Source organism: Dasypus novemcinctus, chromosome 2 (genome assembly GCF_030445035.2).
Source record: "Dasypus novemcinctus isolate mDasNov1 chromosome 2, mDasNov1.1.hap2, whole genome shotgun sequence".
Lineage (NCBI taxonomy): Eukaryota > Metazoa > Chordata > Mammalia > Cingulata > Dasypodidae > Dasypus > Dasypus novemcinctus.
The window spans coordinates 157,853,619-157,925,707 of NC_080674.1; the positions used below are offsets into that span (position 1 = coordinate 157,853,619).

General features: G+C 37.1%; 1 long non-coding RNA gene and 1 pseudogene across 1 annotated transcript; one reads left to right on the forward strand and one right to left on the reverse strand.

The window, feature by feature from the left end:
- Positions 1-21,053: 21,053 nt before the first annotated feature.
- Positions 21,054-21,694, forward strand: LOC101437712 (nuclear ubiquitous casein and cyclin-dependent kinase substrate 1 pseudogene; annotated as a pseudogene).
- Positions 21,695-32,854: 11,160 nt separating this feature from the next.
- LOC131280201 (uncharacterized) lies at positions 32,855-38,385 on the reverse strand. The gene is made up of 3 exons (XR_009187762.1): positions 38,079-38,385; positions 36,564-36,627; positions 32,855-33,199 (listed from the first exon to the last, which is right to left on the reverse strand). It is a non-coding gene; the product is annotated as an uncharacterized lncRNA (long non-coding RNA).
- Between the last annotated feature and the right edge of the window lie 33,704 nt (positions 38,386-72,089).

Below are 72,089 nucleotides of genomic sequence, written 5' to 3' on the forward strand. Positions count from 1 at the left end.
ATCCTGTGGCCACCGGCGCTCACGTGGATTTCCAGTCAGGTTCCAGATCCATCTATTAATTTTATTTTACCCTTGAAGAGTTTACACCTTTAATTTAAAAGGGGTGCTAAAGGGAGATGATCTCTTTTCTGTAACTGCTTCCTGCTGGCCATGGGCTGTAGTCATTGCCTAATAAGGTGTAAAACTCTTAATTTATTTTAACTGGAGGAAGATAGGTCTGGCATTCTGTACAAAGTTGGATGAAGTTTTCATATGGTTAATAAGATGTTCACTCTGAAAGAAACAAACTTAATTAAAAATTTGGAATACCCATTTTTAAAAGAGGACATTGGATTACAGAGGTAGACAAGGTTAGGTGCCTATAAAGATGGCATTCCTTAAAAGCTGGTGGGAACAGCATATATATTCTTTTTTAAGTTATTCATCTTCAGAGAGAAATTGCAACAGACACTTAGCTTTGTCTGAAGACACATTCCAAGCTGTTCAATGACTGGCACTCATTTGCTCTGTCAGATGCTCCTGGTGAACTGGCACTCCTTGGGCAACTGGCTTCACTCAGGATTAGAACACTAAGTTGGAAATTCTCTTAGTTTTCACCTGTGGGAGTGATCAGAACTACAGAATAAAGGTTTTTTTACATGTTGGTTTTCATTGTACAATTTCTAGCAATTTTGACTTGTTCAATAGGTGACTCACCATCCGCAAGCAAGCCTCACCTTTGCTACACAGCAGAGTACAGTAGAATATAGAAGTTGACTGAGACTGGCTGAGACTGCCACCTTATTCTATAGACATGTTTATTTATTAACTGTTTAGAAAATGATTTTACCAGGAATTTAACATGTCTAATATACTTCTGCACTTGATCCAAAATAGAAAAGATAACGTTATAATTATTACGCATATATTTAGTACAGGATAAAAGTACAGCACTTAATATTAACAAATGTATTACTTAATGCATAAGGATTCAGAGTTGCAATTATTAGTTTTGAGCTTCAGGTTTGTAATACTTTACATGTTATCTCTCCATGAGAGCAGGCCATAATGCCAATTGTGTTTAAGTTTCACTTACAGTTTCCTGGTATCATGGCTCCACTTAGCATGTTCTTCAACGCAGTGAGCAAGTTGCAGCATTCTTGATCTTAGAGAGATTTTCCAGTATTCTACTAGCCTGGTGCATAGTGCTCTCTGGCACTATGGAACAGTGCCAGCCTGGAGGCGATATCCATTGTACACTTGGCTGTACCGAGTCATTATTGGCTGCTGCAGGAGCTTGAAACTGCAACGTAGTTTCCATCGACTTCAGGAGCAGAACCAGAGGCTGATATAGCAAATATTTTTAATTGAGGGGTCAGTGACCAGCCTAGCCAATAACTCACATGGAGAGGCCACCTGTAATGTATTCAAGGCCTGATTTGAATGCACAAGAGTTTGACAATGTTAAAGTTTATTCCTTGTTTTTATATATATTTTAAACAACTTAATGCAACACATATATCAAATGACTGTTTACTTACACAATTTTACTATGAAGATAACAGTAGGTACTTTACTTTAGTAATAGAGGAAAAATATTATTTTTCATTGTTAAAATGAAAACAGAAGATTTCCAATAGAATCAAGATAACTTTTTATTACCATTTACTTAAATATGTACTTTGTGGTGGCCTTCAGACAGGTTTTATTATCATTAAGTTATTTCTGCTACCAATACCAATCTAAGTTTTAGTTAACAATGACTTCTAGAACTAGAACTATTTAAACATTTTCAGTTTGGCAGATGTTTTACAACCTCCTTATAATTGACTATAACCACATTGACTAGACACCTCATGTTTAAATAAACTTATTAAATTACAATTACCAAAGAAATTTACTCTATTTATTTAAGAGAGCATATCTACAATCTTTTTCCTTTAGCCTAATTTCACCAATGTGAACTTACAATTTTCATTACTCTAAAGATTTCGTACATAATGTTAATTTAGTTTATAAATTAACTATGGGAGATTACACTCAAGTTAAATAAAGTTGAAACCATTATAGTTTATGCAAGGAATGTTCTCTTTTTCCCTTACAGGAAGCTAAAAACTTCTTTTCTTGGTTTAAGTTATGAAAATTAATAATTTAAAAGCATACTGACTACCAGGTTTTAAAACACATTGCACAATTACTTAATTTTTTAATCATAACCCAGGAAAGATCTCTCCATAGTTTTTATGGACTTTCCTTTACTTACTGAAATTTGTTAATAGAGCCACTAATTACCTTTATTTTGTTGGAAAGAAATCTTCTGGAAGAAAATAAGTCTTACCAGATTGTGGAGAAGAAAAGAATTTATTCTCAATCTTGCAAGAAGGGGCGCAGAGCCAGATATGGCTGGTGCCCCAAACAAAGAAAAATGACACAATTTATACCCCTAAGCCTAGCACGCAAGCTCTTCCTCTGTTTTTCCATAGATTGGATACTTCAAAAGTTACAGATTATCTGAGATCTAACTTTCCCACGCAAAAGTTTGTGATTTAGCTGCTTCCTCTATCACATTCCAACCATTTTAGTTTTTACCTGCTCCCCTTTGTCAAATAAGGAATAGAAATTTAGTGCTGAAATGGCACCGACTTAGCTCCTTCTTAGGCATCCTTCCACTGCCCATAGGACTGGCCTAAACTGGTCTCCTCCACTGCTGTCCAACCTGGGAGTGGGAGACTGAGGCAGCAGGCCACCAGGTTACATCAACATTTTTTTTTCTTATGTGAAAATTAACCTAATCTTTGTTTTTTTACATTTTATGGCTGACAAAAGGTTTAAACTGGGAAATTACAGGGCAAACTGATTCTTAATTCCCTAGCCTAGTAGATAGGTTTAATCTGCCACACCTAGTCTTGCCTTTAAAGCTCTTGCAAAGAGGAGGCCCTTTCCCAATTGTTTCTATAATCAGATTTCTATGACTTTTTCATCCTGCTTAGTTTAATTTGGGCTTTAAGAATATTTATTTACATATATAACTGCATATTTAATTAACAATTTGAATAGAGCTCTTTTAAGAATTTTCATTTGTTAATTTGATATTATCCTGATGTATGAAGACATGCACTGAGCAAATGGGCAGACACAAAGAGTTAGACACAGAAACAAAACTCATTGGTATTATTTATAATTTGCATTATTTTATATACTGTTTAGCTTAATTTGGGGTCCCAAAATATATATTACTTATAACTGCATATTTAACCTCAACAATTTGAGCAAACAGGCAGACATGAATAGTTGGACACAACAACATAACTTTAGTTACTTTAAACTTCTAGTTCTTACAAAACAAGTGTGACTGCAAAACATTTCAAAGACTCCTGAAACTCTTCTTAATTTGCACTATGACTGTGCAGTTTTATACTATGACTATGCAGTTTTACACAAGAATTTTCTTTCTTAATGGATTGTAACCAAAATGTTCTCAATGCTTTAGCACTATTTTTTTGTTTCAGAACTTTATATTTTACTTTGAATTTAGCAGAATTTTGGATAAGCAACAAGATTAATTTTATATATATTTACTGAGGCTATTTGAAGCCTCAGGGAGACAGACTGGTTTCTCTCATGAATTGCCAGTCTTAGGAACACTGACCATCAAGGCAGGAGACTTCCCCTCCAGCCCGCTTTTGATTTTGGAGATAATAAAACTCCAGTGGTCATTTATTTGAGTACAGAGAGGCCAGGACTCAGGAATGATTTTGAGAAGGAAAAATGGTTTATTGATGGCCGGCCGGACTCCGGAACTTTCTGTTTCAATCCTGAGCCCCGAACAAGATTTTTTAGTCCCTTTTATACAGAGAGGAAAGGCCAAATGGTCCTTTTGTTTCAGTTCTCAATAGGCTTGAATTAGCATATATTTCCATATCTTAGGTAAGCTTTTAGCATGGACCTCAGGCATTCGATAAGCTTTTAGCATATTTGGTTTGCATTTCCCCTGAATACATAAAGTTTATAGACCTTGCATTGTTAAACTGTTTCCTGCTTACCAAGGACAGGACTGCAGCCTTTTATCATCCCACACCCACAAGTCACAGATAGTTTAGGTTATCTCTGAGGAGACAAAGAGTCTCCCACCCATAGCCCACATCAGTACAATTTCCTTTATGAAATGGTTTATTGCTTTATGTATCTGTTCATTTCTCTTTCACCCAACACAGTTCAAGAGAGCCCGAGGCTGAAATGGAATGTATTTCTGCAAAGGCCCTGAGATCTGGTAGCAGTAGCTCCATTTCTAGGCTTTCCAGGTGGAGAAAGTGTTCTGCTCTTTTCTTTCTTTACTAGCAAATGCAGATGAACACAGTCTCACTCCCCAGTAGACAGGGATGACCAAGGTCGTGTAAAGGATGTTTTGAAGATGAGGTTGCTGCCCCTGGGTGTGGACATTTTCCAATCCCTCCAGGTTATGAAATTCACTTAAGAAACTGTAGGTACTGAAGACACCAGTTTAAGCAATAATATACTTTGTATCCACCTCACTCATTGGTTGAGAAATTAATGTTAAGCATTGTATTGAATATTTTACATATGTAAATTTATGGGGCAAGAAAAGTCATCTCAATTTAGTTATTCAATATGCATTTATTCATTTATCTAATGGATATGCATTAAATTCCTGATAGGTTCTCATCTCTAATATAGACAGATCCAAAGGGAAATTATAGATAAATTTATTATCCACATGTGAGAGAAACACAAATAATCAATAATAAGACCATAGAAAGAGTAGTATTTTCTATTTTGACAATTTGTAATTGAGTGATTTATGTAAAATCTTGGAAAGACACCCTTTAAATATCTATATCTGGACATTGGAATTTCAAAGGATGCTGACAAAAAGTTTGTAAGTCATTAAAGCATAGATAACGGAGCAGAAAAGATAAACTAACATACCCCCACACACACATGCACATATAACTCAGCTCTTTGAGGCCTTCTACCTCAATTTCATCCGTGAAGCCCATATACATTAGGAGACAATAATGTCCACATGAAAAGAGAAGGAAAGAGGAGGAAATCCGGTAACCTGAAGGGGGAAGAAAGAATGGCAGGCATGATTTTGCAAGGGACCCCTTTGATCCAGCCATCCTAATGATCCCTCCATCCCATCCTTCCTATTCCATCAGTCAATAAATCTTTTTCTTTCTGGCTTAAATTGGCTTATTGTCCTGTTACTCATATCTCAAAGAATCTTGACTAATACAAAAGGAAGAAGTCATCATTATGTTTGAAGGCTAAGACAGGCCTGTGGTGCTCTTTGTGCCATTATCTGTTGAAGCCACTAGATGCCAGCACCACACTTTTTTTCTTATCTGCCTAGTTCTTTGTTTAACCAACAGCCATAGTAACTCAGAGAAGGAGCATAACTCTTCTTTACTTTCACCACCACCTTTCCAGCTGATAATAGAGTCCACCTCTGCTGGCACCAGGGAGTCTCATTCTCTTACGTCTTTCTCCATGTCCTTTCCCTTCTATGGAGCTGGGGAAATAGAGAAAATGAAGCCCTGGCTAAACTATGACCTTCTCCTATAATAATGATCATTTATTTCATTATTTAGTCTCTCCATCTCTTTTCTCTGCCTTACAAGAATTAACAAAATTCTACCTCAAAAAAAGCAGTGGATGGGAATGGAATACCTGCCTTAATACAAAACAAAAAGGGAAAATCAAGGTAAATTCTGTCTTTTAATTTCTTTATCTCTTCGAAAAATGAGAGTCTATAATTATTCTCTTTTAGAAGGGGAAAACTCAGTCTAGAAATTCCTGATTTATAAATTCTTCACTGTTGTCTATAAGTGGTAGTGTAAGACACATGAATACAGGTACAGAAGCTAAGCATATATGAAGATAAGGGAGGCTGAAAAGGAGGTGAGAATTGAGAATGGAAATAGCCATCTGAGGTTTCCAATAGGAACATAGGGGTTCTCCAGGGGACTATAGTGAACAGTACAAATCTAAAACTGTTCTTTCAAGAAGTATAATAAATGTTCCCTGCTAATGCAAGGTGTTAATAAAAGGCTTGTAAATGGGGGGAAAGACACCTAATATGAACTATGGTAGAAAATAGTACAATTTTAATATTCTTTCATCAATTGTCACAAAGGTTCTACACTAATGCCAAGGGTCAACAATGGCGGTTCTATGGGAATGCTATACATTTTTTAATGAAATGTCTGTAACCTTACAACTTCTGTAACTTAAAGAAAGAAAAAGAAAGATAAAGAACACAGGTGTTCCAATGAAAGAAGGAGCGGTTTGCCATCTCCACCCAGCCTTGTGGGCAGAGGTAGAGTCCCAGCAATCATGAGCCCATGTGCAGTGAGCACATCCACCACGACAAGTGCCATACAGAGGCTTGTCTTACTTTGTCTCAGTTAAAATACACATATTTCTATGAGCCTGATAACATTGTCACCTCTGTTTTACAGTTGTGGAAACTAAATTCAGACAAGTTATACAAACATTGTAATCTTACAGCTTATAATGGAGGACTGAGAATTGAACTCAAATCATTCTGCTCTTAGTAACAACCTTACATTGTGAACACAAATGAGACGAGAAGGAGGAGGGCAGGCAAAGGTAATTATAAGAGATTTTCAAAAAGCTACAAACTCACATGCTCTTAAAAACAGCACACCCCTTTTTAAGAAAGTGTTTTGTCTAGACACACTAATAGAAGAATAGTATATCAAAATTAAAATTTTATCTTCAAAATTATAAAAGCAGCCTTCAGATGGGAGCCTATTTTCCTGCTTATTTTTCAGATATTAGAAATAGGCAGTGCTTCTCTACTACCAACATTTTAGGTCTGATTTGCCATTCCTCTATTTTTATGATCTTCACACTTATTTATTCTCCACTAAGTAAAATTTAGAACACGAATAAAAGCCATTATTTTGTCTAATACATAAAAGGTAATATGATGACTAAAGGGCACCGTGGTGTCAGGGAAGACCTCCCTGGGAAGCTGACTTTGGCTGCGGCAGGATCATGAGAAGGGGTGGCCATGTGCAAAGTGGGAAAGAGCTCCAGGCACAGGGACCGCAAGGTCAGGAATGAGCTGGGCCTGCCCTAGGCAGAGAGAGGCCAGAAGGCTCCTGAGAGGCTCAAAGCCTGAGTGAGATCAGAGGGACCTGGGGACCCTACAGGCCAGGATGAAAGTCTGGGTCTTAATCTACTTGAGATGAAAAGTCAGTAGGGGGTCATTTCCAGCACTGTAAACATGAGCTAGAGCCTGCCTGCTCCAGACACAAGTCCTGAACATTACTTACCTGTGAACAATGACAGAGTCTTAGGTCTGCACCTGTCATACACACTCTCACGTGCACACACACACACAGCCAGCTTCTGCTCTCCAGTCTCTTGCTCCTCAGAACTTGGACCATGGAGCAGTAGCAGCAATAGCTCTGGTGCTTGTTAGAAATGTAGAATTACAGATCTCACCTCACATCTGTGAGTCAAATTTTCTTGTGTGGCTAAGTTAATGATTCTGGGCAGTATTTACCTCAACTTTGTAGGTGGTTAGTGGTTAATGGTTAAGCATACAGGCTTTGGGGAAGCGGTTGTAGTTCAATTAGTTGGGCTCCCATCTACCATATGGGAGGCCCTGGGTTCATGTCCCATGGGACATGTGAAGCATGTCACCCACATGCTGTGGGAAGCCAGCCCACAAGCGTTGTGGAATTCCAACTCAGCAAGGTGATGCAACAAAAAAAAATGGGGGGAGACAAGTAAAAAGACACAGAAGAGCATGCAGCAAATGGACACAAAGAACAGACAAGCAAGCCACAAAGGGGGGAGGGGAATAAAATAAAAAGTAAAAATAAATACAGACACAGAAGAACACATAGCTAATAGACACAGAGAGCAGACAGCAAGCAAAAAAAAAAAAAAAGCTGCAAGGGATGGGGGGGGGAATAAAAAAAAGAAAGAATACAGGCTTTGAAATCAACTTCTACCTCAACTCTATCACACATTTTTCTTTTTTTTAATTTATTTTTTGATTGAAGACATTGTAGGTTTACAAAAAATCATGCATAAAATAGTTTCCATACAGCACCCTATTAGTAACATCTTGCTTAGTGTGGTATATTTATTATAATTCATACATCAACACTTTTATGATTATACCATTAACTGTAGTCCATCATTTACAACTGAGTTCACTTTTTGACCACACATTAGTTAAGTGACCTTCAGCAACTTACCTAACCAATCTGTGCCTTAACTTTCTTACTTGATAAAAAAGTTTAAAGATTAAAAAAACTGCATTTGACACCCAAGGACTAAATAAGTACTTGTTTTTATTATCATTGCTTTATAATTATAGCATCATCATTATTTTTCATCATCATCACCACCACCAACACTCTCGATTCTTTTCTCTTGCCCATTATTAGAAACTATGAAATTAGTTGGGTAGATAACAATGTTAATGGACAGTGAAAGCCCATGTTATTGAAAGCTGCTGTGTGATAGAATACAGGCGCTTTCACCCAGGACATTCTTTCCTTTGAAGGACTTAACATTTCATGAAAGTATCCCTTTTATGCAATTAATTCCTTGGTCTTATTTTTTCTCAGACTTTAGCTCCAGCCCCAGATCACCACTCTCTTCTGTAATCTATATCTGAATTTTCTACCATCAACTCCTAATCAACAGGTACAAGACTGAACCAAACATCTCTCCCCACAAGCCAGCTCCTCCTCCAGCTACCTCAGTTTCAGTTAATAGGGCTTCATATTCTCAGTCATAAGGTTGAAAACTTTTACTCTTCCTTTGGTCTCCTTAGAACTTTACCTACAGCCACATAGTCACCAGGGTTTCTATTGATTTCTTAAACCATTTATATTTAAGACCAAGGTCTTTCTTTTCAATCGCCAACCCTTCAAAGATCAGTTTTCAAAAAATAAAATAAAATGAATTATGAGATAATAAAATAATAAAATAGTCATAAAAAGCACAAATAAGCCTGACATTAATTTTAAATTCAGGTAAAAAAATCATTTTAATAAATTAGTTAAGTGCAAATATAACAGGGAAATAGGAAAATTGCAGAAACAACTCATTTATTGAAATGCACATAAGAGTATTAATAGTTAATTATTATTACACTCATACTTCTTTATTTCCTACAGTTGTAACAATTGAGTTGAATAGTAATCTTACATAAGAAACACCTATATGAACATTTTGAAGTAAAGCTGTTATTGGAATAATAGAAGTTTTAATGTGACAGATAGACTTGCTTCTTGCTTGATAACTCATTTACTCTGTTAACAAAGCTGCTTTCCAAAAGATAAGGTATATATAAACTGTTTCTATATTTTTGTTTTATTTAAATAACATGTATTTTTTAAAAACCCATCTCATACAGAATATTGACAAGAACATTTTTTTTAAAGATTTTACAGCAATTTCATTAAGCTCACGATATTCAGGTTTAATTTTTATATGAGATATAGAAAGTGATGCTCTGTTTTCAAAATGAATCCTCAAACTCTCATTAGTAGCCAATTCCAACAATTTATTCTGTGAATTTACAGTTAAGGTTAAATTATATATGAGGAAAGAAATAGATTCTGGATCAATGAATTCCAATGCATAGATTCTTTTTTGAAGGAAAATGAAATTTTAATTAGAAATAAATATGTACATTTTCAGCTGTAACACCACAGATATTCACTATCAAAAATGATTTATTGATAAATCATGATAAATCATCATCAATTATATTTATGTCATAATGTTTAGACTCTGTTCATTCAAGTTTCTAATTTTTGTCTTTCAACTTTGTTCATAAAAATCACTTTGCAATCCTTCCTTGAATAGAAGTATTAAAATCATTGAAAAATACTAAAGATTACAAACAAGTATGTCTAGATAATTCCATAATTTTAAAAATTTGAGATCAGGCTGCTTCCATATCTGGGAGAAACTGTAAGTTTACTCTGTGGTTCAAATATTCAATAAAAACTTTCTCCTTGATAATCACAAATAAAGAGTAACCATTGTTAAGATAAACATCCACATTATCACTTAGTAAAAATAATATCTCAAAGAAATAATGAATGCCCTTATGGAATTCACAATTTTGGCAATGTCATTAAGAGCATTACTTAGTTAAACTGATAAATTTTTCCATGGTGGGATTTTATCCATGAAGGAAGATAGGATTTACATTCTGCAAACACCTTAATTTGGGTAATCACTCCAGAATATTGGTACTGAAGATTTAATATCAGAACATATTACTATAGAAAAATTAAATTTAAAACCATATTTGTTAACTCTGTGGGCAAAGTGAGAGCCACTGAGTATACGTTTTGGATAGATTTTATATATCTATTCAAATAGTGTAAATAGTGTAAAATAGTGAACCATGTGATGGGAGATGAACTGTGGTTAACCAGTAATATGTGTGTGTTCCTTTATGATCTAAAACTAATGGACAATATTCATATGCGGTGTTAATAATAGGGAGTGTATGGAAAAATATACCAAATACATTTTATGACCCACAGTTAGTGAAAATAACCTGATGATGTTGTTCCATCATCTTTGACAAATGTTCCACAACAACGTAAGGTGTTGGTAGAATGGTGATGTATGAGAATTCTGCACATTATGGACGATTGTTTTTTAAGATCAGAGCTTCTCTAATTAAAAAAAATCATATTTGTTGACAATATAATCCTTCAGAATTTTATGTAGTTCAGAGCTAGTTGTGTTTGTTATCAATGAAGCAAAAATAAATCAGGGAGGGGGGGGCAGGATGAAGCAGAGTAAGGAGCACCGAGAGTCAGGGAGTTCTACAGGGCAGTTAGTAATCTAAACAGAGCTATCCAAAGCACCTGTTTGGGGGACCCAGGAATCCAGGAGATCATCCTGCAACATCCTTGAAAGAATATAAGGTGGAGACTGACCATCTGGAGTCAAAATTCATAACAGAGCACTCCACCTGGTGGAGGCCTGTGCCCATCCTCCACTGGCAGCACCAGGCAACACAGAAGCTATTCTGTGGCTATATTTGAAAGTTCCATTTCCCAAAAATGTGAGGGCATTGACCTCAGTTACTGATTAGTAGAGTAGACAGGCTAAAGTATAATCCTAAGCACAGCTAAACTTTGAACCTGTCTAAGTTGGAAAGAACAAGTAGCCACTATTATAACTCCATCCCTAGCTTGAGGGTAAGCAGGGCAGATTGAAAATCACAGTGATGGGGTAGGAATCAGCTTCTTACTACCCAGGTCGGTTTGCAGCTTTAGCCTAGGTCCCTGACCCACCTCTGGCAGGAGGAAAATGCAGGGACCTGAACAAGCCTCTCTGGGCGACTGCGTTCAGCTGGCAGAGTGGAAAGTCAGGTACCTGTGGCCCCATCCCCATGCCCCATTCAACTAGGAGTAGAGATGTGTTTCCTCAACCTCTCTGGGCAACTGCAAGTACTTTCAGTCTCCATGGACTCTCCATGGTTTGTTGAGCGCTTTTGATTCCATCCCAGACCACTCCCGTAGGATAGGAGTGGGGCTGGTGTTTCTTCATCCTCTCTGGGTAACTGCAGGTGATTTCAGTCACACAGACAGGATAGTTAGACACCTGTAGTTCCATCCCTGCCCCAAATAGAACAGGAGGGGAGCTGTGCTTCCTTAGTCTCTCTGGATAACTGTAAATACTTCTGGACTGTATCAAATGGACTGTTGGGCATCCATGACTCCACTGCCACCCCGCAATAGGAAGAAAGGATTATGGTATTTCCCTACCCTCTTTGGGAAACTGCAGGTGCTTTTGGCCTTCATCGACTGGACTGTTGATTCCATTACCACCCCCAAAAGGAAGAGAGGGAAAGGCGTTTCCCCAGCCTCTCTATACAACAGTAGGTAAATGAAGTTCACATGGATAGTTTCTTGGGTGTCTGTGGTTACATTCTCACCCCTTAAGGGTTGAAGAGAAAGCACTCCCTCAATCTCCTAGGGCAATGCAGGCACTTTCAGCCTACATAGATTAAAGTTATTGGGGCATGCCAGAGGGTCAATCCCCACCCTTAGCAGGATAGGAGGAGGCCAGAGCTACGTTAGCCTACCTGGCAAATGAAGTCAGTTTTGACCCTCATGGCTTAATTTGCTGCCACTACAAGGCTCCATCCCTGCTCAACCCCCAGGCAGGGGAGGAAGCAACATGAATCTCCATCAGTCTTTCAGAGCAATTACAGAGGTTCTTGGCCTGCATGGCTTTAATCATACAGCTGTGGCTGTGTCCTTACCACTGGCAGAGGAGAAAGGTAGGAGAAGCTTTTTTGATTCCTAGGGCAATGCAGGAATCTTCAGCCTACACAGCTTATAGTATTAATTACATCCTTGGCTCCTACCACACATCCAGCAAGGGAGAATGGGCAAGAAAGCCCTACAGAGAAACTGCACCAAGAATAAATAAATCTAGTAAACCATCTGCCAAGACACCAAAAATAAATTATGATCCATCCTATGAAATAGGAAGATATGGCCCAGTTAAAGGAATAACATAAGCCTCCAGATTACCTACAGGAGTTGAAACAACCAATCATAGATATTCAAGCAAATCTCCTTAATTAATTCAGTGTGATGGCAAGTAGATTACAGATATTAAGAAGACACTATGAACCTATGGTTGACACTGGGATTGGTGTATACTCAGGAGACTTGAATCTCTGGACTGGCCATGTGCCAACTGGGCCCTGAGCCTCAGCAGAGTTGCAACTCCTACTGTCTGGTTCATTGGACTTACCCATATCAGCTAACAGAGAGGTAAAGATGGTCAACCACCATACCAGGAAACCGAGAGTGCCTACAACTCCAAGCAGGAGAATCACATCCGTCAACCATGTTGGATCTAAGCCCCCTCCTGATATAGAGGTGGAGTGGACATCACCATCCCAGGGTCCACAGGAAGGAAAAATAAAATATGCATTAGAGTGGACTTACTGGTATTCTATTATGGAGCTATTGCAACTAGTAATGGAAGAAATTGTATCATTGATGTGGAGAAAGTGGTCATAGTAGTTGCTGAGGACAGGGAGAGGGAAAAACAAATTGATGTGGGAGCATTTTTGGGACTTGGAGTTGTCCTAAATGATATGGCTGGGACAGATGCTAGACATTATATATCCTGCCACACCCCACAGAATGTACTGGGGGAGAGTGTAAACTACAATGTAAATTATTATCCATGTGGTACAGCAGTGCTCCAAAATGTATTCACCAAATCAATGAATGTGCCACAATGACAAAAGAGGTTGTTGATGTGGGAGGAGTGGGGAAGGTGTAGTGTGGGGTATATGGGAACCTCCTATATTTTTCAGTGTAACATTTTTTGTGATCCATGAATCTTAAAAAAAAAAAAAACAATTAAAAAGGAGACAACCAGCAAGATGGCAGCAGAGTAAGGAGCTCCTACAGTCAGCTCCTGATACAGAGCAGTTAGCAAACACCCAGAGCTCTCTGGAGCTAGCTGAAGCACCTGTTTGGGGGCTCCAGAAGACCAGAAGAGCATCCTGCAACGTCCCTGGGGAAGTGGAAGGAGGAGACTGCATGTCTGCAGAGAAGACTCATAAGTAGAGCGCTCCACACCACGGAAGCTGGTGCCCATCCTCCATTGGAGGCACAAGCCACCTTGGGAGCTGTTCCAAGGCAGGAATTGAAAGCTCCACTTCCCCAAAACAGGGGAGGAAGAGATGGTTGGGCACCAACTTCAGCTATTGATGAGGAAATTCAGTGGGCTACAGTATAATCCTGAGAACAGCTAAAGCTTGAGCCTGTCCAAGCCAGAAAGAGGCTGGGAGCTGCCATTTTAACTCTGCACCTGGCATGAGGGGTAGTGGGGTGGACTGAGGATCCCAGTGCTGGTGGAGACCAGCTTCTTTCCATCCAGATTATATTGCAGGTCTAGCCTAGGCCCCAGTGCCACCTCCAGCAGGGAGGAAGCTGCGGGAACCTGTGCCAGCCTCTCTGGGAAATTGCTGGCCAAGCCATGGAGGCCGGTGATTGTCCTACTCTGGCAGCATGAGCTGCCCCAGGAGCTGTTCTGTGATGGGAATTGGAAGCTCCATTTCCCAGAAGGAGGGGAGGAGGAGATGGTTGGGTGCCGATTTTAGCTACTGGTTGGTGAACTTGGCCGTCTAAGAGATAACCCTGGGAACAGCTGGGGTGGGAATCAGCCCAAGTCAGAAAGAGGCCAGTAGCCACCATTTTCTCTCCACTCCCAGCCTGAGGGGAAGCCAGGCTGACTGAAATCTCAGTGTTGGGAGGAACCAGTTTCTTTCACACAGATCAGCCTGCAGCCCTAGCCTAGGCTTCAGCCCTTCCTCTGCCGGGGAGGAGATTGAGGAACCCTGCACCAGCCTATATAGGTAACTGCAGGTAACTTCGGTTGGCATAGACTGAAAATCAGAAGTCTACCAGGGCAACTGCAGTCATCTTGGGCCTGTACTGCATAGATTGGTTCCCACACCTGTCCCAGGCAGGGGAGAAAGGGATGAGAAGATTCATCCATCTCTCTGGGCAACTACAGTCTAGACCTGCACATGGATTATTCCACATAGCTGTGATGCTATCCCTACCTCTGGCAAAGGAGGAAGTTGGAAGAAGCGTCATTGGTCCCTGGTGCAATGAGGGCAGCTTGAGCCTCCACAGCTTACAGCACAAACTACATGCTTGGCTCCTACTATATAACCAGCAAGGGAGAAATGATAGGAAGCCCTAAACTAAAGAGAAAAACTGCACCCAGAAAAAATACTCTAGTAAGCCAGATGCAAAGACACCAACAAAAAATTGCAATCCACACCAAGAAACAGGAAGCTTTGGCCCAGTTAAAGAAATAAGATAAGCATCCAGATGACATAAAAGGAGTTGAGACAACTAATTATAGACGCTAAAACAAATCTTAAAAAATGCAATGAGATGGCTAAAGAGATTAAGGATATTAAGAAGACAATGGATGAGCACAAAGAAGAATTTGAAAGCATACATAGAAAAATAGCAGATCTTATGGGAATGAAAGGTGCAATCAATGAAATTAAAAAACATTGGAATCATATAACAGATTTGAGGAGGCAGAAGAAAGGATTGGTGAGCTTGAAGAAATGTCCTCTGAAAGTGAACATACAAAAGAACAGATGAAGAAAAGAATGGAAAAAATTGAACAAGGTATCAGGGAACTAAATGACAGCAAAAATGTACAAACATACATGGCATGGGTGTCCCAGAAGGAGAAGAGAAGGGAAAAGGGGTAGAAGGAATATTTAAAGAAATAATAGTAGAAAATTTCCCAACCATATTAAAGGACATAGATATCCCTGTACAAGAAGCACAATGTACTCCCATCTGAAAAAAACAAATAGACCAACTCCAAGACACATACTCATCAGAATGTCAAAGGCCAAAGACAAAGAGAAAATTCTGACAGCAGCAAGAGAAAAGCAATGCATAACATAGAAGGGAAATCCCATAAGATTAAGTGTTGATTTCTCACCAGAATCCATGGAGGCAAGAAGACAGTGGTCTGATATATTTAAGATACTACAAGAGAAAAATTTCCAGCCAAGAATTGTATATCCAGCAAGACTGTCTTTCAAAAATGAGGGCAAAATTAGAATATTCACAGATAAACAGAAATGGAGAGAATTTCTAAGCAAGAGACCAGAATTTCAGAAATATATTTAAGATACTACAAGAGAAAAACTTCCAGCCAAGAATCTTATATCCAGCAAGAAAGACTGTCTTTCAAAAATGGAGCAAAATTAGAATATTCACAGATAAACAGAAACTGAGAGAATTTCTAAGCAAGGGACCAGAATTTCAGAAAATACTAAAGGGTGTGCTAAAGCCTGAAAAGAAAAGACAGGAGAGAGGGGCCTGGAATAGAGTCTAGAAATGAAGATTCTATCAATAAAAGTAACTAAAAGTGTCAAAAGAGTGGTGAAAATAAAATATGACAGATAAAACTCAAATAGTCAGGAATAAACTTAACCAATGATGTAAAGCACTTGTATTCAGAAAACTGCAACTCAATGTTAAAAGAAATCAAAAAAGCCTTAAATAGCTGGAAGAACATCCCATACTCATGGATTGGAAGACTAAACATCATTAAGATGTCAATTCTACTCAGATTGATATACAGATTTAATGCAATCCCAACATCAAAGAAAAAATTGAAAACATGATCATTAAATTTATTTGGAAGGATTAGGAGTCCTGAATAGCCAGAAACATCTTAAAAAGGAAAAGTAAACCCTCATGTCCAGGCTTTAAATCATAATACCTACCTATAGTGGTAAAAACAATATGGTCCTGGCCTAAAGACAGACACAATAGACCAATGGAACCAAATTTATGGTTCAGAAACAGACCCTCACAGGTATGGTCAAGTTATTTTTGACTAGCCTGTCAAACTCACACAGCTCAGGCAGAACAATCCATTCAACAAATGGTGCTGAAAAAATTGGACATCCATAGCTGAAAGAAGGAAAGAGGACCCCTATCTCACACCTTATCCAAAAATTAACTCAAAATGGAACAAAAAACTAAAAATAAAATCAAGTACCATAAAACTTCTAGAAGAAATTATTGGAAAATATCTTCAAGACCTGGTGGTAGGTGGTGGATTCTTAAAGGAGATAAGAGAAGGACTGAGTGGACTACTGATGTTTAATGTATGTAGAAGTTTTAATTAGCTTTACTGTAAAATTTTAGAAATGTATAGAGTGGATGGTAACACATAGTAAATAACAGCTAGTTTATAAATGGGGATGTGACTGAAAATGGTAATCCAGTTATGTAAATGCCAACTGACAGAATGGTTGAGAATAATCTAGGAGCTGGATAGCACAGTAAACCAAGAGGTGGGTAAGAATTGTGGTTGATCATACAGATGCAAGAGTGTCTTTTTAGCTAGAAGAAAAGTATATCACTACTGCAGGGTGTTGGGAATGTGGAGAAGCATGGGAAAAATACAGCTGGAATTACCTACAGACTGTGGTTAGTAGTAATAATATAATATTCTTGCATCTATGCAAAAGATGTACTATGTTCATATTGAGGCAGTATGGAAAATGTGGGCCAAATATATACTGTGGACATAATAAAAATCAGATGATATTATTTTATCTGTAGCAAATGACACACTACATTGTGGTGTGTTGATGGAGGGGTGTTGTTTGGGAATTCTGCACATATGCATGATTGTTGTATAAGTTTACAACTTCTGTCATAAAAAATATATATTTTAAAAATAATAATAGGATGGGTTGGGGGAAAAGCACACCAAATGTAAGATAAGGGCTATGATTAGGAGTAAGATTTTGACAGTGTTCTTTCATAGTTTGTAACAAACGTCTCATGACAATGCAAGGTGTTGGTGGAGGGTTGATGTATGGGACCCCTATATGATTTTAGGCATGTTTGCTTTGTAAGTTCACAACTTTTACTATACATGTAATTGTTTATGTATGTTCATATATAAATGATATAAAGATAACAACAATTGGATTGGTTAGGGGAAACCTACTTTGTTTAGTAGTAATATTTTGACAATGCTCTTAATCATTACTTAAAAAGGTTTAAAAACGATGCAAGTTATTGATGGTAGGGTGAGATGTTATATATGTTTGTTTTGTAACTTCACAACTACTAAATACTTATTGCTTAAAAAATACAATTAAAAAAATAAATAAATAAGACACTATGAGAACACAAAGAAGAATTTGGAAGCATACCTAGAAAAAGACCAGATCTTATGGGATTGAAAGTCACAATGAATAAAGTTAAAAATGCACTGAGGCATATACCTGCAGATTTGAAGAGGCAGAAGAAAGAATTATTGAGCTTGAAGAAATGGTTTCTGAAAGCAAACATACAAAAGAACAGATAAAGAAAAGAATGGAAAATATTGAACAAGGTCTCCAGGAACTAAACAATAGCAAAAGACATGCAAACATACATGTCGTGGGTGTCCCAGAATGAAAAGAGAAAGGCAAAGGGGTAGAAGGAATATTTGAAGAAATAATAGTCAAAATTTCCCAAAGCTATAGATGTACATAGATATCTATGTCCAACAAGCACAACATAACTCCCATCTGAATAAATCTGAATAGACCTAATCCAATACACATGCTAATCAGAATGCCAAATGCTAAGTAAAGAAATAATACTAGGAAGCAGATTTGGCTCAACTAGTAGAGCATCCACCTACCACATGGGAGGTCCAGGGTTCAAACCCAGGGCCTCCTGACCCATGTGGTGAGCTGGCCCATGCACAGTGCTGATGCATGCAAGGAGTGCCATGCCACACAGGGGTGTCCCCCATGTAGGGGAGCCCCACATGCCAGGAATGCACACCATAAGGACAGCCACCCTGCACAGAAAAAGCACAGCCTGCCCAGGAGCAGTGCCACACACACAGAGAGCGGACACAGCAAGATGACGCAACAAAAAGAGACACAGATGCCCAGTGCTGCTCACGAGAATCCAAACAGATACAGAAGAACACACAGTGAATGTACAGAGAGAGCAGAAAATGGGGGGGGGGGGGGGGGGGGAAGGGGCAAGGGGATAGAAATAAATAAAAAACAAATCTTTAAGAAAAAAAAAGAGTACGGAGCACAGCAAGAGAAAGGGGATTTATCACATACAAGAGATGCCCAATAAGAGTAATTGCTGAGTTCCCTTCAAACACAATAGAGGCAAGAAGGCAGTTGTATGATATATTTAGATACTGTGAGAGAAAAAGATGCCAGCAAAGAATCCTATATCTGGAAAATTGTCTTTTAAAAATGAAGGTGAGTTTAGAATATTCACAGATAAACAGAAATTGAGAGTGTTTGTAATCAAGAAAATGGCTTTGCAGGAAATACTAAAGAGAGTGCTATATCCTGAAAAGAAAAGATAGGAGACAGCAGCTTGGAAGAGAGTTTAGAAATGAATATTATATCAGTAAAAGCAACTATTAATAAAAGCATAGAAACAGTGTTGAAATAAAATATGGCAGATAAAACCCAAAGGTCAAAGTGGGTGAAGTAAGAAATGCCTTTACACTAATAACATTGAATGTTAATGGATTAAAATCCCCAAACAAAAGACACAGACTGGTGGAATGGATAAGAAAATATAAGCCATCTATATGCTGTCTACAAGAGATTCATCTCAATCCCAAGGATACCAATAAATTGAAAGCAAAAGGTGGGAAAAAAGAATTCCATGCACACAGCAGTAGCAAAACAAACAAAAAACAAAAACAAAAAACACCTGGAGTAGCTATATTTCTTTCTGATGAAATAGACTTTAAAAGCAAAACTGCTAGTAGAGTCAAGTAAGAACACTATAAATTAATAAATGAAACAATTCACCAGGAAAATACAACAATCATAAATATATATGCACATAACCAGTAGGCTCCAAATTATGAGGTAAACACCAGCAAAATCGAAGGGAGAAATAGATGTTTCTACAATCACAAGTGGAAACTTCAATATACCACACTTATCATTGGAGAACATCTGGGCAGAGAATCAAGAAACAGTGAGCTTGAATAATAAGATAAATTAACTAAACATAAGAGACATATACAGAACACTGCACTCCAAAACAGCAGAATATACATTCTTCTCAAGTGATCATGGATCTTTCTCCAGATTAGACCATGTGTTGGCGAAAGATCAAAATTATACAAAGCACTTTTTCTGATCACAATGAAATAAAGCTGGAAATCAAACAAAAGTGGAAAAATAGAAAAGTCACAAATATATGGAGATTAGTCAACACATTCCAATAATATTCAGTGTGTTAAAGAAGAAATTGCAAGAGAAATCTATAAATATCCCAAGGCAAGGGAAAACAAGAACAACATATCAAAACCTAAGGGATGCAATGATGTGCTGAAAGAGAAATTTATAGCCCTTGATGTTGACATTGCAAAAGAAGCAAGAGTTAAAATCAGTGACCTGACTACACAGCTGGATGAATTAGAAAAAGAACAGCAGACTAGTCCCAAGCCAAGCAGAAAAAATGAAGTAAAAATAAGTGAAATTGAGAACCAAAAGACAGTAGAATTAACAAAAGCAAAAGTTAGTTCTTCGAGAAATTTAACAAAGTTAACAAACTCTTGCTAGACTGATAATGAGTAAAAGAGAGAAGATTCAAATAAATACAGAAATGAAAATGGGGACATTACTGCTGACCCCATAGAAATAAAAGAGATCATAAGAGGATACTGTGAACAATTGTACACCAAAAAACTAGGCAATGTTGATGAAATGGAAAAATTCTTAGGAATGTACGAACAACCTATTCTGACCTAAGAAGAAACAGAAGACTTCAACAAATCAATCAGAAGTTAAAATTGAACAGTCATCAATCTACTCCCCAAAATTAAAAACTCAGGACAAGATGGTTTCACATGTTTGTTCTACCAAGCATTCAGAGATGTCATAGCAATCTTATTCAAACTCTTCCAAAAAATTGAAAAAGAAGGAACACTACCAAACTCATTCTATGAAGACAATATCATCTTAATACCAAAGCCAGATGAAGATGTTATGGAAAAAAATTACAGACCCATTTCCCTAATGAAAATGGATGGAAAAATCCTCAACAAAAAACTTTCTAATCAAAACCAACAATACATTAAAAGAATTATTCATCATGATCAAGTGGGTTTTATACCAGGCATACAAGGGGAGTTCAACACAAGAAAATCAATCAGAGCAATATACCACATTAATAAATCAAAGAGGAAAAATCAGATTTTGAAGAGAAGGGGGAGAGGAGTTTCATCTGATTAAGAGGCCTTGAACAAAGGAGTGGCAGAGTTTGATTAGTAAGCAGCTTGGGTTTGGTGATTATTGCCCAATGGCTCAAGTTGCGAAAGGGTCGCCAAGTGTGCCTGGTGGAGGGTTCCTGGTCTTTGGCTTCCAGACTCCTCTTATTTCGACAGGTAACATATCTCAGCCTTTCAGAAACAGGAAGGTCATTGATTCAGTTTCAGGAATCTGATGAACTGATGAAAATTACAGAAAAGATTCAGGTGCTCCAGCTAAGAAAATTCGATTATCTCTCCAAGAAGATAAAAATAAGAGGTGATATGGAAACAATGCACAGAAGATAGAGAGGACTCAGAAGAAAAAGATGTGAAAACTCATTGTCTCACTGAACAGAAGACAGTAAGGACAAAAAAGAAGACATTAAAAATGTGTGCCAAAAAGGACAGGCAGCATCTAAAGCTGCTTCTAAAAAGAGAGGCTTGCTCATGGAAAATGTGGGCGGTGGAGAAGAACAAGAAGAATAGGAGGAAGCACGATTTCAGGATATGAAAATTAGCAGCGATAAAGATTTCCTAATGGGAGATGATGATGATAGTGAACATGGCAGTTCAAAAAAGAAGTACAAAAAATGGTTAAGAAGGCCAAACCTGAGAGAAAAGAAAAGAAAACGCCCAAACTCAGGCTAAAGGTCACCGCGATGCCAAGTTCAGTGAAAGGCAAAGGGAAAGTGGGTTTTCCCAAAGCTTCAAAAGCATCAAAAGACTCCTTCCCCCAAAGAAGATGAGGAAACGAGAAAAGAAAAATCGCAAGCCCTCCACCAAAAAATCTGGGGATGAAGGTTCACAGATGAAGTTGTCTGGGGAAGGTAAAAAGTGATAATGGTTTGAGGAGAGATTTTATCTTTAAAAAACAAAAGACAGAAATAAAAGAAAATTTAAAAAAAGAAAGGAGATGAAGAAAACCTACTTAAGATAGAACATGGTTTTGGCTATGGCTTGACTTACTGACAGGTTTTGAATGCCTTCTTCCATTTGTTGATGCATATTCTCTTACTTATATTTTCTTTTCTTTCTTTTCTTTTCTTTTTTTAAAAAAACCATTGTATGCTTACGTTAACTTTTGTCTACTGGTATTCTCTTTGCTTTCCAACCCCAGGAAGGCCATGTCAAGTTAATCACTGGATTGACTGCTTTATCTTTTTTATTTTTAATGGAAGGTATATCAAGGTTGTGAAGCAATAAGATTTGAGGTTAACACTATAAATTTTTGGCTTTTGCTAAATGATAGCAGTTGAACATTAATCAAAAAGTGTTTTTAGTTACAGTTGATTACTTCTTCATCTACCTGGATTTTTCAGAAAGTTGATTGTCATTTAATATAAATTTATATGTCTATATACATGAGTGTACCTGTCTAAAATTATCATGACTTTAAACTTCCACTGATGACTGATGAGGTAGGTAGGAGGTAAAAAATGAATTCTGAATAGTTACAAAAACTATTCATATTTTTTACCTGGGAAAGGGGAGTGAGGAATGTGTTTACCTGACCTTGTTTGAGAATATGGGTTTTGTGTTTTTATTTCATCACTTGTTATCTCAAAGAGACTTGGAGTCAGTGATCCTTTTATACTGTTACAGTCTTTAAGAAGCTAAAAACAAAAACAAAAAACAAACAAACAAAAAACAGAAGTGCCAAAACTGAAATCACTATTTCAGATCTCATTCTCTAGTGGTTCATGTTTTAAAATATATATGTATCTTTTTTTGTATTTTGGGTAAACTTTACCAAGGATCAAAAAAGAAAAAGAAAAAAAAAACCTAGAATTTAAATGGCGTGATCAAGCTATATATACATCACAGTGGATTTCTTCTCAAACTGACAGTGTTTAGGTTTTAAGGAAATAAAATGCCAGTCAATGTAAAGCTAAATCATAAAGAGGTGAAATTTTTCCTTTATGAATAAAACAGAACTGAAATTCTTTTATGCCATAAACATGCATTCAGATTCCATGTCTCATGTTTTGTTTATATTTGAGGATAGAATGTTTTTCTCTTCATACCCTACCTTTCCATTTCTCTGTAGAAACATAGTATGAAGTGTATCTTTCAACTTCCCACTTCCCGTTTCTACATAGGGCACCACTTGCCACTCCATCCCAGTTCCCATTGCTTACCAGCTCTTCTATAGGACACGATTTTTGCCAGCTCTATTCTTCATTTACTTCATAACCTGTCCTTAATGATGCTTCCACACGATTCAGTTTGTGCTTGTCATTTACTTGGTCCCCATGCTTACTGGTCATGTTGCTTAAAGCAGAAGTTTAGGGCTCAACAGGGCTGGAGAGACCGTGATTTCAGGAAGCCTTTGTGCAGTTGATACCAAGCATTTTACATGCCCTACGAAAGCAGTCAGGATATAGATCCATAGATTTTCTCCCCTACATCCTGGTACCATGAGCTAATGGGATCGAAGTTTAGGAGTCCTAACAAGCTAATAGGTTTAAAAATTAGGGAAATTGAACCTTTGCCTTTGTCCTGCCTTTTTGTCTGGATTCACTTCCTCAATGTCCTGCTTTTGTAATTTTCTTTCTGTCCTTTAGGTTACAGCATATTTTTCTCTGGGACAATAAGTCTTTCTTGTAGATGTTTCTAGGACAAAGACTATTTAAGGAACACTTTTACACTAATTTTTTAAAACAAAGAGTGACTGAGAGTCATTTCATTATTGTATGTATTATGAACAAATTTGGAGGTTTTAGTACAAGGCCAAGAATATAAGACTTTAACCTAAGCTTTCATGCTGGTCAAATATATTGCTGTGAACTTTTTCATGAGGGTGTTAAAGATTATTTGCTTTAGTGGGTCTGTTGAAGTAATCATTTTTTTCTAAAGATTTACTAACTTATTTATCCCCACCCCACCCCACCCCCTTGTTCTCTGCTCCCTGTATCCATTCAGTGTGCATTCTTCTGGTCTGCTTGTCTTCTCTTTAGGTGGCACCAGGAACCGTTCCCGGGAACTTCCAGAGTGGGAGAGAGGTGCTCAATCTCTGGCACTACCTCATTTTCCTGGACTGCTTTGTCTCTTATTGTCTCTCCTCTATGTCTCTTTTTGTTGTGTCATTCTGCTGTGCCAGCTCTTTGCATGGGCCAGCAGTCCTACATAGGCCAGCACTCCTGCATGGGCCAGCATGCCGTGCAGGTCAGCATTCTGCATAGGCTAGCTCTCTGCTCAGGCCAGCTTGCCTTCACCAGGAGGCCCCCCCAAGAATCAAACCTGTACCTCCCATATGGTAGATGGGAGCCCAGTTGCTTGAGCCACATCTGCCTCCCATCCAGTAACCATTTTTAACAAGGAGGTTTGTGCTGATATAGTGATGTAGTAAAAGATTTGTCGGTGTTTCTATCATGAAATTTAGGGCTTGCTTACATTCTTAGTCATATCTGGGCTTTTCTTTGACTAGGTTTCATGAAGATTGTGATGGGGAAGTCTTAAAATTTCAGCCTTGATACTTCATGAGCACAGGTTCTCTTTAGTATATTATTCTGTACTAACATCTCTGATTATGATATACATATATGTTTTACAGGTAATCATGTCTTCTAGGTTGCTTGGGTACATTCACTTCAGCTTTTCATTTGGAGTCCATTTTTTAAAAATTAACTCAGATTGAAAAATGTATTACTTATTTCTAATAGACAGGGCAAAAGGATCCTGCAATAGTTTGATATAGTTTATGAATTCCAGAAATAGATATAGGATTATGTTTGTAAACTGCTCTGTCTGAAGTTTTATTTATTTAAATTATGATTAGGGCTTTGATTGGGCCACGTCCGTAGGGCATTGAGTCCCCATCCCTTGGTGGTTAAGGACTTACAGTTAAAAGACACAACAAAAGAAGAGAGTTGAGGTTTTTGAGCTGGAGCTGGGAAGTAAGCATACAGAAGAACAGAACAGTTGAGCCTAGAGAGAATCAAGGCCCAGGGAGACAGACAGAGCTGGTCACCTGAGAGTCTACAGCTGGGCTTGTGGAGAAAACAGAGGAGTTGAGCCCAGAGAGAAATGAGCCCCAGAAAGAGAGGAACCCAGGAAGCCTGAACCCTGGACATCTTGCTCCAGCAAGTGGCAATAGACTTTGGTGATTGAAGAAACTTATACTTTATGGCCTGGTAACTGTAAGCTTCTACCCTAAATAAATACCCTTTATAAAAATCAACTGATTTCTGGTATTTTGCATTAGCACCCTTTTAGCTAATACATATCCCCAAGTAAGAGAGGCTCTGAATGACCTTTGTTTTCTCTACTTTTTAGTGATAACTTAAAATACACTAGTCTCCCCCTCAAATCATGAATGCAAACAGGAAGACAGTTGTGGTGACTCAGCTGGAAACAGGTGCTCAATAGTCAGGCTTATAATGATGTTAGTCCACCTTACAAGCTATAAGCTGGTAACAACTGGCCACTGACACCATCCTTGATTAAATATCCTTTGTTTTCTAGTGTGCCTGTGGTGAAATAGCAATAGCATTCACTGTTAACTCTGCAGTGCTCAGGAAATGGGACTTTAACTTTGAAGGTGCTTGATTGGATTAGCTGAATTCTCTTATCTCTGCTAGTTTGACTGATAACGTAGATTTCAACAACTGTGATGACTGACCACACATTCCAGTTCTTAAGATATTTTTTCCAGGCTTCTCCCACAACCCCACCTGCTAGGAATGGGTAGTCACATCTTACTAAGTGTATCTGTAACTTGTATGTCAGGGATAAAGGGAGGGTTTTCTAGATTATGGGGGAGGGTAAAGTTAGGATTTTTTTTGTTGTTTCTTTTTTGATGGGGTGGAGTATAAATTATTTTATGCCATAAATAACATGCAGAACACCCCCTCCAAAGTATTGCATGAGTGAGCGTGAGTGTGTGTTTGTGTAAGTTTGACAATTAAACCTTTGTCTTCTTGAAATTAGTTAATTCTTTTCTTTTTCCTCCAGAAGTATTTCTTAACAAAATTTGTATATAAGAGCTCTACATAGTTTTTTTTTTACCATGACATGTTGCAGCAAACCTAATATAACGAATTTCTGCAAGGCTAGAGGCAAGACTTTAAGACTTGCCAAGTTAAACAGTAGCCAAATTCGCAGTAATTGCCATGATATTTCATCTTTCAGACTTTTTGTTTTGCTAGTTCTGAAATCCCCACTCTTCCTTGATTTTTATTCTAAGCTTTTACATTCTGAGCAAGAAGGGTAGAAAAGAAGAACTGCTCAAATGTACTAATAGTTCCATGGGCTGAGATGGAGTATCCCTTTATTCATTCTGCACCATTGCTAGATGTGACCAGACACCAGAGGACTGGGAATTCTTGCAATACCTTAATAATGCTGAAATCTGCAGCATTATTAAGGACGTTAACGTTGGAATGTAGCCACTTTATTTAAAAGTTCGTTTTTTAATTTAAATAATTGGGGTTGAAATGAACATGATTTTGTTGACCATGTTCATGAAGTATAGAGGCAACATGCATTGGTAGAATTGTGAGATGGTCTTTTGTGATACTTAACTTTTATGTATCCCAGTCTCCGTATGCATCTGCATAGATAAACAAAAAAAACAAACTCCTGCTTTGCTTTTATTGAAGGGTTTCCATGACTCTGTGTCTGCCCCTGAGCTCTGTTTTAAGTATGTGTATCCTGTGCTTATATTTTGTATTAAAAATAAGATAAAGAACCCTTTATCATTGAGCATGATGTCATTATCCCAACGATATGTCATTAGGATGTATGAAGCAAGTTATTCTTTTTCTTTCTCTTTTCCTTTTGTGAACTTTTTGTCTTGTTTAAAATTGGCTTTACAAAAGGTCTTTTGTACTTAAAAAAAGAAAACCACACAATCATATTGATTAATACAGAAAGGCATTTGATAAAATTCTTTCTTGAAAAAAATATTATAAAAGATGAACTGAAGGAAACTTTCTCAACATGATGAAGACCATGTATGAAAAACCCACAGCTAACATTGTACTCAGTGGTGAAAGATTGAAAGATTTCCCATTGAGATCGGGAACAATACAAGAATGCCCACTATCACCAATGTTGTTCAATAAAGTGCTAGAGGTTCTATCTACAGAAGTTAGGCAAGAAAAAGAAATATAAGGAATCCAAGTCAGAGAGGAAGAAGTAAAACTTTTGGTATATGCATATGATTTGATCCTATAACTAGAAAGTCCTAAAAAATCTATAGCAAAGTTGTAGAGTTAATAAATGATTTCAACAGACTGGGAGGATATGAGATTAGTAGGCAAAAATCAGTTGTATTTCTATAACTGGTAATATGCAATTTGAGGAGGAATTTAGGAAAAATTTCCATTTACAATGGTGACTAAAGAATCAAATATTTAGGAATAAACTAAACTAAGGAAGTAAAACCTCATATTCAGAAAATTATAATGGTTTCCTAAAGAAAATAAAAAAGGACTTAAATAAATGGAAGAACATTCCAAGCTCATGGATTGGAAGACTAAATACTATTAAGATGTAAATTCTATCCAATTTCAATACAATTCAATACAATTCTGACAAAAAAAAATTCCACCAGAATTTTTTAAAGAAATGGAAAACATAATTATCAAATTTATTTGGAAGGGTACAAGGCCCCAAACAGCCAGAAACATCTTAAAAAAGAAAGAGCAAAATTGAGGACTCTAACTTCTGGGCTTTAAATGATATTAAAGCTACAAGGGTAAAAATAGCATGGTACTGGCATAGAGATATGCCAAACAGACCAATGGAACCAAGTTGATGATTCAAAAACAGACCCTCACATCTTTAGCCAAGCTATTTTTGATAAGGCTATGAAACCCATCCACCTAGAGCAGAACGGCCTATTCAACAAACGGTGCTTGGAGAAGAGAATATCCATATCCAAAAGGAATAAAAAGGACCCCTTTCTCACACCTTAGACAAAAATTAACTCAAAATGGATCAAACACCTAAACATTAACCATGAAGCTCCTAGAAAAAATTGTAGGGAAACATCTTCAAGGTTCGGTGGTAGATGGTGGATTCTTAAACCTTATACTGAATCACGATCAATGAAAGAAAACATGGATAAATGAGCCTCCTCAAACTTAAAGATATTTTTGCTTCAAAAGAGTTTGTCAAGATGGTGAAAAGGCAGCCCACTCATTGGGAGAAAACATTTGGCAGTCATATATTTGATAAGGGTTTCATTCCCATTTTATATAAAGAGATGGTACAACTAAACAACAAAAGAGCAAGCAATCCAATTAATAGGAATTTCTTAAAATAGGAAATATAAAATGGCCAAAAAGCATATGAAAAAATGTTCAATATCAATAGCTATTAGGGAAATGCAAATCAAAACTACAATGAGATATCATCTCACATTGCATAGAATGGCCACAGACATTTGCTCACTGATGTTCACAGTGGCATTATTCACAATTGTCAGAAGATGGAAACAACCCAAGTATCCATTAACCAATGAATGGATAAACAAAATGTGGTATATACATACAATGGAATACTATGCTGTTGTATGAAGAAATGGAATTGGGACACATGTGATAACTTGGGTGAACCTTGAAGACATTATGCTAATGAATATAAGCCAAACACAAAAGGACAAGTATTCCATGGTCCCACTAATATGAACCAAATACAAAGAATAAGTGCATAGAGTTAAAACTTAGAGTACAGGTTATTAGGAGATAAGAGGAGGGCTGAGAAGGAGTACTGGTGCTTAATCTATGTAGTTTTAAATAACCACTGGAAAACTGTGAAAATGGATAAAGTTGATGGTAATACATTATACTGAGTAGAACTAACTCAGCTGGTTTATAAATTGGATTGTGGCTGAAGAGGGTAGTCTACAGATGTAAGTGTCATTTGAAAGAAAGCTAGAGAAAAATCTAGGGCCTGAATAACACAGTGAACACAGAGGTGGATGCATTTTGTGTTTAATAGTACAAATGTAAGAATGTCCTTCTATAAAATAGAACAAAGGTACATCCCTGTTGCTCGTGATAAGAATGTTGAAAAGCATGGAAAATACAGTTAATGTAACCTATGGACTATAGTTAACAGCAATACTATTATATTCTTGCATCAATTCTAATGATATACCATGTTATTTATAGGGGGTGTAAAAAATATACTAAATGTACACTATAAACAATAGTTAGGTAATAGTCTTATGATATTATTTCATAATCTATAACAAATGTTCCACAACCATGCAAGTGTTGGTTTAGGGGTGTTGTATGGGAATTCCACACATTTGCATGATTGTTTTGTAAGTTCACAATTTCTCTAATAATAATATATTTTTAAAAATCAATCTTCATGTTACCATCATGTGAAAATTGCACGTGTATGGACATGTTACAAAGGAAGGCATTTTCACTGCTTTATTTGTTCTGTGAATTATTAAATACTATTGTATTACTGTGTTGATGGAAAGACACAGCTGAGCAAATTTCTTTGCCCAAAATTTACTCAAGCATTTCCAAGTTAGCACTCTTAATGCAATCTTTCACTAATGTCTTGGTAACTGGGTATGTTTAGTTTGAGAAACCTGAAGTGATATTAATAAGGAGCCCAGAAAACACAATTATATCTATGAGAAATTTTAAACATCTGCATCTATCAGTTTTAAATTCAATACTTATTCTTTTATTTATTTATTTATTTATTTCTCTCCCCTCCCCCCTGTTTGTCTGTTCTCTGTGTCTATTTGCTGCATCTTCTTTGTCTGCCTCTGTTATTGTCAGCGGCACAGGAATCTGTGTTTCTTTTTGTTGCGTCATCTTGTTGTGTCAGCTCTCCATGTGTGCAGCACCATTCCTGGGCAGGCTGCACTGTCTTTCGCACTGGGCAGCTCTCATTATGGGGCGCACTCCTTGCGCGTGGGGTTCCCCTACGCAGCCACACCCCTGCGTGGCATGGCACTCCTTGCACACATCAGCACTGCACATGGCCAGCTCCACATGGTCAAGAAGGCCCGGGGTTTGAACCGCGGACCTCCCATGTGGTAGACGGATGCCCTAACCACTGGGCCAAGTCCACTGCCAATACTTGAGTAATTCTTTGATATTGGACTTATTTCTTGGTGTTTTGCATTAATTGCTACTTAAATTTTGGTGTTTTTGTTGTTTCACTAGGCAATATTTTTTCACTACTGATATAACACACTATTGTTTTAGCTCATAATTATTGATTGTGGTTACAAAATTTGACTCAATTTAATAAAAGACTATACATTTGAGTAAAGCCAAAACAAACTCTTTAGATTTGCATATCTTCTAAATTATTTTCATCATCATTTGGTTCTTTATTTCTGCCACATTCAGAAAAGGTGAGTCTAATTCTTTCCAAAAATATATAACCCAGGAAAAGAGTTTGTTAGTTCCTCAAAAAGCCACATGTAGAATTACCTCATGACCTAACAATTCCACTTGAAGATACATACTCAAAAGAAATGAAAACAGGGAATCAAACAGATAAAACAGATTTTTATAACATAACAATTTTATTCCTAATTGCCAAAAGATGGAAACAAACCAAGTGTCCATTAGCTGGTGAATAGATAAACTAAATGTGATGTATCTGAACAAAGGAATATTATTCAGTCTTGAAAATGAATGAAATTCTGATACATCTTACAACATGAATGAACCTTGGAAACATTATGCTGAGTGAAGTAAGACAGAAAATGAAAAATATTTTATCACTTCATTCATATTAAATAGAGAGAATAAGCAAACTCCTGAAAACAGAAATTAGATTAGGGGTTACTAGGGGCTGGGAGTAGAGGTAAATGGGCATTGTTGCTTAATGGGTGCAGAGTTTTCATTTGTAGTGATGAAAATGTTTAGGTAATGGGTAGTGGTAAAGGTAGCACAGCACTGTAAATGTAATTAATGATACTGAATTGTACACTTAAAAATGGTTAAATAATATTTTCAAAATAAAATTAAATTAAATAATATCCAGTAATGCTTATTTTACCATGTAAAAATTATGAATAATTTAATTACAAGTTTGACTTTCCTAATTTACATGGTAATATTAGATAAAAACTTCAAAACTTGTCTTGTTTAAATGAAGATGATTATAAAAATAAAAGTTATAAAATTAAGTGATTAATTTTTCTTTTTTGTTATATATCTTTGGGATAGGCAGTGGTATGCTGGCCAACCAGTTCTCTGGGAAGGAGGGAGTGGGTAGAAGTTCTTATTTGTAGCAGGTGTTGAGTTTTGTCATGTAAATACTCACACAGTAGCTGAATTCATGCTATCATTAACAATCAGCTTACAAGATCTCTTAATATTTAACAATCACCTCTCAAGTGCTGATGTAAGCTGACCCCAGCATACAATTTCAAGTTAAAAAAAACTAACCTTAAATTGTCACAGATTGTACCTCATCAAAATGGACTGAAAATTATTTCATTCTATGAAAGAACCTGTTCAAAGGATGAGAAGACAAGCCACAAAATGCAAAAAACAAACAAACAAACAAAAAACATTTGCAAAGCACATGTTTCAACAAAGGGCTAGTAATTAGAATATATAAAAACTTTCAAACTCAACAAAACACAAACAATCCAATCTGCAGTGAAGTTTCATGAGCAGAATGTTCCATGCCATGGGGGCTGGTGCCCTTGCCCTACTGGTAGCTCAAGCTGCCTCAGGAACTATTCTCTGGCTGGAATTAGAAGTTCCAATTCCCAAATTGAAGAAGAGATGGTCAGGCACTGACTTCATTTCTGATTAGTAAATTCAGCTGGCTAAGTCTAATCCTAAGAACAGCTAAAATTTGAACCAGTCCAAGTCAGGAAAACGTTGGTAGCCTCCATTTTGCTCCATCCCTGGCTTGAGGGGAAGTGGGGCTGATTGAAAATCACTGTGAGTCTAGGGACTGGCTTTTTTCCACCCAGGTCAGATTGCAGGTGAAGTCTAGGCTGCAGCTTCACCTCTGACAGGGAAGAAGCTGGTGACGTGCACCAACCTCTCCAAACAACAGTAGTAGCTCTTGGCCCACACACACTTGATCATTAAACACCTGTGGCTCCATCACTGCCCCCCAAAAAGATAGGAAAAAGGCTGTGTTTCTTCAGGCTCTCTGGTTGACTGCATGTGCTTTCAGCCTGCATGGACTGGATTGTTGTACATTTCTTACTCCATCCCTGCCCCCCAATAGGATAGGAGGGGGCTTGTGTTTCTTCCACCTCTCCAGGCAACTGCAGATGCTTTTGGCTCACACAGGCTAGATGTTGGACCCTCATGTGCTTCCATCCCTGTCCCTAAAAGGGCAGAAGGGACCATACTCCCTCAGCCTCTCATGGCAACTGCAGATGCTTTTGGCTTGTACATACTCAATTGTGGGCACCTCTGATACTCCATACCCACCATTGGCAGGGGCATCAGGGAGCCAGTATTTTGTTAGTCTGTTTGGGCAACTGTGGTTGGTTTTGACCTGCATGACTTAGTTTGCTGGCCATACCTGAGCACCATTCCCACTCCAAGCAGGGGAAGAAGAGGCATGAAGTTTCACCAGTCTTTCCAGGCAACTACACATGGTCTTGGCTTACAACTTGGATTACTACACATGGCTGTGGCTCCATCCCTATCCCTGACAAGGAAAAAGGTGGGACAAGCTTCATCAGATCCTGGGATAATGCAGACAGCTTCAGCCTTCACAGCTTACAGCACCAAATACATCCTTGGCTCCTACCATACAAACAGCAAGGGAGAAAGGGCAAGAAAGCCATAAACTAAAGAGAGAAACTGCATCAAGAATGAATATATCTAGTAAGCCAGAGGCAAAGACACCACCAAAAATTGCAATCCATACCAACAGACAGGAAGATATGACCCAGTCAAAGGACTAGCTAAGCCTCCAGATGACATAAAGGAGTTAAGACAACAAATCATAGTTGTTCAAACAAATCTCTTTAATAAACTCAGTGAGATATTTAAAGAGATTAGGGTATTAAGAAGACACTGGGTGAGAGCAAAGAAGAATTTGAAAGAATACATAGAAAAATAACAAAGTTTATGAGAATAAATGGCACAATAAAGGAAATTGAAAATACACAGGAAACATAAAAACAGATTTGAAGAGACAAAAGAACGGATGAGTGAACTTGAAGACATAGACTCTGAATGTGAACATACCAAAGAACAGATGAAGCAAAGAATGGTGAGTACAATATGGGCATTTCATAACATTTTTATTTCAATTCTCATTTAGTCAACAAATACTTATGGAGTTGAGGGGTAAATGAAAGCAAAATGCCCTTTCCATGAACTCACAGCCCTGGAGTGTGGATGGGTTGAACTGGAACAGCAGCCCAGACCTTGAAGATAAGAGCGTGGGGAGGATGTTTGAGGATCATATACACAACCATCTTCCTGTAGCATTTCTGTAGCTGTTTTGAGCACTGTCCCTTCTTCCCAGTGCTGTAATACCTTTATAAGCCTCTATCCCCTGAGAGGTGGCATGGAACTTCCCCACAGTGACCTGCTGCCATTAGGTTTGTAAGCAATAAAGGCATCTCTGCTCCCGCTAGGCTCCCATGTGGTTTTCCTGGAATATCAAGTTATCAAGAATATCAAAAAACTTGGGAGGTCCCAGGCTTGACCTCCTGCATTACAGGAGTATATATGTACAACTAATATGGTGTGTTTAAGGAGCCACTGGGAGAGAGTTGATACAAATGATAAAAAATGGACTCCGTTCTCCAAAACACAGTTGCAGAAACATACATATAAATAACCATACACTGGCAAACCTATTCTAGATATAATGGAGAGAGACATAGATAGCTGCCAGCTGAGAGGCTGGTAAAGTCTTCAAGGAAAGTGCAACATGTGAGAGGCAGGGAGATTTATCTGGGTTAATGGCACAAGTTCTGGAATCAATTTTCAAGTCTACTATTAACCAGCACATTTCTCATTAAAGCTGTCTTTCTAAGCTTTAATTCCCCCCTCTCTAAATAGGGATACAAGTAGGGACTAACCTATTTAGTTGTGGAGATTTAAAAAATAAAATTCAGGTACAATGCAGATTTACTGCCTGGGACAGAAATGTTCAGCAATTGCTAACTGTTTCTCTCACAGGTGGACTGCACCATTTATAAAAAATCCTGGAGGCGGCGATCCCCTGCCCCATCACATACCTGCCTGTTTGTGGCTCTGACTATATCACCTACAGGAGTGAATGCCTCCTGTGTCCTGAGAGCTTGTGAGTGCCTCCCAAGAAGAAAAAGGAAGTTGGTTTCCAGTGTCCACCATCGCAAATCCCTCCTGTTTCCAGGAGCCTACTTAATGCTCGTTAAACCGTACTAGAAGCAGCTGGTGGGAATTGAAAACTGACTTCCATACAGTCAGCCCAAGGTCAGGTCATCTCCTCTACCAGCTTGGATGGGTCCCATCCTATCACAGAACCTCCCAGTCCTGTCTGTCAATTGAGGGCATCTAACAAGACCATGAGTTTTCAAACTGTTGTCCCTGCAGCCCACTGATCCTATAGAGGCATGTCAGGAGTCAGGGTCACTAAAAAAAGTAAGGGGAAACTATAGGGTAATCTCCAACTGCTACTTCAGTTTTTTACTGCTTTAAGTAATGGACCTCTACCCAATCTTGTTTGGAACAAGGGGCAAAAGCAGAATTATCCTAAAAGTCATGCAAAATATTGGTTTCAATTTTTTGAACCCTCCACCAAAAAAATGGAAACCACCATCCTATATGATTTCTATTATACTTTGGCCTCAAAACTCCTTCTTAGGCAAACTGTGGCTGAGGGTCCTTTATTCTCCAGAATTTCCAAGTGGTTTTAAACATCTATACCTCTAAGAGGACATAGATTTTAGATGTTTATATCCAAAACTGGGGAAGCAAACTGTGGAAACTTGGACAAGAATCCCATGGACATGTTCAGCTTAGACATTTCGTTTGGTCTGTACAGTGTTTTTGAAATCAATGTAAGTAGGGAGATGTCACTTCTTTGTTGGCAGGACACGCAACTTAGCACTGCTGTCTTACATCAAGGTCTCTTTGCTCATTGTTGATACCCTGATCTTTTCAGGCCACCAAATTATGGCCACTTATCTTAGAGCTTTTTTTTTTTCTCCACTGTTGTGATTATCTTAACAAGTAAGAACATCAAACTAGGCTCTCAGTCCAGAATGACAGGCTTACATATTTGTTCCCCATTCAGGAAATTTTATTTCAAAAAAGGGAATATTCTTTAACATGTGTATATATTGGACCCCTGACCTAGAAATGAAATACATTCAAGGGTCACTGAAAGGGAAATACGGTAGAACTCCTCAGTAATGCCACAGCCAGGAGAGAAACGCTGACCAGGAGATGCTGAGGGGTGAGCCGCCTCACCTTTCATTATCAGAGGCTCGTTGGCTTTGTTGTGTTAAGACACTGGATGTTCACCCTGGGCTCTGGGATTAGACAAGTCAGCTATGTGGGTAGGAGCATCCCTGCACTTGGCATATTCTGCCCCTGCATCTGTTAAAATCTCACCTTAACAAGGGCCTCCCATTACAGGACTCAGTTTGCTTATGTAAGATGAGGTTCTAACTCATCTATCTCTTGGGGAAAATTATAGAAAAGTTCAATTTCTTCATGAATGAACATGCTAACTTCTTCACGGAAATAGGATCAGAGTGGTGAAATAGTCATTGTCACTTACATAATCCGCAGTCTCTGACACTGTTTTCTCATTTTATCTGAGGTGCTAAGTGAAGGGCAGAAGAAGATTCAGAACTATCTTTCTTGGGTTATAAAAATTGTGCTTCCTCTTCAAACTTAGGCTTCACTAACTGAATGGCTTCTTCTTACAACCCAATAGAAGAATCCTCCCTGAGAGTTTATTTTTAATTCTGTTGGTGTTCATTCCTTAGGTCAGGGACCTAACATCTCAGATTATGAAGAAAATTAATGAACACACAAAGTTTGTTGTTCAAGAGATAATTTTGTACAAGAAATGCCAAGCAGCTTCACAAACACATACAAACACAAACACACACACACACAAATACCAGTTCACTCCCTCCTGGAGTCTTTACTATCACCAATCACATCAGGAACTAGTCTATGGACCATACTAGTTCCTAATATCAGTCCCTTTACCAAAGTTCCTTAAAAGGGAATTTCCTTCATTCTAACCAATCAACTCCAGAAGGTGATTTCCATGCCCATTTCTTCCTAAAAATATTCCACAGTTTTTCCCCTCTTGCCTCTTCCCTAGCTATCCTTCCTGCTACAGAACTGAAACAGGTTGCATGAGATGCTTTCTCAGATTTTAATTCCATCTCTGTAATGTGTAGATGCCACTGCTTACTGCTTTGAGGTCAAGAAAACAATGGCAATGTTGGTAAATGATAAAATCATTTTATATATTTTTATTTTAAATACAGAGATGGAGAACTCTTTCTTTGTGATGAACTTAGAGTTCTGGATTTCTATGGAGGATGCTTATGTGACCACAGTGCCCAGGAGCACTCTCTATCAATGAGCACAGCACCCAAGAAACTATTAACTCAGACTGGATCTTGGTTTACTTCTGTGGACCTGTTTTCTCCTCCCTATATTTACCCCTCCCCTCACTTTCTCAGAACCAGTCTTGTCCCAGAGATTAACAAAGGATGTTCTAGCCCCTACAGGGCTGCTTCTTAGATACAAGGAGGTCTGGAAAAAACTTACCTCCACACAGATTCTTCAAGGAGAGAGAAGGAATCCCTGGTTTTGGTGGCTGCTCCTTCCCCATCTGCACAAGAGAAAACTGAGCTGAAAAGAGACTCATATACCACTGGCTCATGCCTTTATTAAATATTCTATTGCTTGAGAACTATGTAAATCACATAATCACAGACTGTCCCCAAGATCATGATACATCTAACATGGTCAGGACAATAGAGACAAAATGTGAGTCTGAAATAGAATAAGTCAAGGCCAAGTTCATGTAAGAGTTAAACTGGTATAAAGTTAAGTGTGCATGGAAAGAAAGTCAGTTACCTGTAAATTAAGAGATCATTTTTATAGTATTTCCTAGAGAAATTATTGCATCTTTCTGCAAATTAAACACATACTTTGTAGACATATTCCCAACTATATTTTTGAGGAAAGGCCTCCCATAAGTCATTTCAAAAGGACTTCAACCCATTCCGCTTCAAGAGGCAACACAAATTCTGAGGACAATAGGCAACATTGTCTCAAGTAAGGCTGGTTTCCTGACATATCTTGTTCTTAAACAAATGATTCATGTTTTCAATTTTTCCAGTTGACCAAGGTCTCCATGATGCCTATAGCTTTCAATTAATTCCAAGTGCCTGTGAAACTTCTGGAGTTACTTTTGAAACAAAGGCACTGCCATTATCAATTTGATTGGAGAATGGGTCTCCAAATCTAGGCATTATTTCTTTTAAAAAGCTTTTGTGACTTTAGTTGCTCTTTCTGTGTGATTGAGGAAGCTTTTTACCCACTCTGGAAATGTTTCAACCAATACTAGAAGAGAGTGGAAGTTCCTAGCTGCTTGGGGCATTACCGTAAAGTTTGTTTGCCAGTCTTCTCCAGATGAAAATCCTTGAGCTTGCACCTCTGCTGTTGGGGGGGTGGGGGGTGTGGTCTGGTCTGGTAGTCTTTGGGTTATTTTTCTGGTATAAAATACATTTGTCCCTAATCTAATGAATTGCTGCTTGAATTTTCAGTCCTATTATATGTCCTCTACTTCATACTACAAAGGCCTTTTTCCATAGTGGGATCTTGGTGCAAATATGATGGTACAGGTTCCATTATTTTTTATGATAAAATTTGGCCTGATTCTGACTGCAGCCATCCTTCTTTTCACGTGACATTAAATCCCCTCTATAACTCTTCTATATCGTTTGTTTCATAGGATGGGATAAATGAGGAGAAATCCAAAGTTGGGATAAGAGCTATTTCTCTCATGTCCTGAACTTTAGACAGTGTCTGGGCAACCTTTTTGCTGCCAAATTAGCTTTAGCATTCCCCTTTGTTAAACAGCTGTCAGACGCTCGGTACCTGGGAAAACGTATTGCTGCAACTTCAGTGGGAAGCAATACAGCTTCCAATAGGGCTGATATAGTTTCTGCAGGTTTAACCTCTTTATTATTGGTGACCAAAAGCCCTCTTTCCTTCTAAATTGCACTATGTACTAAGGAGAAAGCATAGCGAAAATCCATGTAAACACTTTTTTACCTTGTCCAATGACCCAGGCGCAGATCATGGTAATAAGTTCAGCCTTTTGGCCTAAAGTTCCTGGCAGCAGGGGTTTGGCCTCTAGCACATCTGTTTCTGTCAAGGTCACCACAGCATATCCAGCTCATCAGTGTCCATGATCCGTAACACTGCTCCCCATCCTTGAACATCTCTGAGTCAGGTTCTTTTAAAAGCATGTCCCCCATGCCTGGTTGACTGGAGAACACCTCCTCAATCACCTGCATGCAGTCCTGAAAAGCAAGTCCGCTGGGTTTACGTGCACATTTGTCTTATACAACCATATAGCCTGATGTTTTCCTAGCCTGCTGGCAGTCAGTTAATACAACCCCTCTTGCTCCAGTAGGGAGAGCACACTACATGGGGTATGCACTGTACCTTCCTTACACAGAGTATCTTTGCAGCTTCCTGCAGAACATCACCAATAGCAGCCACACAATGAAGGCAAGGTAGACTAACCAGGCATTACCTAGTCCAATTTTAATAATATGGCTATCTAATTAGATTAAACAAGGAAACAGAAGAAAAACATTAATGTTGCTAAGGTTTTCCATATTTCCAGCAGTTAAACTAATCCCATTTGTGATTTATTTACAGAACAAATTCAATTGCAAGGTAGTATTGAAATTTAAATACTTATTCTTAAGTTACTTTTCACTGTTATCTAATTTATACTTTGGCTAGGCAATGTTGCAATAGAAAATCTTTTTTTTTTCCTTAAGGGGATCTCGTCTACATTTAGACAAATTTTCGGTTACACAACCCAGTGGAGACAGAACCAGCACATTCTGAGAGTTTCCCATTGCTAGGCAATAACAACAGAAATCACAAGGAATAAAAGAATAGGAGTTCCTCAAAATCAACGGATTCCACAATTCAAAATTCTAAATGCAAATATGCAAAGACAATAGGAACACCCCCAAATCTGAGATTACAGAATATAGGGCTCAAACCCACCAGGTCCATATTCATGTGCTCAGATCAGCTCAAAATTCAACAGTCCCCTCGACATGAACAGATCAACAAAGCTAATCCAACAGTCTCCTCAGTACCAGCAGACCAACAAATATAATTCAAAAGTCTCCTCTGAACAGTAGACAACAAAGGAAAAGGAAGCAAAGATCAGAACAAAAGAGAGAATTGTACAGTCTTACCTAGCACAGTTTGAGAATCACCTTCACACGAAGCACCCAGTGTCAGCCATGGCAGAAACCTTGCCCAGAACCTCCTGCCTGTGTCCTCTGGGGAAATCCCCTGGCAGCTGCTAGGCATGGAGCTAAGGGATCCAGGGAAGCCCTGTGCCCTAAGAGACAGGGACACGGGCTGCTCTGAGGGCTTATCCGAGAGCAGCATGGGTCCCTTTGTGGTCACCAAATTGGTATGATAAGGACAACTACTTCCATTACAAAGGCCTGCCTGATCCCACAATACAAAGGACAAACATGCTTTAGTGAGAAGGTGATTTATTGTGAATGCATAAACAAAGAACAGGGGAATATTCCCAAAACCAGTTCAAAGTAAAAATGGGAGCTAGGGTTTTTATGGGGGGGGGGAGGGGGAGAGGGGGAGGCTAGCTGAGAAGAAAAACAAGTTAAAAAAAAAAAAGTGATGCCAGCTGAGAAGAAAAACAAGTTAAAAAAAAAAAAAGTGATGCCAGGGGTCCTGTGAGGAGGGTCACACAAGTCTATGACCTGTGTTGCACCATGCACATCAAAATTGTTCTTGATTTCAGCAGCTAATAAACCACAGTTAGATAAACTCAGGCAGGTATAAGACTTTCATGGCTCCATTCTCAGACACCAGCTCAAGGATATCAAACATTTTTGTCTCTGGGAAAAGTTACAGTTTTAAACCATTCTGTCTGGTTTTGCTTTGAGATGTTATCTTATTTCTGTAAGCAAAATTGAGAAGGTCTGGATAATATCCTTGAGGAACTAACTAAGAGTAAAGAATAAACTTCTAACATTAGATGAATAGAAAACTAATATAATTAGTTTTAGAATTTTTAAAGCTGCTTAAGTGAAGAAATTTCAATAAGCCAATTTTCCAGCTATCATGAGTTTTTCTGGTGCATCCCACCAATCTTTCATACCCATCATCAGATGTTTCTATCTTTTAAGGAACTTTCATTTCCATTTTGATTCAGTCGCCTAACTTCCCACTTTCTCCTCTTCTTCTTTCAAACTTTTGACCGAATTTGTACCTCAGCCCTTTCCACTCTTCCTCTGACCCCATTAACAACTCCTTAGCTATCCTTGATCCCTCAGAAGCTGGTTTCTAGGTTGTCTACTTCCAATCAGTCCTGTTTTGCTCCTAGTGCATGTTAAATAAACCAGCTTCCTATTTCCTCAGCTCCACCTTTCTCCCCTATCTCTCTTAGATCTTTTATTGTCTATTCTCTGATGCTTTCATCTCCGGAGGCTTTCCTCTATTATTCAGTATGTTTGCCATTATGACTTTCTTCTCTAACCTAGCATATCCTAGATTTTAGCTCTTTGTCCCATTTTTTGTTTTGATTTCACAAATTAGTTCCAATATCTTCATCTCTCCAGCTGTTCTTTCAGCAGATGCTTCCTTTAGTTTTTTTTTTTTTTCCTACTCCAACATGAAAGTGGAATTGTAGATAATAGCTAGGATTTCCAAAATAATTAGAGTATATATCACTGTATTTCCTTATATGTTTCTTTTCCTCTTGCAATTTACATAATACATCTGTTGTGATACATTATCTTGATTTAGTTTACTCTTAATTAATCAATAGTACTTGTACATTCCTTCTATTCTCTGTTTTTCTTACAAACTATTCTATTTGGCTTATTTTATCCTGGATCATGATCCCAGCTCAGAGACTGTCTCATCTACAATTTTACACTTTATTTTTATACAAGAGAAAAAAATATCAGTAATTGATTTTGTGCTTCAGAAGTAGGCATATTAGCCTTTTCTCCTTAAAAATCTAAAGTGATGTAAAAATGCAAAAATAGCAAGGCAACTCAAAAATACAATTATATTCTAACAATTCCTTGCTTAGTTATAAGTAACAAATAAAATTATGTTTATTTTTAAAACTACCATCTAGCCATGTAACTTTCATAGTTTAAGTAATAAAAATCCATTTTAAGTAGTATAAAGTAAAAATGTATAACATCTATAACATCCCTCATAAATACATTTAAGGAATGGTATGTTTTCATAAGTACAAATTCATTTCAGAAATAATAGTTATAGTAATAATTTTACAGCAAACATTAGCAAAATAAACCAGTGAAATGTTAATCAAAAGGTTTTAAAAGTATATTTTTAGAATGAAATGGCAGCATCTAAGGAGGAGTAGATAGAGGTTCTCTTTTAGCTCCAAGTGGCATCTCTTCTTCTCCAAGAAAGGGAGCTCTGCAAAGGGGGCCCTCGTGACCTCAGAGACTAGAAGAATTTTTACTGAAAGATGTTTTGAGGCATTCCAAAATCAGTAACATGGAAAAGGGCTTGGAATTATTAAACATTTGCTCAGTTTCATTTGCCTACTGATGTTCATCCATAATGGTTAAATTATTTTAATTTAGTGAGGCGCACTTCAATGGCTGTTGTTGTTCAACTTCACCCGTGTGGAAGCACTCACTTTTCCTAAGTACTGGATGAGTTCTCTATTAGTCCCTGCAATTATCAGGGCTAGGTTCTAGGCAAGGTTTCTGTCTCCAACATAATAGTAAACACTCCATTAATTTTAAAAAAAACAACTTTTTTCCAATATTTGCGGAGCCCTGATTATGAGGTAGGAAAGAATAAGAAAAAATGCATTATTCTGAAAACTTTTTCATGATTTTGGTTGCATTACAATCCCACACAAAGAAGACAAAAAAAAAAAAAAGAAAAGAAATGGGTTGAGATTCCTTGTTTGATATTGCTCTGATACACAGTTCAGAAGACAGCCCTATATTTTTAAGACAATCTAAGTACTGAAGCATAAATCACATATATTTTTCCTAACTAGATTTATTACTTCCAGAGATTAATTTAATTTTCTCTTCTCCATCTTTTCTCTTAAATACATAATGTGTCCAACAGAGGAAAGTGGTCAATATATCAACCCTTGCTTAAAATTTGTACTTTCATGGAATTTCTAAATCAGTATCATCAGGGAAACATTTGATACTGTACATTAATTAAATGTGCACACATATGATAATTTCTTTTTTCAGTATCAAAATGGGTTACGTTTTTTAAAAAAATCATAGAGTTTTCTATAATGGAGGTGGTAGGGCAAAGCATTGGAGTTATAATATTCTGGGTTCAAATTTCAGCCACTGCAATTGTTTGGCCTTGGCAACAGAATTTAATTCCTATTGCTGAAATGCTAAAGGCATAATGTTTGAAAGGGGGTAAGCCTGTGCACATAGTGAAGCTCAATAAAGGCAAGCCATGGGTCTTATAATTATCACATAGCTCATATATATTTCTGTTGCTTATCTTAAAGAATGAAGATTTTGATCTAACCTTTTCTTAAGGACTCAAGCCAAAATGACTGTTCTTGAGAAAATTTACTACAGTAGTAAGAACTTTAAACCAGCATTCAGGTAACTTGGGTGGTACCTCAAGCTATGCTGTTTATTAGCTGTATACTGATGGGACCTGGGAAAATCTCTTCACCTCTTTGAGTCTTCTTTTTAATCTATTAAGGAAAAATCAGGGTTAAGAATATAAACATTGGATACAGGCTTTATTTCAAGCCAACTTACATGCTTTTGTAGCTTTGCAAAAATTAAGAGTTAATGAATGTTTTACACTTGACAGTTACCCAGTGACATTGTATTACAAAGATGCTGGTCAGTAGCCATCCCTATAATGTATCTCACACTTGAGTTCATGTAGAACTTTTTGATTGAAAGAGAGAAATAAAGAGGGACAATTCATGAAAAAAATTGATTACACCTCCATGTGCTCCCATGTGGGCCTTAAATTTGTGAATGTGTCATATGTGTGGAGAATTGCTGCATCAACACAATAGAAGGGGAAATATTCTATTTTTATGGTAAATTATGAATCTTTAACCAACTACCATGAAGAATTTTATCACTCATGACTTTAGATCTGATACAGAAATCCTTTATACCTATATATCTCACATGGGTTAGACACGACAGACAACTAGAGCAAGAATCATATACATTGTGAGCCCTCCAAACTTCAGTGGAAAATCTTACATCCCTGGAATAAAAACTTCGATGAAGAAATTTGAGGTTTAATTACTTTTTTCTTCAGATTGACTGCAGTGAATATAAAAAATTACCACCAGGAAAAGAAACATTTTGTATGGCAGTATATAGCCCAATTTGTGATCTGATGGTAAAACTTAGAGCAATGAATGCAAGTTTTGTACTGCAGCTATGCAAGTATTGAAATATTTTATTTTTTATATTATGTTGCAATGATGTGATAAGACAAATATGATTCAAGTAGAAGGTGTTTGGAGCATCAGGAATATGTGAGTAATAACACACCAACTCTAAGGAATAGAACTCTCCCAATATATAGGATTTGGGAGTCCCTGCCATCATTTTATCCTTCTAAATCTTGGCAGCAGGAAAGAATCAAACCAACCCTAGAATCTCCAAGTGGAAAGGAAACTTGAAAGTGTAGGTCAATGTCCACCTATTAATCTAGGGCTTAAACTCCCGCTACAAAAGTCACCAGGAAATCTCGCTGCACATGCCCCACCATTTCTAGGGACAATGAAATCCCCTCCCAACATGCCTGCCCACATCTGCTAGAATCAGCCATGTTGCATACTGTTTATCTTCAGCACAAGTTGATAAGGTGGAGCTCCCGAATGTTCAGTACAAAAGGGGAAAATATCAGAAAAATCCAAAGATCTTGTTCTGTTTCAGAGTATGATTTTGCAACAAAATATATACTATAGTTAGAATAAAAATTAAATTAAAAAATTAAATGGCCAAAAGTAGGCACAAGATATACTGATATTAGCTCAAAAACCATGAAATGATGAATGATATACTAGAAAGTAAAGAAACATAGAACTCCTTTTAAGTATTTTCAGAATGCACAGGCATGAAAACAAGCACATATTACATACAGCAAATTGTTCCAGTTCTTTTCTAATGAGATGAAAAATTACCATCTATTAGGAAAAGAGGCTTCTATATGTATGTCTCCTTTAAATAAAAATAAATAGAGTCACGTTTAGAGGGAAACAAGATGATTGTGATGTAATCAGTAGCAGTTGATAAAAATCTCCTAAACTACAGTCACTCTTTTCTAAAAGGTCAAGAAATGGAGAGATTTAATACACGTTGGGTTCATTGGTGAAGTCTGGAGGCTAACGAAATGCTTATGGCCTAAGAGTTTTCATTTCTTGCTATTTTCTCTCCACAGGAAAAGCAACTGGCAGACTTAAATTTGAACATTTTGGGAAGTGTTGAAGCTATATTGTGATTCTGAAATATCTCCTAATGCATTTATTCACAAGAGAAATCTTCCTTTTCCCATATAATCTAAGCTACATTATCTAATCTTGTTAGTCCATCTTGATTTGCTTGTAGAATAAAGTAGACCTAAGTGATATATGTCCAAATGTTGTTTGTGAGTTGAATCTTTTAGATTTCCATCAATTTTAATTGATGGCTGCGTTCATGTTGTTGCCACATTCTGGGGGAAGGAAGGGTCCTTGATGACGAAGAGTAAGAACCAGAAAATCAGAGGCCCTAAAGATGAGAGCCTCCTCTTTTCTAGGCTAGGAATACACCCTCTATTCATTATTTAGTTCTTATGTATTCCTGAAATGGAAACAGAAAAACACTGAGATTTCAGCAACCAGTATCCAAAAATAGAGGTACACTAGCTGTCCTCTGTGGTTAAGACACTGAGAGCTGTAAAGGATGAGCTCTGCTCTCTGACTGCTTCCTTACCAGAAGGCCAGTCTCTAAAAATGACAGGTAGAACATGGCTGGTAAAGTTGTGCAATGTCTTCATTTTTTAGGGCTGCTGTAACAAAGTACCACAATCAAGTGGCTTAAAAAAACAGAAATCTATCATCTAACAGTTCTGGAGGCTAGAAGTCTGCATTCAAGAGCTTGTTAAAATAATTTCTCTCCTATCCCTTAATGGATCCTAAATGTAAGGATCAAAGGAATAAGCATCATATCCTAAAAGAACTGAGTGTGTGACTGTTTACTTGATGTATGCGACAGATAAAAAGATTGATATCTGGGTCTGTGATAAGGTATGGTCTGCAGAAGTAGAGAAGGTCTAATAAAAAATAATAGCTAATACCTTGGCATGCATACCATTTGCCAGACTGAATGCATGCAAACATTTTTTGTGCATTAAATTGTTTAATTTTTACAGGAACTCTAGAAAGTATATAGTACTATCATCCCTATTTTTAGATGAGGAAAATGAATTTCAGAGAGTTGACTTATCCAAAATCATAGAACCAGAAAGTGACACAGCCAGGATAGTACTAAAGGGAGCCAGACCCTAGAACCCACACTCTTTACCAAGATTCTCAGCCAAGTCAGTGGTAAGGATGTGTAGGGTCAATGAGAATGTAGGTAATTCATCAAGAGTGTATACCCACTCTGATTTGGTAAACGTTTTCTAAGTCTCAAATATACGCATTTAAAGGCAGTGACCACAAGCTTTTTGGTGGGTCATCTCATTCCTTAGGATGCCTCTTCCTTTTCTAATAACTGCAGAGCTTTGCTCCCTTCTTTTAGGAGTAGGGTGACTTTTCTGAGGTTGTCCTACATTAGCAACAATCAAGATTGCCCCACTAAGGGCATAGTGTGGTCACCTCAGTTTAGAGATACTTACGGCATCAGTCAGGGCCCAACACTAAAGAGATTGCTTACTCAAACTGTTTATTTTAAAGAGTTTCATAATGGGACTTTCATTAAAGTATGGGCATGACGTTAAGAAATCACAGAGGATCATCCAATAACTGCAGAAATAATCCATTACCATGCCTAAACCTAAGGAGCAATAAGAGGGAACCCAGAAAGAACAATGCCTATGTGTAGAGGACAGTCTGGCAAGACTTGAAACACTGAGGAAACCCTGCAGGGAAGGACTCTCCCTTCTTCCATCTTTTGCCTGTACTTCCCATTGATTGAATCAATCAGTAGCTACAGGGCAAGGAGCCCTTTGATGATGCCTACACCATTCAGCCTCCTAGGTCACAAAGTAAGGAGAAGGGAAAAGCAAACTGAAGACTTACAATACAGTCCCTGAGAATGCTTGAATTTTTCCACATTCCCTGGAAATGGATTCTGATTAAAGGCTATCTTGTTACAGAGAGTGGAATTTTGCATTGATAGGGTTTATATGTGGGCCTTCAAAAACACCTAGGCATCCATACAACAAATGCAGACATTTTTACAGCATCCCTGACAGTTTCATTTTGGATACCTCTATCAATGGGGAACTCACTAGCCTGCCATAGATAAAACTGAAAGTGTCTAATAACTTATAACTTCTTTCTTATGCTGAATCCAGATTTCTTTCTTTAGCTTCTACCAATGTGTTCTAGTTCTGTGTCTTGTTGCTGACAGAGTCAAAGTCTATTTTCTCTTTCTCATGCAAACTACCAAAGATTTTAAATAAATTTCATGAACCATCCTCAGTTTTCTCCTTCAAAGCTAAATATTCTTAGGAAACATTGCCATCACATGATGCTCATCTAAACAGAACAGATGGAAATACTTACAAATTTAAGGGAAACTCCTTTGAATTCTCAGCTCTCAACTTTATTAAGTCAGTCATTCTCTACACACTCCTCTTCTGTCCCTTCTATGTGAACCTTTAGTTGGTGCTGGAGTTCGTAGGTGTATATACATGAGACATGAGTCTTAGTCCATGTGCCAGCTGGAAACTGAGCCTCTGTGGAGTTGCAACAGCTACCCTCCAGTTTATTAGACTCACCAGGACATCTATCAAGGAGGTGAGGATGGACAACCACCACATCAAAGAACCAAGAGTGTCTACAACTGCAAGCATCAGCCACATGGGATCGAGACGCCCTCTCAATTAGAGATAGAGTGGGCATCACCATCTCAGAATCCTTTGGGGATTGAGGAATAAAATATGGATTAGAGTGGACCTACTGGTATTCTACTATAGACTTACTGTGATTCTAGCAATGGAAGAAATTATATCATTCATGTGGAGACACTGGCTACTGCAGGTGCTGAAGGCAGGGAGAAGGAAAATGAGGTGTAATGTAGGGGCATTTTGGGGACTTGGAATTTTCCTGAATGACATTGCAACAACAGATACAGGCCATGATATATCCTGCCATAACCTAGAATTGAGTGGGAAAGAGTGTAAACTTCAATGTAAACTATAATCCATGCTTAGTGGCAATGCTTCAAATGTGTTCATCAACAGCAATGAATGTAAAAACTTATTAACAAATAAGTTGTTAATGTGGGGAAAGGTGGGAGGTATGGGGAGTAAAGCATATGGGGATTCCTTATATTTTTTTTTGTTTAGCATTCTGTGTAATCTAAGTATCATTTTAAAAATAAAAAATATATTAAAAAAAAAGTCAGTCATGAAAAGGAATGACCATTAGATTTATAATAAAAAGTATTAGGTGTGGGATGAAAAATTGGCTGTTCCATGGGATCTTGAGCTAATCATTTCAGCTTTCTGAGTTGAAGTGTCCTCATCAAATATCAAAAATGGAAATAGAAGTAAATCCAACCCATGGGTTTGAAGTGAGAGGATAAGGTCAGAATATATGCAAGAGGAATGTGGTGTGTGGAGACAGGCATTCTTGACAAAGGTTGCTGGCCTCAAAAGCAGTCTAACTGGATGATAATAAGCAAGCCACCTCTCACCTCAGAATAAACACAATTTTTAAATTGTGGGGGTAATATTCAGGCCCATCCCTATCATTTGTTAAGCTCGTTGCAAGAATTAAACAGAAGTCCATGTATCACATGCCTGCAATGTATTTAAACCAACTATTTAAAATTTATTGCTAACAAACTGATAAATCAAATTCTATCCTCCTAAATGCTTGTAGACCAAGACGGCATCATAAGATACTCCAGGGCGATAATCTCACACAGAGTCTTTGAATAACTAGCAAAATTTCGCATTGCCATTTTCCTCAAAGCACTGGAAGACTGTTGAAGTATTGCAGCAACTTGGGAAGAGCGGAAAAATGAAGCATAAATTTAATGAACAGCAGGAAGAGCTTGAGGTGCCCTTGCTGATACCTCCCCGACTCCTTCTGGAACAGTGTGGAGCAGCCTGTGCTCCTCTTGTGGGCCTCTGGCCCTGCTCCAGAGTGAGCATAGTAACCCGAGCCTGCTTGTCAGTGACACGCTTTCAGGTGGAAGCCTGAAGGACTGAAATAGCAAATTTATCTTTGACTTTATCTCTCAATGTGTGCCCTGCAGGCAATAGAAGCTTGCAGACAGCAAAAGCGGTTTAAGAAACCATGAAGTCACAGTGACCTGAGGAAAAGGATAATGGACTTTAAGACATACAATAGGGAAATTGTACTTCGTAGGACATAGAGGAAACATTCCAATCCCTGTAAATGGAAGAATTCCTAAGGAAATGAGAGGACAAGCCCAGGAGAAAATGAAGACTCAGAAAGGTTGGAGAGGATCATGGATTTTACTAAACTCTGAAGGAGAACACCAACCAATGAAGAGTCATTTTGTGAATACTGTGAAAGGTCGTTTATGCTGTTGTCTGTTTGTTTCTGCTAGCTCCTCAAACTCAAGGAAATCTCTGTTTTATACTACACAGGTATAGATACTGAAGGAAAATATAGATCGGTGTCTAAATTCATAGTTAACACTTAAAAATAATATAATATTCAGTGTTCAACAAAAGATTACAGGACAAACAGAAAACAATGAATCAGTCAATGGTAAAGGTAAAAATGCTGAAACCATCAATAAAAATCAGACTTCAGATATACTGGACAAAGACTTTAAAAGAATGATCTTCAGTATGCTCAAAGAGATCAAAAAAACCTGGGGGAAAAACAAAAGATTTCAGGAAAGTGATGAATGAACAATATGAGGATCTCAGTAAGGGTATAGAACTTTTGAAAAGAAAGAAACAGAATAACCTAAGTTGGAAACCACAATTTGAAAGGAAAAATTCTCTAGAGGTTTTCAGCCACAGATTATTGCTGTCAAATCAATTGGTAAATTTAAAATAAGACAATTAAATTGACTCAAGATTTAGAGAAGAAAAAAGGAATTAAAAATAGTGCCCAGAGCCCAAACAACCTGTGGGACACCAAAAGTCTTGTCAATATATGCAAAATCAGAAAAAGAGATAAAGGGGCAGAAGGAAGATTCAAAAAACAGTAGCAGAAAATTTCCCAAATTTAAAGAGAGACATGATATCACATTCAAGAATCCCAAACAACAAAAAAAGTTTAACGTGAAAAGAACAATACCAGGACACATAGTACTCAACCTGTTTAATGCCATGAACAAGGAGAGAGCTCTGAAGGCTGCAAAAGAAAAGCAACATGTTATGTACAAGTGAGCCCCAATAAGACCAATAAGATTAAGAGTTGTTTTCTCATCAACAACCATGAAGGCAGGGGGCAGTATAAGAAATATCTAAATGGGCTGGAAGGAAACAATTGCCAATCAAAAATTTATATCTGGTGAAACCATTCAAAAATGAAAGGAAGACTAAGACATTCCCAGGTTTTAAAAAAAGAAACAAAAACACTGAAGAACTACATCTACATTACGTTTACCTTAAAAGCAAAAGAAAGGGAATTCTTTAAACTAAAAGGAATGGACACTATACAGTGGATCAAAGGGGCATAAAGAAATAAACATCTCTGATAAAGGTAACTGTTTCAGTTTCATAAGGGCTGCCGCGGCAATATAACAGAAATGGACTAGATTTTACAATGGGGATTTATTAACTTAAAATTACAGCTCTGAGGCTGTGAACAAATATCCAAATCAAGTTTCATCATGCAAATCTTCACTCCCCAAAGACTGGCTTCCAACAAACTTGGACTCCTGTCATATGAAAGGGCACAAAGGAATTGTTTGCTGCCTCTCACTTCCTCTCCGAGCCTTGTAGCTTTCTGCTACTGGCTTCCTCTGGCTTTTTCTCAGCTCCTGTGGCTTTCTCTCTCTTGGGTTCCACTGATTTCAGCTTCTGGCTTCTGGGGCTTCAGCTCTGTTTCCAGGACGCTTTCTCTGTCCTGTGGCTCCTTTTCTCTGTAATCATTCTGTGTATAAAGTACTCTAGTAAGAGGATTAAGACCCACACTGAGTCATGCCCTACTGATGTAATCTAATCAAACAGTCTTAACTGAAGTGATCTAATCAAATGTCCTATGTACAAAGGGCTTATACTCACTGGAATTGATTAGCTCTACGGACAGAATATTTTCTGGGGTCCACAAAAGCCTCAAATTAACAGAATAATACATGGGTAATTACAAATACCAGAACTATTGTATTGTATTTTTGCATAAATGCATGAAAAGTAATGATAAATCTATGACTTTGATACATAATGTATAAAGATATACTTTGGAAAAATTACAATGAATAGGTGTGTAGGGGTACAGGAACAATCGGGCATTTATTGAAGTTAAGTTAGTATCAAATCAAACATGATTGCAATAGTATTAGTACGTGAAATTTAAACCTCATGGTAATCACAAAGGAAACACCTGAAAAAAAGTACAGAAAAAATGAGAAGGGACTCAAAATGGTTCACACACAAATCAAATAAATAAGGAAGTAGGCATTAAAAGAAGAATTGAGGAACAAAAAATATGTATAAGACAAAGACAACAGAAGAAATGAGAAACTGAAAAATATATAAGACTTACAAAAATGACAAAAAAAAAGAGAGAATGCAAATAAGATGAGGAACAAAAAATGAATAGGACTTAAAAAGACTAACAAAAAATGTATGACTTACAAAAAAAAATACCAAAATGGCAGAACAAAGTCTTCCATTATCAGAACTTGTTTTAAATGTTTCAATGGATTATATTCTCTAGTGAAGAAGTGGAGCATGGCAGGATGGATTTAAAAAGCACAACCCAACTATTTGCTGTGTAAAGAGATTCACCTTCAATGCAAAGGCACAAGTAGGTTGAATATGAAATGAATGAAAAGAAATATACTATGCAAATAGTTGAAAAGGGAATTAGGGTAGCTATAAAAATATCAGATATCCTAGACTTTAAGTCAAAAACTATTATGTGCATCAAAGAAGAACACTATATACTGTTTTCCACCAGAAGTTATAAATATTATAAATATATTAAAATAGCAGAGTCTCAGAATATATAAAGCAAATATTGATAGATAAAAAGGGAGAAATAGACAATTCTACATGAATAGTAGGAACCTTCAGTACAACACTTTCAATAATGGATAGAATATCTAGACAGAAGATCAATGGGGAAATGTATGACTTGAATGATATTATAAACCAACTAAACCTAACAGACTTGTATACAGCATTTCACCTAACAGCAGCAGAATACACATTCATCTATATTGCTCCTGAATCATTTTCCACCATGTATCATATATTGGGATACAAAACAATTCACAATAAGTTAAAAACATACTGAAATCATATAATGTAACTTCTATGACCACAATGGAATAAAACTAGAAATCAAAAACAGGAAGAACTAGGAATTTACAAATATATGCAATTAAATACCCCATTCAACCAACCAAAGGTTCAAAGAAGAAATCACAAGGAATATTAGGAAATATGCTGAGGCAAATGAAAATGAAAACATAGCATACCAAAACTTATGGGACCCAGCAAAGGTAGTAGTGAGAGAGAAATTTATACCTCTAAATGCTTACATTAAAAAAGAAAAAAAAAAATCTCTATTCAGATACCTAACCTCAAAACTGAAGGAATTAGGGGGGAAAAGAGCAAACTAAACCTAAAACAAGCAGAAGGAAGAAAGATTAGAGAGAAAAAAATAAAGAAAATGAACTAGAGAACAAAAGCAATAGGAAAGCAAAATTGACTATGTGAAAAGATCAATAAAAGAAGCCTTTTGCTAGAATGACAAAAGAGAGAATTCAGATTACTAGGATCAGAAAAAACAGGATACATTCCTACCAATGACAAAGAAATAAAAAGGATTATAAGAGAAATTGATTAATAACAGTATGACAACAAAATACATTATCTGGATAAAATCAACAATTCTCTAGAAACATACAAACTACCTGCACTGACTCAGGGAGAAACAGAACATTTCAAGCATCCAGCTTCAAATAAGGAGATTAAATCAATAATCGCAAACTTTTCAACAAAGGAAAGCCCTGAACCAGATGACTTCACAGACGAATTTTACCAAACTTTGCAAGAACTAACACTTATCCTGCTCAAATTATTCCAAAAAACTGAAGAGGCGGGAATACTTCATAATTCATTATAACCAGCCAGAAAAAAAATATAACAGAAAAGAAAACAACAAACCAAACTTCCTTATAAAAAGAGAAAAAAATCTTCAACAAAGTATTAGTAAAGTGAACACAGCAGCACATTACAAGTATTATACACCATGATCAAGTGGGATTTTCCCAGGTATGCAAGACGGGTTCAACATAGTTATAACAATTATACTAATATTCTTCCCCCTAATTGTAACAAAAGTACCACATTATTGCAAAATGTTGGTAAGAGGAAAAACTGCATGTGTGAGGGTGCAGTGTATGGAAGCTCTGTATTTTCTGCATGGTTCTCCTGTAGATCTACTACTTATCTAATATTTTAAAATATGAAGAAAAAGTTCTGACCTCGTACCTTGACAAGTAAAACTTCTTTGAAACATGAAAGCCCAGGTTCAAATATACAGTTCTCAGGCATCTTATGATTCCTTGCTGGAATGTATGGGGAAAGCTGGCCCTGAAGAAATGGTCTCCTGTGCTGGCCTATAGTCATCTCAGTATCCATCCCAGTTCTATCATGCGTGACATGGCCCTGTGCATGTGGATGTAAGCACTGAAGCCTATTTGTCCAAAATTCATCCAACTTCTGAAACAGCCATCCAAATCACCTCTTAACAGAAGCGTCATCAACCTTAGGGGAATGGACCTGAGTAAGAGTTTAAATGGGCCCTATGAGTAAGCTCAAGGCTGCTAGTGAAGGAAATTTAGAAGTTCAGGGGTCCAGGTATGGTCTAAAAGTACATTGCAAGCTTGCAGGGGAGTGAAGACACAACAAGGATCTCTAAACCTTGGGGATCCAGGGAAAATGGGTCCCTCATGCATGTGTTTAAGGATGGTGCTAGTGATGCCAATTTTACAAAATTATTATAGGACTTAAATAATATGGGGAAGGAAAGTGCCCAGAATATACAGTTATTTAATAAAATATAATATTTTTAGTATCTCTTATTTTTATTGCTGTGCTTTAAAATCATTAAGTGCTACTAGAAAATAGGCAGCCTATTTTGAATCTGGAATCAAGCCAGCAGCAGTTAAAACTTTGTTAGACCAAGAATTAAATAATGGAATTTCTTGAAGTGGGATTATTTTGGGAAAATTTTCTCAGGGAGGAGCTGTATCTTAATATACTGCTCATACCATGCAGGAGAACCTAGCACATGTGGTTGCACTCATCTGCATGCTTCCACTTCAGGATTCATTTCCACAGGTCCTATCAGTGGTGCTAATAAAGATATTCCTATTGTCCAGTGCCATGGAGATTGCGACCCTTTAGTTTCCCTGATATTTGGTTCTCTTACAGCTGAAAAGTCTAAAAACATTGGCAAATCAAGTCGATGTAACATTCAAACCCTATGAGGGCATGATGCACAATGCACAGTTTGTGTCACCCAGAAATGATGGATATTCAGCAATTCCTTGATAAATTCCTACCAGAGTTGACTGACATCACAAACAGGCCTTATGTATATGTACACCAGCATCACTGTAGTAGAGTAGAAACCGTTAAACTTCCTATTGCAGTTGTAGAATGTTTTACAAATTCATACATACCAATGACACAGACTAAATAATTTTCATGGGATATTTATGTTCTTTTAAGTTTATAACCATGTATTTGGATAACATGATCCCAGAATATACTGGCATTAAAATAGTTCAAGCACCTAGCTTCTTTTTTCAAATTCAACTCATAAAAATAATAAAATGCCACAACCAATATTTTTATTATACCATTTGGAAATTATTAGTTTGCTTAGTGAAAATTTGCTCTAGTATAAATGAACAGTTAAGATATAACTGATTTAAGCTTGGTGTGAATTAGACTATGGCTTTATTCTAAAATTGCTTAGCCACCATGCAGTGTTGTACTCATATAAGCATAAAAGGTGTAATAGAAAGTAAGAATTAGATGACATTATATTATTCCTAATAGTAGGAATAATACTTTTAAGTGTTATTGAAAGTATATATTGCTCTCCTCAATTAAAGGCCCTTTTATTTTAGGGAATGGTCTTTTTTTTTTTTTGCTATCACTTTCTTTTAATATTCTTTTCTCCTCTCTAGAAAAGACAGGTAAAATATTGCTCCTCTGCCATAGAGACCTGGTGTTCCTAAATAATAAAATTTGATACTCTGAATCACAGACATATGGTATTTATACCTATTATGAAACCAGACATCACTTAAATCTTCTACACTACTTATTTTATCTACTGTACCTTAATTCAAATTTAAACTTAATCAGTTACTAGAATCTTTACTTCAGGTAACAGGAATAATTCTTTGATTTTAATTTTCTGTAACCAACTGGAAGAATAATTAGATCATTCTCTAATATGTTGTGAAATATTAAGAATTGGTCTTAAAACATTGTATTTTCCAAGATGATTTGGTCTAAGATAATTCTTCAGTAGCGTAGAGTTTGTTTACTTATTTTGTGTCTGTTCAAAACCAACTTTTTTGAAAAGTTAGACCATATCAGAAAATTTTGCTTTGAAATGTTGACTCTAGTCAAATTATTAGTTTTTGTGCAAACATAAAAATAGCAATCTTTGATTGCATATAGAAAATGGAGCAACTGAGATTGAGAGAGAGGGTCCAGAAAGAATCAAGTCCTATGCCTGGTTGTCCACAGATGAGCTCCAGGAGATGGTAGATTCTGCAGGGGAAGGCAGAGACCTTGGCAAAGACCAGTGGCCATCTTGCTTCACCACGTGGCCAGACAACAGGATCAAAAGAAGCTGACATTGGTGAGAAAGCAACTCTGATGGTGCCTTGATTTGGACATTTCTCAGCTTCAGAACTGTAAGCTTTTACCCCAAATAATCCCCTTTATAAAAGTCAATCCATTTCTGGTAATTTGTACTGGCAGCCCTTTGGCGGAGAAAACATATATCAAGAACACTACACAGAATAAAATGGATGAATTTTACTTTATGTGAACAAAGCCGTTCTCTGAGGCCAAAAATACCTACAACAAAACAAAAATAATTGATTCCTGTAAAGGATTTTATTTCCATACATGCATTTTCTCATGTTATTTTATTTAACACTTCTACCTACCCTTTCAAGTAGGGGTCAATTATACCATTTTGTAGGTGAGAAAAAGTGAGGCTGAAGGGAGCAATACATTATGCAAAATCACTCAACTATTAAAGAACATATTCAGGTCTATAATTCACTACTTTTGTTTCTAAGTTGTGAGAGTTTGACTTTTATTTTACTTTTCACTAATCACAGGAATATGTTTCCAGAAGACCAGTTTCCAGGGTCCTTACCAAAGAGGAAATTTCAAGAGAAGGATCCTTATTTCTAAAGCCCATTTTTTCCACCTATTCTTTCCCGTTGGTAGTCTGTGCCTCTTCTACCTCACCAACTCAAGTAAAGGAGAGCTTTATTTAGAAATGATAAGAATAGGACTGCCCACAAACTCATAGCAAGATTTCTCTCTTGCTTAAATGAAGGGCATTTGTAGTCTTGAGAGTCGCCCCACTCCATTCCCACTGATTTCAGGCCTTCTGCAGAGCAGGAGTCCTTGCTTCTAGGCAGACAAGAGGCCTCGAGGGGCGGGAAGCAGGGCTAAGGGGTGTCTGGATCACCCGCTTCCCACTGTCACTTTCCAGTGAAGCACCTCAAAATGACACATGGAGAGGGAAATTATCACCCTGCTCACTGCTGTTTCTACCTCTGTTCATCACCTGCACCTGAGGGAGGCATCTAATCTCTTTCAGCCAAGCAGAAATAGAGGAATTTGTAACCTTACAGCAACTTTGGAGGCTCTTTATGGAAGAACCTCTGGGAGGTGTGTCACTCAGATGTCATCAGAGTTAATTATCATCAGGTGTTTGTGGACAGCTCTAGTCGTTGATCTCGACAAGGAGTCCTGAGACAGTAGAGAAAGGAGAAGCCAAAAGGGGTGACACTACACTCTCAGAGAAAAGGGGTACACAGGGCATTCTACTTAGCAGAACCAGCATGATTAGAGGCACTGACACATGAAGAATCACTTGTTCTGAGCACAATAGCGGAAGGTGGTTAGAGCACATTTTGAAACTGCTGGGTGTATTTTTTTTTAATTATCTTTTTTTAAAGTTAATAGATTACACAAAAAATTACATTTAAAAATATAAGAGGCTCCCATATATGTTGGTAATTTTAATGGAAAGACAAAAAAGAAAAAATGGAGCTACACAACATGGAGTTTTGATTAATAAGATAAAGAATTTAAACGATGTCTTAAAGACAAGATACAGACAATTGATGTTTTTGAAGGGAAAGAAAATATGAGAGTAACTTTCTGGATTCTTAACTGCCCTTCTCTGTCAACCTGACTGAGGGCCAAGAGCTTTGAAGTAAGAAAATCCAGAGAACAAATCCTTACTCTACCAATTATAAATGAGACCTTCAACAAATTTTTTACTGTTTGCTTTTTGCATTTTTTATCAACTTTCTATATTTTAACTTCTCATGTATGAGCTGAAACTTATAAACTCAGAGGGCAGTTACAGATTTTAAATTTCCTATAGCATAATTAAGAGGGAGTACAATACACGAACACATGCCAACGTCCCTCCCAATGTTGCCAAGTTTTCTCTAGGTTCTTGGCTATGTTACAAAAGAGAATTTAAGTACATACCAATTTAGTTAGACTAGTAGTTTATTAAGAAAATGAGAGAAGAGAAATGTGAGAAAATAACAGATTATGAGTGCCCGGTAGAGAGAGGAAAATGGGTAGAAGGGGCAGATTTACAGACTACAAATCCCTGTTACAGATTACAGATCCACAGGTGTACTTGCATGTTAATTCAGGTAGGAAGACAAAGGGAAAAACGGGGGAAACAAGGCTAAAACAGGGAAATGGAAAATAAGGGAAAAAAGGAAAAAGGGGTCATTTAGCTTCCAGGCTTGCTATGGAACCATTAACTACTCTGTGCCTTTGCTAATGACAGGGGAGGAGTCCCAGCTGTTTGCTTTTTTGATTGGTTACCACACTTGTCAATTCCCCTTGGTTGTCCAATGGCAGGACCCCTTGAGAACATCTGGGGCTTTTTCTTGATTCTGGAGGAAGTCCCATTCCAAATGGAGAATTCTTGTGAGGTTTTTCCAGCAGCCACTTTGTAAGATCTTTTCTGTGTGTGTGTGTGTGTGGCGGGGGGGGTCCTAGAGCCACGTGTTTAATGGGAGCAGTTTTTCTGCCAGTTCGCATATTTGTCTCTTATTCCCTAACCTAGCCTGCCTTACCAATACATCAGAGAAGTTATAATGTTTCATTTTTAAATTTGTGGGTAAAAACATAACAATACTCCATTTTATGGGGCATTATATCTTAGTCTCTTAGACAGGTAAACTAATATATATAACAAACTTATGAGGTGATGGGAAGAAGTATAATTAGACTTCTGGGATTCTCTGACCTGAAATGTGGTAACTGACAATAATAGTAATTCTATGGCACATAATAAGGGTCAGGCACTATTCTAAAACTTTAACTCTATTAATGATTTTAATCCTCCCAATAACATTATCTCTAATTTACAAAGAAAGATGATGAGCCATTTCCTCTCAGAAACTGTTAACATGAGACCAGGAAAATTAACAAAAAGTGAATAATTCATAATAACAAAGAAAATAGTTAAGAGTCTATGAGACATAACCATATTTAAATATCTTCATGGAAATAAAATGCAAATGGAGAAACAGTAACTATCAAAGCTGGGTGGAGTAGGCATTCACTGTCTTGAGTAATTGTGCAGATATTTGCAGCAAAATGGGAGGTGTTCTAACTTGAGGAATAGCCCAGAGTTTCAGGACATTTATGAAACTATGTGGGAATGGGGATGGAAAGAACTAGTCACTCCCGATATCTTCTTCCCTGTACCATGTAGCCCTCATATAGGTCAGGTGTCAGGTGTCACTCCCTCACAATCTAAATAAAAATAACTAAGAAGCTCTTCTCTAGAGATACCTGATATCATGTCTCTACATAGTGTTAAAAAAATATTCCCCAGTTAAATGAATTTACCCCTCTAATCCTCAATTTCTTTTTCTCACATAAAACATTCAGAGAATTTTAAACTGCACAGGATTAGGTTGTGAGGTAAAAGTGTGATGAGGGACACAAACCACATAGCAGAATGATAGGAATCAATGAATGTATAGATCCCTACATAAGTTGATAGAGAAGGTAAGATAAAAATAGAAAGATAGGTAAATGATAACATTTCCAGAATTTTAACAAAGGAAAGAAACCAGTGGTACTAGCTTATCCCAACATTTCTGTATTCATTAAAGACAAGGTGAGTTTACCACTCAAACTGATACAAGTAATATAGGGACAAGGAGTTAAAAATTGGAGAAAAAAAGAAGAGTACAGGGACTAATGGTATAATATAATGATGCCACTAAATAAAATGCTTCCTCAGGATTCTAGAGGGCTTAGATGAGTGGCGATGATAGCAATATATTATAGTATTTTCCCAATCCTAGTTCCACAACCAGGGGCAGTAATAGGAAAATAGGAAACTAGTTTTATCTCAGCTTGAAAGAAAGGGGGAAAATACATCATGTCAAGGGGCTGAATATAAATGTCAGAATTGTGACTCTGGCTGGGAAGGTAATACAAAGCAGCAAAAGGGTAGTAACTTCCAGTAGAGTTTAAAATCTATGAGCTAAAAATATTCCAGGTAATGGTAAATTTTCAAACCTATCTATGTTGAGGTGTAGTGGAGGTGAGGGCTGTTTTAGGGAAATAAGCAAGAAATTGGGAGCCTGAGGTATTTCATAGATAATTATTGTTATTTAATATGTTTATTGAAGTATATCATTCATACATGAACATACATAAACAAGTGTATAGTAAAAGTTGTGAAATCACAAAATAAACATGCATAACATCATACAAGGGTCCCCTACTTCATCCCTCCACTAATTGGTTGGGATTTTCAAGTTCCCCATCAGGCAGAAATCATATACTAGAAACACAAAAAGGCAAGACTTCTGAGAAGCAGGAGGTCCTGAGTGACCTTAAAAGGCAGAGGAGTCGGGAAACACTGGAACCTGCCTTAGAATTGTCAAGAAGGTTAAGCAGTTCCTTAGAAATATTGGAAGTCATTCATCTGCTTCACAAATGCTTTCGGGTCTTCAGGGTGACTGTCTTTCCTGTCCTCATGACCCACAACCAGAAACCTCAAGTACAGAACCTCCAGGTCTGTCCCTGCTCACTAAAGCACAAAACATTTGGAGTGGGAAGTACAAGAGAGGAATTAAACTCATAAACAGTCTTCACAGTAAACACATGCCAACTGAAATGTGTCACTCAACTGACAAGGAGCCTGAGACCTAACCGGCTCTCCTGCTCCCTGTGCCCCAAACCAAAGGCACTGAGCTGCAACTGTGCTCAAGGCCAACTGTGACCCCAGGGAGACTCCAGGCTCACATTTTGTAGCCACCTTATTCAGGTAACTTCTCTTTACCTCCTCTATCCTTAGTGCACATCAGTGAGGGGATCTTTTCAGCATTCATCTCTATTACGGGAACCCTGCTATTTTTTTCATTCCAGCACCCTCTTTTCGTTTCTTTTGTACATGCATTGAGGGAAAGCTTCATTTCAAATATTTCTGTCCTCTCATTCCTGCATACAACCACCTGCTGTAATTTTGAGAAGAGACAAAATCAATAATGAGAATGAGGAAATTAGCACAGAAAAAAAGTCTTCTCTCTGGGTCTTAATATACCCATATGCCCACCCCTGTAAAAGATGGACACATAGAGTTTGGCTAAATAAATATTAAAAGTTGGTAATTTCTTCTAAGGGCCAAACTGTTAAGAAATGTCGGAGCTAGAATTTGAGCTCAACATCCCTAAGTCAAATCTTATGGCTTCTAGTGTCTCACCCATTTCAATACATAGGTTAGGAGGAAATGTGGTACAAAAGAAAAATTATATATATATTTACCCTGATTTTTACATCAGGAAAAGGATACATCATTTTCATATCCCAGAATAACAATTCCGTTTTTAACCTATTCTTTGTATTTCAACCCATTTGGCTGACCTGGAGGAAAAAACCTAACTGAGATATTAGGCTCTCGGGTGCAAAAGACGTGTCCATCCCAGAGAATCAAACAACTTTTATTACAGGATAACGACATGTCTCTGTTTGTCCTGGACAGTTCTTAGATCATACCTGCTATTCCAAATTTCATAAGAAGTCTTTGAATGTCCATATTTACTAACAAGAGTGTCCCATTTGGATTATAAATAATAATGTCACTTTAGGTAATATTTCTGGGTTCAGCCCTCGTGAGAGCTGAAAAAGAGTCCTGAATCTAATTTTTCCAGGACAGGACCATGATTGTATACTGGCTACTGGCAGAAAATAAATAATTATTTTAATGGTTTTCTATTGTCTCCTTTAGAGCAGAAGATTCCTCTATGGTGGGAATCCCTGAAGACTAGGCCAGGGTGAGTCCACCATGACAAACTTTATGTGAATGGTATCACTATGGGTTAGCGGAAGCTCTCAAATTTGGGATGCCAGTGGGTTGGAGGGATTAAGAATAAGCTGACTTGAAAATCCAAAAAGTCATAAAGAATTGAAAGAACATTCCATGCTTATGGATTGGAAAACTAAGATTCATTAAGATGCCAATTCTATCCAAATTAGTAACAGATTCAATGCAATCCCAACCCCCAAAATAATCCCAGCAGCATTTTTTAAAGAAATGGAAAACAAAATTATCAAAATATTTTTGGAAGGATAAGGAACCCCAAATAGCCCTAAACATCTTAAAAAGGAAAAGTGAAGTTGGAGGACTCTCACTTCTGGACTTTGTATCGTTATTACCTAGCTACAGTGGTAAAACAGCATGGTACTAACATAAAGGTAGTCACATAGACCAATGGAACCAAACTGATGGTTCAGAAACAGATCCTCACAACTATGTTCCAGTGATTTTTGACAAGCCTTTCAAACCCACTCAGCTGGGGCAGAAGAGTCTATCCAACAAATGGTGCTGGAAGAACTGGATATCCATATCCAAACGGAAGAAAGAGGACCCTTATCTCATACTTTATGCAAAAATTAACTCAACATGTATCAAATACCTAAATATAAAGACTAGAACCATACAGTTTCTAGAAGAAAATGCTGGAAAACATCATCAGGACCTGGAGGTAAGTGGTGCCTTCTTAAACCTGATATTGAAAGTACTAGCCATGCAAGAAACCATGAACAAATGGGACCTCCTCAAACTTAAACAGTTTTGTGATTCAAAGGACTTTGTCAAGAAGATGAAAAGGCAGCCACCTCGATGGGATTAAATACTTGGAAACCACATATCCAATAAGAGCTTGATGTCTATTCTATATAAGAGATCATACAACTCAGCAATTAAGGAACAAACAATCCAATTTTAAAAAGGGCAAAATATTTAAAAAGACATTTCTCCAAATGGCCAAAAAGCATGTGAAAAAATGTTCCATATGATGCAAATCAAAACAACAATGAGATATCATCTCACACTGCATAGAATGGCCATTATGAAAAAAACAGGAAGCAGATGTGACTCAAGTAGTTGAGAGCCCGCTTCCCACATGGGAGGTCCCAGGTTGGGTTACTGGTGCCTCCTGAAAAAACAAAAACAAACAACAGGCAAACAAATGAATAAAACAACTCAGGGAAGCCAATGTGGTGCCAACTTCCCACACACAAGGTCCTGGGTTCAGTCCTGGCCCCAGTACCTTAAAAAAAAAAAAAAAACTTAAGAGCATGGGGAAAAATAGGAACCCTCCTTCACTGTTGGTGGGAAGGTAAAATCATGCCACCTCTGTGGAAGATAGTTTGGCAGTTCCTCAGAAAGTTAAATATAAAACTGCCAAATGATCCAGCAACTCCTCTACTAGGAATAATGTCCTGAAACTGATAACTGTGACATATACAGACATCTGCACACTGATGTTCATAGTGGCATTACTCACAATTGCCAAAAGGTGGAAACAATGCAAGTGTCCATCGACCAATGAATGGATAAACAAAATGTGGTATATTCATATAATGAAATACTATGCTGAAGAAGAAATGAAATTGGGACACATATGATAATGTAGATGAATCTTGATGACCTTATGCTAAGTGAAATAAGGCAGACACAGAAGGTCAATTATTGCATGGTCTCATTAATATTAGGTAATATGAAGAATAAATTCACGGTGTTAAAACCTTGAGTATAGGTTATTAGGAGATAAGAGAAGGGCCGAGAAGGACTGCTGATGCTTACTGTATGGAGAAGTTTTAATTAACTTGACAGTAACAGTGTGGAAAAGAATAGAGTGGGTGGTAACACATTATAGTGAGTAGAACTACCACAAATGATTTATAAATGGTATTGTGCCTAAAGAGATAAGTTTAGGGATCTAAATGTCAATTGAAGGAAAGCTAGAGAATAATCTAAGGACTGAATCACACAGTGAACCCAGAGGATTAGAATTGTGATTAATAGTTCAAATGCTAGAACAGATGTAACTTCTCTATTGCAGGGTGGTGGGGATGTAAAGAAGTATGGGAAATATACAATTCGTGTGATCTATAGACTGTGGTTAACAGCAACACTGTAATATTCTTGCATGAATGTAAAAGATAAAAGGGGGGGTATGGAAAAAGTGTGTCAAATGTAAACTATGGACCATGGTTGGTGGTAATAATCTGAAGATATTATCTCATAATATGTAACAAATATTCTACCACCATGTGGTGTGTTAGTGAAGGGTTGTTACACGGGAATTCTACACATGTGCATGATGGTTTTTAAGTTCACAACTTGTGTAATGAAAGTATACTTTAAAAATAATAATAGAGTAGTTTGGGGGAAAAATAAACCAAATATAAGTTATAACCTATAGTTATTAGTAAGATTTTGAGAATATTCTTTTATAATTTGTAACAGATGCATCACAACAATGCAAGGTGTTGGTGGTGGGGTGATGTAATGGACTTCTCTATGATTTCAGGTATATTTGTTTTATAAGTTCACAATTTTTATTCTACACTTGTTGTTTATGTATGTTTATATAAGAATGAAATACTTCAATAAAATTAAAAAAAAAAAGAATAAGTTGTCTTGAGAATTTTCACAGGCTTCACCGAAGCAGGATGATTAGGAGCAAATGGCTGCTTGTCCTTACATAACCATGTTTTTCCTGGTTTCCTCCCCTTTGGCACACATTGCTTTTTCAGGTAAGCAACTTTGTAAGTCTTGGGGGAAAAAATCTGCTTTTTAAAAACTGTAAGAATGAAAAAACTCACCTGTGACTTTGGACAGCAACTGCTATTGAAACGTAGGCCTTGGCCTTGATAACTCAAAATGGGCACCATTAAAATATAATTTCCTAAATGGATCTATCAGACTTCTTTTCTACATTGTGGATTCACATCCTTATTGCTGTTTTGTTGATCCAGAAGGAATTTTCTAGTGTGTAAACACTAGCAAAGTTTTAATCATAAACAATACATTTTTTTCCTAATAAAATGATGTATAATACTCATCAAAGTTCCAAAAGGGTCTCTAAATTATGTAAATGTAAAAAAAGTCAATGAAGAACAAAAGGTACTTGTGTGACTGGTGGTGGGATTGACTGTATGTCTCCATAGATAATCAAAACCAAGTGAAAACAAAAACAAAAACCACAATATCTTTTGTGGTCGACAGAATAACGGCCCCTCAAAGATGTCTACCTCTTCCTCCCCAGAAGCTGTGAATATGGTACCTTACATGGCAAAAGGGACTTTACAGATGGGATTCAGTGAGAATCTTAAGATGGAATGATTATCCTTAATTGTCCAGTTGGACCTAATGTCATCACAAGGATCCTTGTAAAAGGAAAGCAGAAGGCTAAGGAAATGTAAAGGCAAAGAGTAAGAAGAAGCAAAGTCAGATTACAAGATGTGATGACAGAAGCAGAGTTTGTACTGGTGCAAAAAAAGATCCATGATCCAAGGAAAACAGGCAATCTTTAGAAGATAGAAAATGCATAGAATCAGTCACTCCCAGAGCCAGTAAAGGAAGGATGTCTTGCTAAAACCTTAATTTCAGGACTCCTGATCTCCAGAACTATAAGATAATATACCTCTGCTGTTTTAAGCCACTGAACTTGTGGTAATTTGTTGCTGCAGCAATACAAATTTATTACACTTGCTAATAAGTTATAAGCTATTAAAGCAGGTGCTGCAAACTTTCTCACGTTTGCATTTCTAGCCTCCTCATTTAATCAGTTGGTGGTTTTAAAAATCAGAACTGAGGTTTTTAGAGGTCAGAAAAAATAATTCTGACTCAACTTCAGCATTCGCTCTTGCCAGAATTCCAGTCAGCCAGCTTCTTCTGGGTAAATTGGATTAAGGAACCCAGCATCACCTGTTTTGGAGTTTCCAACCCAAGTTTGGAATTGCCAGCCACATGGTTGCTTGAGCTAATTCCACACACACACACACACACACATATATATACATACATACATATATATATAAAATCTCATGTTGTTCAGATTCTCTGGATGAACTTGACTAATACTCTGCCAATTTGTTTTCCAAAGGGGCTGTACCATACCATTTTACATAACCAATGGCAATGTACGTGCTACAGTTGCTCAACATCCTCAGTAACACTTGGTCTGGTCAATACTTAAAATTGTAATTATTCTAATACATTTGCAGTGGTATCCCAGTGTGATTTTAATTTTCATCTTCCTAATGACTTATAATGTTTAGCATCTTTTTGTCCACTTATTGACCATTCATATTTCATCTTTGAAGAAGCTCAAATTTTTATACTGTTTTTTTAATTGAGATGTTTGTTTTCTTATTATTAAGTTTTGAGAGTTCTTTATATATTCCAGATAGAAGTTCTTTATCAGATTTATGTCTTGAAAATATTTTATCCTTTTCTCTGGCTCGTCTTCTGCTTTCCTTAACAGTGTTTTTCAAAGAGCCAAAATTCTAAATTTTATTGACGCCCCATTAATCTAGTTATTATTTTGTGGGTCATGCTTTTGGTGTTGTGTCTAGGAAATCCTTGCTTACCTTAAGTTTACAAAGGTTATCACATACTTTATTCTAGATGATTTTATAGCTTAAAAATTTTAATTTTTAAATGTATGGTCCATTTGAATTATTTTTTATACATTAATTTTTGTATATGGTGATTTTTTATATATGTTGTATATCTAATATATGGAACAAGATGTATTTTTTTACATATATGTATCCAATGTTTCAGCATCATTATTTTGAAAAGATTTTCCTTTCTTCACTCAACTGCCTTTGTATCTTTTGTCAAAAATCACTTGTCTATGTATGTGTAGGCATATTCCTGGATTCTTTATTCTGTCTCAAAGATCTATTTATCTACCTTTATGCCAATATAATACTATCCTGATTATTATAGTTTTAAAATATCCTGAAATAAGGTAGTATTAGTCCTCCAACTTTGTTCTTATTTTTTTAAGCTAGGTTGACATTCTAATTTCTTTGCATTTCTATATGAAATTTTAGAATAAGCTTAATAGTTTTTACAAAATGTCCTGCTGAGATATTTATTATGATTCCACGGCAAGTATAAATCAATTTGGGGATAATTATCTTAACAATATGACGTTTTTCACTCTATTAGCACGATATAGGTCTCCATTTATTTGTCTTCTTTAAATTACCTCAGCAATGTTTTGCAGTTTTCAATTATAGGACTTGCACATGTTTTATCAGATTTATCTCTATATACTTCATAACTTTGATACTTGTAGATGGTATTTTATTTCAATGTCATTGCTAATGATTATAAATACTGTTGGAGATTGAATCATGTCCCCCATAAAAACATGTTCCAGTCCTAAATCCTGGGCTTGTTGGTGTGAGCCCCTTTGTAGAGAGGATCTTTGGATTTGTTTTTAGTTAAGGTAAGGAAGCTATCACTAGAACACTACAGACTTTGGAGAAAGTACGGCCTTGCCAACACCTTTATTTTGGACTTCGAGTCTCCAAAACTATGAGACAATAAATTTCTATTGTTTAAGTCAACCAGTATGTGGTATTTGTTATAGCAACCCTGTCAAACTAAAGAAAATAGAGTTGATGTTGTATAATGATCATTTATTCTGAAATTTTACTAAATTCACTTAACCTGTTTTAGTAAGTGTTGTATAGAATTATCAGATTTTCTACATAAATGTTCACATTGTATGCAAATGAATGTTTAACTTTCTTTCAATCTGGGAGCTTTTTATTGTTTCTTCTTGCATTACTGCACATGAGCCTCTTGTAAAATGTAGAAAAGGGATGGTGAAAGGGAACGTGTTTGTATTTTTCTTAATGGTAAACCATTCCATCTTTCCTCATTAATTATGATTTTAGCTATAATTTTTTTATGCCTATGATCATATCTTATAAGTTCTCTGCTATTTCACATTTGCTAACAGTTTTTTTGTTTGTTTGTTTATCAGAATAGATACTGGATTTTGTCAAGTGCTTTTTCAATTGAGGAAAATGTAACTTTTTAAAAAAATCTGTTAACAGGATGAAATACAGTGATTGATTTTCAAATGATAAGCCAATCTTGCTTTCCTGGGATATATTTCACTTGCTTAATTGCATTATTCTCTGTATATATTTGTTGGGTTCCATTTGCTGAAATTTGGTAAATGATTGTTTTTATGTTCAGAAGGATGTTTGCCCTTCTTTCATTGGATATATTTTTCTAATTTTGATAACAGGGCTACATAGAATGAATTGGGATATAGTTCATTTCCCTTAAATTTTCTAGAAGTCTTTGTGTAAAATTGGTGATATTTATTTTTCCTTAAATGTTTCCTGAAATGTCTGCACCTGGACTCTTTTGGTTTGTTTGTTTTTGATTTTGGTCTTTGTTAGGAGGGTTTTCCAACAGAAAATTCAAAATCTGTAATAAATAGAGAGCTCCCTGGGTTATATTTTCTCATTATTTTTAATAGACCAGGTGTACATTCATAGAAAAGTCATGCAGACAGTGCACAGTTCTCATGTTAACACCCACTTACTTACAGTTTTCCCTATTGATTAATATTTTTCATTATTGTGGTAACTTTGATATAATTGATGAAACAATATTATAGTAACTATAGTGTTAACTATAGTCTATAGTTTATATTAAGATTCATTCTTTGTTATACAGTTATGTGTTTTTCTTTTAAGTCTGGTAACATATATATAACCTAAAATTTCCCATCTTAACCACTTTTAAATATACATTTAAGTGGTAATAGTTACATTCACAATGTTGTGATATCATCACCACCGTCCATTACCAAAACTTTTTATCACCCCAAACAGAATCTCTGTACCAGTTAAGCATTAACTCCCATATCCAGACTCAACCCTAGTATTCTAGTTTGTGATGCTATGAACTTGTATTTTGTAATTATTTCATGTAAGTGAGGTCATAAAATATTTGTCCTTTTGTGTCTGGCTTATTTCACTCAAACATGGGTGAGCTTTGATGATTTTTGCCAGTTGTAAAATTTATCCTTTAATTATAAATTCTTAATTTATCCCCATTTCCTTTTATTTCTTTATTTTTAAAGGAGCTTTAGATTGCACAAATGTTACAAAGAAAACATAAGGGATCTTCATATCCTCAGCCTCTCCCCCTCCCACACTTTCCCCCATTAAGAACACCTTTCATTAGTGTAGTATACTTGTTAGAATTAAAGAAAACGTATTGAAGCATTGCTACTAAACCATAGTCTATAGTTTACATTCTAGTTTACAGTTTCCACTACACAATTTTATAGGTTTTGACAGAATGTATAATGGCTAGTATTCATCCTTGCGATATTACCCATTAAAATTCCAATGTCCCAAAAATGCTCCTATTCTTTCTTCTCCCTCCCCTCAGAACCTCTGGTGACCACTGTCTTTATATCAGTGTTACAAATTTTTCCATTAGTAGAATAATAATAACTGTACTTTAGACCATAGTTGCATTCCCCCCTTGTGTTTGTTCATTCCTCAATCATGAGGATTACTGAATGGTGAGACATACTCTCTTTCTGACCGAGAGAGGGCTTAGATCCCATGGAGCAGATGAATGGAATTGTTTGCTTGCTGTTATAGACACTCTGTTTTTTGGGATGAGTGTTGTCCTTCATCATCAATTTGTTAGTTGTCCTGGGAAAGTAGAATAAACTGGAGAGTAAGTGTGGCAACTCTGCTAAGATTCAGGGCTCAACAGGCATAGGAACAGACCAAAGAGTTAGATCTCTGGGACATATATTTGAATTTGGTGCTAATTATAGGTTCAAAGAAAAGGGGCTGAAGAGCCATCTCTAGGGAAATTATAATGAGTCTAACTGTTACACTGGGGAGACTTTATTCCAAAGTAAGGCCCACTGACAGGGTGCTGAATTCCTGAGCTTGTCTGTCCTACCTATCCTGTCTAGATGTTTCTAGAGCCCTAAGAAACCCCGTTGTGTGAGGCACTGTCTACTGTGACTGTCAATGAGATTCTGCTGAGATGTGCATAAGCATAACCTCTGGAATGATCCCTCAACTCATTTTGAAATCTCTTGGCCACAAAATCAGTATGTAACATCTCTCCCTTTTGTTCAAGGTCTTTTTCCAATTGCATCACTAGTTGGCACAAGGTCATAATCCTCTGTTTTAAGAGAGGATCATTCCTGGGAGTTATGTCCCATGTGGGAGGGAAGGTAGTGTGTTTATATTCTGAGTTGGGCTTAGAGAGAGCCCATATTTGAGCAACAAGGATGCTTTGAGGAGGAAACTCTTAGGCAATATATAATATTAAGCTAAGTTTCAATTTCATGAGAAAAGGTTCATAAGTACAAGCATTAATATAAAGGATCTGACGTATTGGTCTGTCCTCCTTTAGTAGACACTGCCCATGTACTCAGGGGACACTTGCTGCTCTCTTAGAGAATGTAGCAGGACTTTCCAAAGGGGGAATTCAATATTATTTGGTTATTGTGTGGGTCTCAACCATCTGAGACAATGTCCCATGACCATTTGAACATATTTATATGCCACAGAAACATACACCAGGTGCACCCATCCCCACACATACACTAATCATTGGCACCCTGCACCAGTGACTCTCCCCTGCCACAGATGTGACCCTTCTGCAAACCAAAACCTCCCCCAAATAAGCTGCAATAATAATAATAATATAAATAATAAAAAGATTTTTAAAATATTTAAAGGTAAAAATTTTTTAATTAAAAATTAAGTACAATAAAAATTTTTTTCAATGTTTTTCATCACCATATGATCTGTTATCTTTATGTACAGTGACAATTTCTGCCATATGTTCCTCCAGGGTCTATTTTTTTTTTCACTTAATCTTCAATGCAGCTTTAGGCTTCAGAAAAGCCACATGAAAAATATAGGGAGTTCCCATTTACATACACCTCTCCCCTCTGCCTCGCCCCTATTAATAACATTTAGCATGTGTATGGTACATTTTTTACAACTGATGTGCAAATATTGAATTATTGCTACTAATCATGGTCATTGTTTTACATTGTGGTTTCTGTTTTGCACTGTACACTTTTATAGGTATTGACAAAATTTAAAATAGCCTGTATCCATCATTGCAAGATCACGCAGAACAATTCCAATGTCCTGTCTTCCATGTATTCTATTCTTCCCTACCCCTCCCCTTGGAACTCATGTTAAACACTAAATTTCAATATTTGAAGAATAAGGTTCATTACTACATGCAATAATACTGAGGGCTGACATACTGGTCTGTTTTATTAGGCAATGCCTGTGTTCTCCAGAGATCCTTGCCTTCTTAGAACTCAGCAGGACTTCCCAGGATGGGAGTTTAATATTTTCTTGTTTACTGTATGCGTCTCTACCCAAGATAACACACTATGACAAGATAAACACTTCCATATTCCATAGAAGCATGCCCCAGGTGCACCCTAACCCACAAATCCCCCAATGCCCTGCACCAGTAACCCTCCCATCATATTTGCCAGAACATTCCCACCATTGTAGTTTTAACCATTTGTAGTTTTAACTACAAACCCCAGAGTTCACCTTCTCCTTCCTCCAGCCATTCCCCCAGTTCCATGGATAGTCCACCCCAAACCCCCTACTCTATTCCCCCTCACTTTTCAACACCATCGAAACCAAAGAAATCACTGCACCACTATCACTCCCATCCAATGGCCCAACATCCCTTCCCAACTTATAATAGATATTGTACATTTTAAGCAACAGCTCACCATCCTCTATTCCCTTTCTCGCTCTTGATACCCTAACTTCCAGGCTCTAACTCTGTCAGTCAGCTCAATTTCCTTAAGTCATATCAGTAAGGTCATATAATATTTGTCCTTAAATGACTGGCTTCCTTCCCTCAATATCAGGTATTCAAGATTCATTCATGTTGTCCTGAGTGTTAGTACTGCATTCCTTTTTGAATACAGTAATAAGCCACGGTATGTATATACCACAATTTGGCTATGCATTCATATGCTGATAGACATCTGGGTTGCTTCCAAATTTTGGCAATAGTAAAATGCCACTATGAACATTCATGTGCATGTGTCTGTTCCTATGCCTGCTTTTAATTCTTCTGGATACATACCCAGCAGTGGAAATGCTGGATCATATGGCAGTTCTATAGTTAGCTTCCTGAGGAACTGCCCAACTGTTCCCACAATGGCTTCACCAATCTACATTCCCACCAGAAGTGGAGGAGTGTTCCCTTTCCTCCACATCCTCTCCAACATTAGTTGTGGGGCTTGTTTTTAATAGCCACCAGTCTAGGTATAAGATGATATTGTAGATTTGATTTGCATTTCCTTACTAGTTACTGATGCTGAACATCTTTTCATGTGCTTTTTAGCCATTTATATTTTTTCTTTAGAAGTATTTATTCAAATTCCTTGAAAAAAATTTAAATAGTTTGTCTTTTGATTTTTGAAATGTAGGATTTCTTTTTATATGCTGGATACCAGGTCCTTAAGCTAAATGGTTACCAAATATTTTCTCCCATTGAGTATGCTGCCTTTTTTACTTTCTCAACAAACTTGTTGGAAGCACAAAAGTTTTTAATTTTGAGGATGTCCCATTTATCTATTCTATCTTTCATTCCTTGTACTTGGGAGTAAAGTTTATGAAACATTTCTTACTACAAGATCTCATAGATGTTTCCTTACATTATCTTCTAGGATCTTTATGATCTTGGCTCTTATATTTAAGTCTTTGATCCATTTTCAGTTAATTTTTGTATAGATGTGAGATGGTGATCCTCTCTCATTCTGTTGGATATGGATATCCAGTTCTCCAAGAACCATTTATTGAAGATGACATTTTGTCCATGTTGAGTGGGATTGGTGGCCTTGTCGATATCAGATGTCCATTTATATGAGGATATCTTTCATAACTCTCAATTCACTTCCATTGGTCAGTTATGGATATCCTTGTACTAATACCACACAGTTTGGACTATTATAGTTTTGTGAGCATGCTTGAAACACAGGTAGT